General features: G+C 39.1%; 1 protein-coding gene, 2 long non-coding RNA genes and 2 pseudogenes across 3 annotated transcripts; 2 read left to right on the top strand and 3 right to left on the bottom strand.

The window, feature by feature from the left end:
* Positions 1-29,205: 29,205 nt before the first annotated feature.
* Positions 29,206-30,241, top strand: LOC148697337 (uncharacterized; annotated as a pseudogene).
* A 15,265-nt stretch (positions 30,242-45,506) lies between these two features.
* On the bottom strand, positions 45,507-46,266 carry LOC148697336 (uncharacterized). The gene is made up of 2 exons (XR_015961205.1): positions 46,030-46,266; positions 45,507-45,934 (listed from the first exon to the last, which is right to left on the bottom strand). It is a non-coding gene; the product is annotated as an uncharacterized LOC148697336 (long non-coding RNA).
* Positions 46,267-49,127: 2,861 nt separating this feature from the next.
* On the bottom strand, positions 49,128-50,396 carry LOC137723081 (ethylene-responsive transcription factor 5). Its single transcript, XM_068462235.2, has one exon. The coding sequence runs from the start codon at positions 50,305-50,307 to the stop codon at positions 49,324-49,326; it is 984 nt and encodes a 327-aa protein (XP_068318336.2). The 5' UTR covers positions 50,308-50,396; the 3' UTR covers positions 49,128-49,323.
* A 3,914-nt stretch (positions 50,397-54,310) lies between these two features.
* On the top strand, positions 54,311-54,846 carry LOC148697335 (uncharacterized). The gene is made up of 2 exons (XR_015961284.1): positions 54,311-54,527; positions 54,617-54,846. It is a non-coding gene; the product is annotated as an uncharacterized LOC148697335 (long non-coding RNA).
* Positions 54,847-66,632: 11,786 nt separating this feature from the next.
* On the bottom strand, positions 66,633-71,186 carry LOC148697334 (uncharacterized; annotated as a pseudogene).
* Between the last annotated feature and the right edge of the window lie 903 nt (positions 71,187-72,089).

The following is a 72,089-nucleotide window of genomic DNA, read 5'->3' as shown; positions in this document are numbered from 1 at the left end:
GAAGATAGAGCATTCCAGGCCTCAATACTTGGCCAAGCGCTGGATGAGCCAGGAAAAAGGTGCCTCTGGAGGAAAGACGAAAACCTTTGACGGTCACTGTGAATCCGACCTTCAGACTCTTGCAGCTCATCAAGCTTCCTCTTCATGCCCGACGAATAGTTATTTGCAAGCACATGCAAACTTCTATTCTCATACTTCAGCTGCTGGATCTCCTGCTTGAGACTTTCCACCTCTGCCATCAATGATTCCACCTGACGGGAGCGGGCAAGCAGGCGTTGGCCCATGTTGGACACAGAACTCGCACACTGAACACTAAGTGCGAGGGACTCTTGAACGGCCAACTCATCGGACCGTCCTGACAGCAACCTACTATCTTTTGGTGTGAGGAGGTTCCTAGCTACTATTGTAGCTGTTGTGGCGTCCTGCATCACAGAGTCTTCACCTGAAAGAGGACCGTTAGAAGAAAAGAAAGAAGGACGTCATACGTTACCTTGACGCGGCGCGCCCGTATCACTGCTAAGGCTCAATTCCAAGCTAAGGTTCGATGAGTTTGCCATTTTTTCAAAAGTGTTCAAAGAGAAGGGATGGAGTTAAATTTCAAAGGGCCGGAGTCGATTTTCAAGAATGGGAAATCTTCAGAGTGTGTTTGTGGCGGTGATTGATACCTCAATAAGAAGCCAAGGCGACGCGTCCACCGATTCAAAAAGCCGGAATTTCCGGCGTAATTTAGGCGACGCTTTCTCAGCTTTTCAGAAGACGTGTTCAACTTTGTCAAAAGAGTTCTTCTTTTCAGACAACACGTGGAGGCCATCATCGCAACTACACATCTTTAGCCGACAAGCGCAAAGTTCGGCGACACTTTCTCAGCTTTTCAGAAGACGCGTGCAGCTTTGTCAAAAGGAGCCGCATCTGCACTACCACGTGTCGTTCAGCAAGCGAAGGGGCGCCTGCTCAGAAATCGAAGAGGCGTGTTCAGAGATCGAAGAGGCGCCATTATTTCAAAAAGCCGGATTTGCGGGATCAAAACGTTTGTCGACAAAGGTAAAAAGTACCACCACTTGATATTATCTCTATATATGTCGACCTTCGTCTTTTATGGCAGGGTAAACCTGAAGAAAATGCCCAACTCTCTCTCACCTCTGAGGGCGCACTCCCAGCAAAGCCTTTCGAAATACTCAATTCTTTCTTCTTCCCCAAAGATGATACCAGATGCCTGGAGTACAGATGACCCAGGAGGAAGCAGCACAACAAATACATGTGCTGATTCATTCACCGCTTCTTCAAAAGCAAAGGTATCTCATATCATCAAGGTCAAAAGCAAAAGTATCTCATATCATGCTCTTTCCCTGTCTTTTTCTTTGTCCTTGTTCTTACTCGCATGGCAAAGTAAAAGAAGCGATCAGCCGGCACTTGGAGTCAGTCTTCCGATCTGGAGCCAACTGCCTGGAATCTATTCCTGATTGCTTACCTAGCGTTGCTCTCGAGTAGTCATCTTCAACGGTTGATACACTTCCGGAGAAGGGACCACTTCTGCAAAGGGGAGCGAGTAAGGCAAGTGAAAATGATACATTGAAGCATGTGGAGACAAACATAGGCTGAGTTATCCTCCAACCCTTTTCAATACGAATTGGAAAGATTGAACAAAGAAACAGACCAAAGGGGTAAGCTCAGACCTTCGGGGGAGACCAAATGAACCATCATGCTGCCCAGTTCAAGAAGTAGCACAAAGGAAAATCAACGATGGGCGGAAACCAGTTCGAGAGTAAGCCTGTGGAATCATCAAGATCAAGCCTCAATGCAATCAACAAAGAGAAGATGGAATTTACACTCTATAACCAGATTTGCGTCTCTAAACTCTTCTCTTTGTTAATTACATTATGCCATGTTTAGTATGTTTAAGTGCTTTTTGTGTATTTACTTATGCTTTGTGTGAATCTATGCTTAAAACATTGAGGACAATGTTTGATTTAAGTGTGGGGGGGGTAACTAAGTATATTTGATGCAAATTCGTTGGATTTTATCACCTATCACTTCACATGTTGTTTCTCACTGTTTTAAAACTGTTTTAGTGTGTTTTGTCTTAAAAATTCGAAAATCCCATAAAAATTTGAAAAATTGTTTTGAAAAACCCAAAAAGAGTTGTTTTAAAGTTGTTTTTGTGTGTGTGTTTGTGTCTTAGGATACCTTCCAACACAATGATAAGGATTTGGTTTGTAATTGCATGACTGTTAAAAAGAGTTATTAACATAGAGAAAAGTTTGATTTACTCTTGGTATATGCTTGGTTATGGTTATAATGTATAACTTCACATGCAATCATAAAAGAAAATTTAGTTTTTGTAACATGCCTGAAGGAAGGAACTCAAACAAATGCTACAACCCTGAGAGACTTGAGGCTATAACGTTCTTTGGAGAGTATAATCTGTGATTTCTTGTTTTCTAAAATCGTTGCATGATCTCATTATTCTTTGCTTGGTTACTACTTAGAAGGCGTTTCATCATATAGTTCCAAATGCTAGAACTCATGCCCATTTCATTCAAAGCATGTTATTGATTTGCATAACATATATCAAGATGAAGTTGTGTAGTTGCCACCATAGCCAAATAGCCTCGCTTCCCATATTTCGTATATGTTGTAAGTTTTACCCCCGTTGAGCCATGTTAACCCATGTTCTTTGTTTACCCACTTTATCTTCACCTAACCTAGAATATGACCGTCCTTACCCTTGTTCTTAAAAGATAGTGAGCATGACTTAATTGAATTCCTTTTGAGTTACATTATGAAAGAAAATAAGTGTGGGGGAGAGAATGTTTAAGTGTTTTTGTTTTGAGATTCAAAAGGAAAAAAAAAAAAAAAAAAAAAAAAAAAAAAAAAAAGAGAAAAGAATAAGTGATTGAAGAAAGGTTCCAAAACACCAATTCTGGGCGTAAATTGTCTAAATTCTCCCTTTTTGTTCAAAAGTTGAGTTTTCATTCAAAAGTGAATTCTAAGTTGATTAAAATGCTTTGCTCACTATTTCTTTAAGAACCTTTGTTTTCCATATCCCTTCTTTATCCACATACCCCAAGCCCCGTTACAACCCTTGACTTCTATCTTGAGTGTTGTGTATTTCAATTTGTGGAGTTTGAACTTGGTATGAGCTTATGGTGTCACTGGTTCTCGCGTCTAAGTAGTAGCATTCCATTCATGAGATCATATCTAAACTTGATTATTAACTCCAGAATTTGCGTTCTTTGTGATACATATATGTGAGTGTCGTTTTCATGTTTACATCAATCTTCTCACATATGACTAGATTAGGGTGTGTAGTTAGAAAATCTGAGTAAAAATTGAGTGCATATCTTGAACGGAATTGAGCAAATTCTCTAAGGCATGTTACTACATTCAAAACATGGTTTTAAATGCTTAATTGTGAACTAGTATATGGTGACTATGATTAAGAATGTACTTAAATGTGAAGATGACTAAAATCTGTGAGAATGATGATTTTTAACTTGTCATGTGCATTGGAAATCCCTAAGACGGTTGTTGGAAGGTTTAGGTTGTGTTTTACGTGTTTAGTGTCGTTTTGTTTATTTGTTTTTATTCTGTTTTGCTCGAGGACTAGCAAAAGCTAAGTGTGGGGGTATTTGATAGGAGCATATTCATGCGACTTAAATGGCTTGTTCTCGTGCATTTACGTTATGTTTCTCTCGTTATTTTAGTCCTTTATGCTTCTTTTGTGTGTTTTCAGGTTCTAAGGGCCTAGGGAGCAAGAAAGTGCATTTTGAGGCCATTTGGAGCATTTTTGGGCATGGATTGGATAGCTTATCCATGGAGCCAAGAGGATGGACGAATTTGAAGGCCTTGTATGCACTTGAAGACACAAAACAATGGCTCTAGCCCAATCAAACACATTATGCCATACAAACCAACCTATTTTAGGCCCATTCTATGTACTTAAACCCTAGCCCTTTAAACTAATTCATTGATCACTTATCAAACCATTCACTTATCACTCACCACATATCATTCACTTATCACTTAACATATCATTCATTTATTTCACTTCCATACTCCTCTTAATTCCACATGCATTCTCACACATGCACATCATTCACTCACATTTCCACCATTCATTCTTTATTCCTTTCCAAACATCTCACATGCATTTCCACCTTCCTACTTCATCATTTCACCACATTCTCCCTCTTTAACTCACATGCATTCATCATAATTCACAACACAAAACAACTTCATTGCCGTGGGTTCCCATTTCCTTTCCAAACATCTCACATGCATTTCTTCATTATTTCCTAACCCTACATGCATTATTTATTGCATCTTCACATGCATTCACACACACTTTACACATTCAAACCGTGAGCTCCCATTCCTATATGCCATTTTCATATTTCCACCCACTAACCTAGTCATCAACACATGCACTTCCACCTTTCATCCACAATGATTCATGATTCATTCACTTTGTATCCTTTAAATCACATACTTTTCCATCATTAATTAGCCACTTGCATCTTAAACAAACAACCATATGTTCCCTCCACTACTCCTATAAATACCCTTGCACCCATTCAATTCATATCTCATATTTCCATTCACAACACTTCACACAACACAAATACCATTCCATTGCCGTGAGTCCCATTTCATTTTCTGCATATTTTCTCTTCATTCTTCCATCTCCAACCACTCCCTACTCCATTCCACATACACCTAAAGCCCTTAAGCTCACCTTAGACCTTGTGCTACAACAACGAGGAAGAAAAGAGTGCTTAAACGTTCATACAATTCAAGTTTGAGTTGTTGGAATGTTTAGGTGTTTCTTTGATTTCAAAGTTTAAATTTAATTCTCTTTTTTTTGTACGTATGAGAAGGGAAGAGAAGAGTGCCTAAACGTTCATACAATTCACGTTTGAGTTGTTGGAATGTTTAAGTGTTTCTTTGATTTCAAAGTTATGAGGAACTAAACCCCCCTTTAGCTAGGGGGTGATTCGAAACTATGTTTATATTTGCATTTTGAATTGATTACGTTTGGTTGGAATTTCATAAGTTGTGGATTCAATTCGTTTAACTGTTTGATTGATAACTTATTTATGTATGTTCATTGAGATTGCAAGCTTAATTTTCATGCATAAATATGACGCTAGAATATAAGTGAATTTCACCTAATCGTTATGAACTTATATTCACAAGTAGTAGAGGTTGCTTATAAACAATCTCGTTAAACGAATTCTTGGCATAAGTTTCATGCGTATTCCATAGTAACGAATGCCTCGTCGATGTTTATGATTTCCGTTGAACTTAATGATCTTGGTTAAATGTCTCTATCATGCGTATTCCATAGTTAGGGACTTTGATTAAGAATAATTTGGTTGTAATGCGTATTCCATTCAATCCAACGAATTTAGGGAAATCTGAAAGTTAATCTAAGCGGATCTAATTAACTTGGAGCATTGAGTTTCACAACTTATCGAAAGACCAACTGAGAATCAATTTTGTTTGCAAGTGTAACATGTGTGGAGAAGAACCCCTTGGCTATTCCATCATCCATATTTTCATCACATTCATATTTACATTTTGCCTTTAATTATATTCTGTCTTTTTAATTTAATATCGTTCAAACACAATTCCCCCCCTCTATTTTGTTAAGTTTTAATCATTCGTATTTGTTTTATTTTTGTAACTTTAAGCTTTTGGAGTCATAAACATTTGCAAATTCGTCTAAATCAAGTTCTAGCTTCTATTTGAGTCAATTTGATTGTTTTAGACAATTTGAGTTTTTCAAAGCCATTCTGAGTCATAGTAGTCTTGTTAAGAGTATTTTAATTTAGTTTTTATGTTTTTAAGTCAATTTAGAAGGTTTTAGCAAGCCCTCCTAATCCCCGGTCTAGAACGATCCCTCACTTATCCATTCTACTACAATTGTCAAACGAGGGTTTAATTTGAGTGTCAAGTAAATCTCGCATCAATGCACATGTAAGTTCATGTAAGTTTATTATGTTGTTTGGAATTGTTGAATCATTATGGCATGCTTATATTCATATAGTCTACTCATCATTACTACACCCAGGTGTTAGTGCTTAGCCCAGAGCTAGGCTAGTCTTTCACGTGTTGTCCACATCAGCATCGCACGTTCACCTTGGATCTAAGTAGGTGTTAGTCTTATCGTACAGATTGCAATAGGCAATTCCGACTCGTATATGATAGTGAATAGCGCTAGTCTTCACATGATTGTAGCATTAAAGTGTATATTATTACACCTAGGTGACTCCAACTCATGTTCTAGCATAGATTGATGAGCAATAGGTGCAGTCTTATAGGTCGCATTAGGCGACTCCAACTTGCATGCTAGTATAGATTGTTGAGCACATGATTATATTTATATTGCTGTTGAGTTATTATGCTATGGCATACTTCTGGATTTACTGCTGGCATGCATTTGTTTTCGTACTTTTACGTAGTATGATTTTCCGGAAACTATACTTGTTTTACAGCGAGGGGTTAGTATGTTCAGAAAATAAATCAATTTTACAAATCTTTATTTTTGTGCCCACTCACCCTTTTATTTTTCGCCTCTCCAGCTCTTAGATAGCTGAATCACTCTATGGCGTGGGAGGATTAGCCGGCGATTTTGACATATCTCCATTTTTAACGTAGGAACTTATCCCAATTGTGTAATAAGTACTTCTCTAGTTCGACTGCTTTACCCTTATGTTATCTATGCTCTGAACATTTGTAGTTTATGGGTTCTACCCACTACTGCACACTCATTTTAGTAGTTTAATTAAGTTCTTGTTGCGGTTTTAATTTATTCACATTCTTACATCACTTACACTTTTGGTTACATCACCTTCGGGTGACGGCTAGCATACCTCGATTCTGGTCGGGGTGTGTCAAGAAATATATGCTTTTTGGTAAAAATTCCACCGAGCATTGTTTAAAGATTATTTTGTATTTCATTAATAAAAACAAACGTATATAAGATCAATGTGGTAAAGCCAATACATTCATTACAAACCTAAGATATGTGTTTGAACATATTAACACTAATCCTCAAACTTCGAAAATGCAAACTTGAATTCTTTCGAAGATGTACAGATAAAAGCATCTTCCTTTTTGTACATACAGTGTATGTAGCTCCTTCATCACTCCTTCATATAGCTTCTTCATGTATCTCACTACTTCATGCAACTCGTTACAGTTTATGTAGCTCCTTCATCACTCATTATATCTCACTACACCAAAACCACACAACCACAAATTTAATTATGATATTGTTTGGGCCGAAAATAATATTTTGGGCCGAGCTTAGGTTTGTGTTCGGTCCACTGCTCTTCCAGAAATACTATAGGCCGGCCAGGTTGTCATAAGTCGCCAATTAGGTCGGTCGAGTCATATTGCAGAAAGGAGTGATTTGGATAAATACAAAGGTTGAATCTTTATATTACCATGAGTGTTAATGATGAAGGCACTAGGAGTCAAATAATGAATCTGGTTCATTATGAAGGTGGGTTCAAAGTCCCAATTGAATTAGGACTAGCCGAGTCCTAGTTAGATCAGGATAAGGAGTTTAAGTCCGGGTGTGGTTCTAACTCGGCTAGTAGCAGGTTCACTGCTATAAATAGAAGAGGGAGCACATTATTCAAGCCCCTTCCAATTCAACACATAAACCTCCCTGCGCAAACTCTTGTTCTACGAGAAACCTCTCAACAACCTTGAGATTTTTATTTTCTTTTTCCGCCAACACATCTTCATTTTGGATAAACAGCACTGTAAAGGCAATCAGTGGCATCTTCAGTTTGGATAAACAGCACTGTTGCCGTAGAATTAGCCGACCACGGAGCACCTTCAGTTTAGATAAACAGCACTGCGTCGAGGCCTACATGTTATCTATCCAAGTCTCGGTCGACAAAGATTTTCGAGTCTTTGTTGGTAGAGGTCATCTCATTAGCCTTCTCGGCGAAGTGAGGTGTTATAAGTTACTGGGCTTGGCACATTAAATGTCAAGTTGTTTATGATTGTATATTCGCAAGTAAGTTTTAGAGTTTGGCATTCTAACAGCCGAACCAAATTTACCATCAAGACATACATATCCTTCAAGTATTTGTGTCCGTATAGTTTGGTGCCAGTTCGGCGTGCTTATACACTTACGAATATAATCACCGTGACCGAACTCAGCGCTAACAATCCGTGAACTTCGCAAGACTAGTAGCCTTGTCTTCAGGCTCTAGAACCCGAAGGTCGAGACATGAAATTCGTAAGACTAGCAGCCTTGTCTTCAAGAAGTCAGCAGCGCGCCCAACACCACATCAACATATTTTACTCTCCGGCCGAACTCAACCGACGAGTTGGCACGCCCCGCACATAACCGAATAACATAGTTAACTTATTAATTACTCCGACGCACAACTCCTGGGGGGAGCTAGGCCGAAGGATACCTATAGTATGACGATCACACCCGACCTTAGTCAATCAACAAGTTCTCCAACACGATCACGTGATCCGTACACGAGTAATGTCCTTACCTTTGTTGTTAGAACGAGGAGATCCTGTAAACGTGTGTGCTGTCGAGACATTACCAGACGATTGGAGAAGGTCAATCATACGCTATCTTGATAACCCTAATGACAAACACGACCGCAGAACAAGGGCCCATGCCTCAAATTATGTGTTGTACCAGACTGAGCTGTATTGGATGGGTGATGATGATTTATTGTTATTATGCCTTGGCCCGCAAGAGGCTACTCAAGCAATTGAAGAAATACATGAAGGAATTTACAAGGCTCATCAATCTGGGTGTAAGATGTGTTGGCTGTTTCGACGACACAATATTTCTGGCTGAGTATATTGAAGGATTGTATCAAGTACGCACAACAATGTGTATAATGTCAAATTCATGGGCCTATACAACGAGTCCCGATCGAATTACTTCAGTCGATCACTAAACCATGGTCGTTTAGAGGATGGTCAATGGACATAATCGGCAAAATTACGCCGTTTTCCAGATCAGCTAAGCATGCATGGATACTTGTTGCAACAGACTACTTCACCAAATGGGTTGAAGCAAAGACATACGTTGAGTTAACATCTAAATAGGTTTGTAATTTTGTGGAAAAAAATATTGTAACCAAATTCGGCGTACCAAAAACAATCATAATGGACAATGGTACAATCTTTACGACTGACAGGTTCAAAAAGTACACAGCAAGTTTAAAAATTCGGCTCGAACAGTCCATGTTGTATTACCCACAAGCAAATGGACAGGCGAAAGCAAGTAATAAAGTGTTGATCGGCATTCTGATAGGAGCATATTCATGCGACTTAAATGGCTTGTTCTCGTGCATTTACGTTATGTTTCTTTAGTTATTTTAGTCATTTATGCTTCTTTTGTGTGTTTTCAGGTTCTAAGGGCAAAGTATGCAAAAGGATGCCTTTTGGAGCCTTTTGGAGCAAATTAGAGATTGGAATGGATATCATATGCTTGGAGCCAAGAGGATGGACGAAATTGAAGGATTCCTAATCCATTGCAGCCACATGCACATTCAATCATTCACACCAAAACCTTGCACATGCTTTCCCATTTCATTATTCATTCACTTTGCAGCCATCATTCACTCTTTAATCCACATGCATTCATCATCATTCACCCTAGCTTTAATTCACATGCAAACACATTCATTTTCAGCACCAAACACCATCATTGACATGCACTCCCATTTTCTCCCAAAACATTGCACATGCATTCATAATCATTCACACCTTGCAGCCACTCCACATGCATTTCCAGCTTTCCACCAACCTCCTAACTGTCATATTCCCTCTTTTTCACCTATAAATAAACATCCATTGCAGCCACATGCATTCCCCCTTTAATCCACATGCTCTCCCATTTCAGATTGCATTCCCACTCACCACAAATCAGCCACATGCATTTTGCCTTTCATCATTGCATCACAAATCAGCCACATGCACTTTTCCTTTCATCATTGCACCACAAATCAGCCACATGCACATTCACCCCTTTCTCCACCTATAAATAAGCATCCATTGCAGCCACAAAACTCATTCCCATATTCAGAAATTCTCATAGACATTCTTCCATTTCAGAAATTCACCCATTCACACATCAAAACTGCCCTTTGGCCGTGAGTTCCCTATTAATCCAAACACCACCAGAAATTCAGCCATTCCACCACTCCCCAAACCATTCACACCATCAAACTATCCTTAGACCTTGTGCTACAACGAAGAGGAAGATAAGAGGGCCTAAACGTTCATACAATTCAAGTTTGAGTTGTTGGAATGTTTAGGTATTTCTTTGATTTCAATGTTTAATTTCAATACTCTTTGTTTTGTACGAATGAGGAATGGAAGAGAAGAGGGCCTAAACGTTCATACAATTCAAGTTTGAGTTGTTGGAATGTTTAGGTGTTTCTTTGATTCTCTTTGTTTTGTACGTATGAGGAACTAAACCCCCCTTGGCTAGGGGGGGATTCGAAATATATGTTTATGCTTGCATTTTGATTTGATTACTTCTAATTGCGTTTCATAAGTTGTGGATTCAATTTGTTTAACTGTTTGATTGATAACTTATTTATGTATGTTTATTGAGAGTGCACGCTTAATTTTCATGCATGAATATGACGCTAGAATATAAGTGAGTTTCACCTAATATAAGTGAATCTCATGAATGGAATGCTACTACTTAGAATGAGAACCAGTGATTCCATAAGCTCATATCAATTCCAAACTCCACATTATTGAACACATAACGATCAAGATAGAAGTCAAAGGGGTGTAACGGGGCTTGGGGTGTGTGGCTAACAAAGAAGAGATATGGAAAACAAAGGTTCTTAAAGAAATAGCGAGCAAAGCATTTGAATCATCTTAGAATTCACTTTTGAATGAAAACTCAACTTTTGAACAAAAAGGGAGAACAAGCTCTCTTTTTTTCTTTCTTTCTTTCTTTCTTTTATTTTCTGTTTTTCTTTTTCATATGTTTTTCACAATTTTTTTCTTTTCTTTTCTTTTGACTCTCAAAACATACATAAACACTTAAGAACAAAACATTCTCTCCCCCACACTCATTTTCTTTCATAATGTACTCAAAAGGAATTCATTTAAGTCATGCTCACTATCTTTTAAGAACAAGGGTGTGGACAGTCCTAAACTAGGCTAGGTTAGGATAATGTGGGTTAACAATGAATAAAGGCTAAACAAAGATCAACGGGGTTAAAACTTACAACATATACGAAATATGGGAAGTAAGGCTATTTGGCTATGGTGGCAACTACACAACTTCATCTTGATATATGTTATGCAATTCAATGTCATGCTTTGAATGAAACGGATATAAGTTCTAGCATTTAGTTCTATCATGATACAATTGCATTCTAAGTAGCAACCAAGCAAGGAATAATGAGATCATGCAACAACTTTAGAAAACAAAGAATCACAGATTATTACTCTCCAAAGATGGTAATGGCTCGAGTCTCACAGGGTTGTAGCGTTTGTTTGAGTTCCTTCCTTCAAGCATGTTACAAAAACGAAATTTTCTTTTATGATTGCATGTGAAGTCATACATTATAACCATAACCAAGCATATACCAAGAGTAAATCAAACTTTTCTCTATGTTTATAACTTTTTTTAACAGTCATGCAATTACAAACCAAATCCTTATCATTGTGTTGGAAGGTACCCTAAGACACAAACACACAAAAACGACTCAAAACACTCTTTTTAGGCTTTTCAAAACATGTTTTTCAAATTTTTATGTGATTTTCGGAGTTATAAAAACAAAACATACTAAAACACTCTAAAACAACTTAAAAACACCTTAAAACAGCAAGGAACAACATTTGAAGTTATGGGTGATAAAATCCCACGAATTTGCATCAAATATACTTATTTACCCCCCCCCCCCCACACTTAAATCAAACATTGTCCTCAATGTTTTAAGCATAGATTCACACAAAGCATAAGTAAATACACAAAAAACACTTAAACATACTAAACATGGCAGAATGTAACTAACAAAAAGAAGAGTTTAGAGACGCAAATCTGGAATTGGAGTGCTTTCTCGGTCTTCCTTTGTTGAATGCATAGGTTGATCTTGGTGATTCCACAGGCTTAATCTTGAACTGGTTTTCTCCCATCGTTGATTTTCCACAGGCTACTCTTGAACTGGGCTGGAGGATTCTTTTGGTCTCCTCCACTCGTTGATTTTCCTTTGTGCTACTCTTGAACTGGGCAGTAGGATTCTTTTGGTCTCCCCCGAAGGTCTGAGCTTCCTCCTTTTATCTATTTCTTTGTTCAATCTTTCCAATTCGTATTGAAGAGGGTTAGAGGATAGCTCAGCATATGCAGTTGTTGCTTGTCTCCACATGCTTCAATGTATCATTTTCACTTGCCTTACTTGCTCCGTTGAAGATGACTACTCGAGAGCAACGCTAGGTAAGCAACCAGGAATAGATTCCAGGCAGTTGGCTCCAGATCGAAAGACTGACTCCAAGTGCCGGCTGATTGCTTCTTTCACTTTGCCATACGAGTAAGAACAAGAACAAAGAAAAAGACAGGGAAAGAGCATGATATGAGATACTTTTGCTTTTGACCTTGATGATATGAGATACCTTTGCTTTTGAAGAAGCGGTGAATGAATCAGCACATGCTTCAATCTGCCGTTTCCTCCTGGGTCATCTGTACTCCAGGCATCTGGTATCATCTTTGGGGAAGAAGAAAAAATATGAGTAATTCGAAAGGCTTTGCTGGGAGTGCGCCCTCAGAGGTGAGGAAGAGTTGGGCAATTTCTTCAGGTCTGCCTTGCCATAAAAGATGAAGGTCGACATATATAGAAATAATAGCAAGTGGTGGTACTGTTCTTTTACCCTTGTCGACAAATGTTTTGATCCCGCAAATCCGGCTTTTTGAAATAGTGGCGCCTCTTCGATTTCTGAACGACGCCCCTTCGATTTCTGAACGATGCCCCTTCGCTTTCTGAATGACACGTAGTAGTGCGGATACGGCTCCTTTTGACAAAGCTGCACGCGTTTTCTGAAAAGCAGAGAAAGCGTCGCCGAACTTTGCGCTTGTCGGCTAAAGATGTGTAGTTGCGATGATGGCCTCCACGTGTTTTCGACTTTGTCAGATATCTTTTGACAAAGTTGAACGCGTTTTCTGAAAAGCCGAGGGAGCGTCGCCGTAATTTACGCAGGAAATTCCGTCTTTTTGAATCGGTGGTCGCGACGCCTTGGCTTTTTATAGAGGTATCGATCACCCCAACATACACACTCTGAAGATTGCCCATTCTTGAAAATCGACTCCGGACCTTTGAGAATTAACTCTATCACCCCTTCTCTTTGAACACCTTTGAAAAAATGACTAACTCATCGAACCTTTGCTTAGATTTGAGTCTCAGCAGCGATCCGGTTGCGCCCCGTCAAGGTAATGTATGGCGCCCTTCTTTTTTATCTTCTAACGGTCCTCTTACAGGTGAAGACTCCATGATGACGGATGCAACAACTGCTACGATAGTAGCTAGGAACCTCCTCACTCCTAAGGATAGTAGGCTGCTTTCAGGACGGTCCGATGAGTTGGCCGTTCAAGAGTCCCTAGCTCTCAGTGTTCAGTGTGCAGGCTCTGTGTCCAACATGGGCCAACGCCTACTTGCTCGCTCCCGTCAGGTTGAATCGTTGATGGCAGAGGTGGAAAGTCTCAAGCAAGAGATCAAACAGCTTAAGCACGAGAATAGAAGTTTGCACGTGCTTGCCAACAACTATTCGACGGGCATGAAGAGGAAGCTTGATGAGCTGCAAGAATCTGAAGGTCGGATTCAAAGTGACCGTCAAAGGTTTGCGGCTTATCTCCAAAGGCACCTCTTTCCTGGGTCATCTAGCGTTCCACCAAGCATTGTGGCCTCGAATGATCTAGCTCCGATGCCTCCCGCTTCGATGCCTCCCGCTCCGAGAGTTTTGCCAAGTAGTGGGGCTTCAAGCAAACAACCTTTGTGAAAGTTACATTCTTTTATTTTTCTTTTCTCTTTTTTTTATTTTTTTATTTTTTTATTTTTATTTTTTTTTATATCAAATCAAACGGCATGGAATTGGTCCTTGAATGGAAGGTGATACTTGAAGTGAACCGGCATTGGTTTGAATTCTAGTGTAGGTGCCTAATTCATAAAAAACAACAAGTTAGTATAAAATGTAATGGAATTTGGAAAAGATGACTTACTTGTTTTGTCCGACAAGAACTCAATGACAAACACCACTCCTTTGAAAGTTTCAGGGATATTGGACTTGGCCAGATTGCATGTGATGGTTATGACTTGTCCAATGTCATCAAATTCAACTTCTTTGGGTTTTGTGGTTTCAAGAACGTCCTCTTTGATGAATTCATGACATTCCCTACTTTTCACCTTTGGAAGGGCTTCCAAGATGTCTTTTTCACCTTCTTCTTCCTTGGAAGTCATGAATCTGCAAGGAATAGGGATACTTGTTGGAACGGGGTTAAAAATAATGAAATTTGGAACAACCATACCTGAATTAGATGGCATAGGAGCAATAGGTGCCTCCGGTAAAGGTGTTTCCACCCTTGCCGTGGGTTGGGTGTATTCCTCTTCCTTGTGATTTGATTTTGATGGTTGAGGGTCCGTTCCAACCTCCTTGTCACTTCTCAACATGATTTCCTTGGCAGTTTCAAATTCTCCCTTCGGATTTGCAATGGTTGAACTAGGGAGTTCGCCTTGGTCTCGAAATTGTCCTACAAACTCCGCGATCTGCCCAATTTGCTTTTCCAAGTGGTCCAACCTTTTGTCTTGATTTTGGCCCTCCTTGACTTGATTTTGTGAGCCCTGTACCAAACAAATTAATTCATTAAGCTTTTGATTATAATCTATTGACGAACTTGAGTTTGGTTGGGCATATTGAATATGAGGTGGCTGCCAATATCCTTCTTGTTGAACATTTTGAGGTTCCCACCGCATAGAAGTTGAATGATCACTCCAATCCGAATTGTAAGTATTGGAAAACACGTTATTCCTTGATTGAAGATCAAATGTACCAACGCTTTGCATTTGGGACCTTTCCATGAGCTGTGACAAAAGAGAAGCATTATCAAGTGCTATGTTGTGCTTCTCTAGTACTTGAAATCAACAAACAAAACAAAAATCAAAAACTAAAACTAAAATACATAACAGAAACGAACAATCCAAGAGATTTGCAAATTTGCTAATCCCCGGCAACGGCGCCACATTCTTGAAAAAACGATAAAAGAGAAGCCTGGTATATGGCATTTAAAGTTAAACGAGGTTTTATGGGCATATCGGACTTTGCTCCGGTTGGCAACAGGGACGACCTCGTGTGTGCTAACTTATAGACATGACGCGATGTTACCAGTCGAGTTAAGTATAAATTTATTGCAAGTAATTGAACAATGTAGTATGTTCAATGCCGAATACAATCAATCCATGAGACAAGAGTTAGAATTCCTGGAGGAAGCTCGGCTTGATGCTTATAATTTGTTGGTGGCACAAAAAAAGACTGCTGAGCGAGCCTATAACCAACGAGTCAGACAAAAAACGTTCGGCTAAGGAAAGTTAGTTTGGCAGACCTTGTTACTCGTAGGAATCAAAGATCCTAGATTCGGTAAATGGTCGTCGAATTGGGAATGACCGTTCATCGTCTATAAAGTTCTCAGCAAGGGGGCATACCACCTTAAAGATCAAACTAGTCTAATTCATAAACTGCCAATCAATGAGAAATTTTTAAAGAAATATTACCCAATCACTTGGGAAATGCAAGAATAAAAGTTCATTTCATTAAGTTCGCGAAAAGGGTGTACAAATAAAGCTGGCCGACCAGTTTACAATTAAACAGCTCTACGGTGATGAAGGAAAAAAGGCTTCAAGGGCAGCCTTAAACTCCAACTACCACCCTTCGCCCATTTTCAACTGCTCGATCTGCTTCACGCTAGCAGAGTATTTGGTCAAGCAAGATTTGTTTGACTCAAAATCCTTTGCAAGCTCTGAGGTAACTGCTAACCTTCGATTTTAGAGTTCGACGATTTGACGATCAAGGTCGGCCAGTTGTTCTTTCTTCACCTTTAGTACCTCAACCTTTGGATGAAGAGTTTCTTGAATGACCGTTGTAGCCTTTAAATCGTCTTCGGCCCGAAGAGCTCTCTCGAAGATACCAAAATATTCTCGGGTTCGTTCTAGGATAGAAGACACTCAGGTGACAGCTTCATTGCTCAAACAGCTATTAGCTGCTAGGTCGTTCAAACATTCTCCTACAAAATCGAGGGCTTTGTGTTCAAGGATTTGAGAGGCCGAGAAGGATAAAAGCTCTTGTAGCTTGGCAATGGCATTGATCTCGGCCGAACCTAGAGTAGCGACGGAGAGACCAGCCATCCCTGAAGAGCTGGCAAGGAGAGCATCAAGTTCAACTTCCCATAAAGGCTGCATTAAAGATATATGTATGTTTAGGAAAATCAAGTTAGAGGAATGGGAAAAAAAGGAAAGTTTACTATAAGACCTGCCGAGAGGACACTTCGGCAGTGTCTGCCAGTTCATTGCTCGAACCTAAAGAACTTACTGGCCGAGCTCAGTGTTTAAGGGAGCCTCTTAATTCACGCGGTCGATGGAGGCTATCCACATTTGATGGCGACTGAAACGGCCAAAAAATAAAGATAAAACCCTTCGGCACGTAGAATTTTTGATCAAATGAACAATCCGGCACCTGACATTTAATATTTTTCTCGGTTTAGACTTGTTATAGTAAAATTAATGAGAGAAGGTGATCAAGCCTTACAAAAGCCAAAGTAACTTCTTAAGGACAAATGTCGAGATTTTGATCCTGAGGAAGAACTGGAATCTCTGCTGCTGCTTCCGGTTTAACCAATGGTACCCCTGCAGGATCGGGACTGGCTTCGACCGAGGGAAGCTCAACTCTACTAGCTGCTTCGACCACTAGTTGGAAATTAAGAGGGGTTTTCTCGACCGACCGAGGCCTCTTCACCAGCTGGGGACTTTCACTATCATCATCTTAGATAAAAAGAAAAAAAACAAAAAGGTCAATCATTAGATAAGGAGTTTCAAATAGAAGAACATTATAAATTTTATACCTTTTTTTCGAGGATGACCGCCGTAATTTTCTTTGGATCAGGGAGGGAGTTTTTCTCAGTCGAAGGAGTCGTTTCCTCCAGGATGGCAGCCATCGGGCTGGCTTCGACGAGAGTAGCTACCGATACTGAAGTCACAAGCCGCTCGACAACTGGATTAATGGCCGACTCAATTGTTGGGTCTAACTGTATCGCGACCGAAGCCTCAACGATAAGAGGAGGGAGAGAAACGCTAAGAGCAGTTGCCCTTGTAGTTTTCCTAGAGATAACGTGAATCTCCCATTCCCCATTCTTAGTCAATTTCTTGACGCGTTTTTTGGGCCGGGAAGCGTCTCCTGCCGTTTTGGTTTCTGGGCAGAGATGTTTACTAGGCAGAGTAGGCACAACAGCTGCCACCCTTTTTGGAGAAAGGGCAAGTTTCTTCTTAGCTGCAGCCATCACCACTACCTCAGCCCCCTTAACGGTATGGCTACCTGGAAACATTAAACCCAGCTTAAGTTAAAGCTCGAAGGAAAATAAATAAACAAAGAAAGTAAAAGGTATATACCTTGGGCCGTTTCTTTGGATTTTGGAGCATGGACCTTCTTTGGGTAACCGTCAAACAGTTTTTTCAAGATCTCTTCGACCGGCGTGTGAAAGAAATCCTTGGTGTAAGCTTCCCACCACTCGGCGAAAGTGTCAGCACACCGAGATTTTAGGTTTCTTAGCCGAAGGCGGAATTTGGTATGCCGATTGGCGAACTCCTTCTTGGCTGTTTTGCATTCCTTTTCTGAAGAACCAAAAAAGTGTTCTCGGCTTAAGAGGGAGGAAGATGAAAGGAATGGGAAGGGGCACCCTTGGAGACAGCCTAGTTGGTAAGCCAAAAAATTTGGGTGGTAGACCTCTCAACTATCTTGCCAAGCTTCCCAGCCATAAGGTAGGTCGCGAGTCATGATGAATGACCCCCAGGACTCCCGAAGATCGGCATCATCGGTCGTTTCCCATGCCGACTGTGGAAGAATAATGGAAGAAGGGTTGCAACCAGAGCTGGAAGACCAAGAGTGGGCCGTTTTGATGAGGGTTGATTTTCCCTAAGGTTGCTTCAGCCAAACATCAAGTAAGGTTGGTAAGGACAGCTGGGCTGAGAGCCAAGATGTGATCGCTAGCCAGGGCATCAACAACCGATATGTTCTCGGCCAAGCAGTTATTTGACTTGGCACAAAAAAGATATTTGTTGCACCAATAGAATAAGAAAGCCTCATGTTCTCCTTTCTTGAGGTTTGCCCTTTCGAAGCCAACAAAGTGGGTGATCAAGGTGTTGTAATTGAAAAAGTTTTTGTACAATTTCTTTACTTCTTCTTTTGGCGGCCTTTGATCTCCCTTCGTCAGAACTTCGACGACGTGTTCCTCAAAGAGTGTTTTTAGGTCCGAGTCGAATTTGTACCCGGCAAGAGAAGCGTCGACCGAGAGGCCGGTTGGAGAGGTGCCAAGTATAGCAATCATGTCTAGAACCGTTGGGCCAAGGTGGCCGAGGAGGAGAACCATTGTGTTGCTGGCCGAGCACCAAAAGCTTAACGCGACCATCACAAGCTCTCAATCCAAGTTCATCTCGATGGTCGAGAGTTTGATGGCATCAAAGATGTAAAGAGCCTTCCGCTCACCACCGAAATATAGCTCCATCCGGATAACCCAAACAACCTAGGCTGTGGTGGTTAAGGGCCAAACGTTCTAGGGTCTGGCCGATTCCTATTTCGACCAGCCGTACCCTTGGAATAAGGGTTTTAGGTAGTGCTTCTTAAGCATTTCGATGATTGCTTCTGGAACATTGTCCTTGAACAATGGGCCTAGGGTCTAGTGGGAGATGTTTGGCTCATCTTCGAACCGGATGGTTTTGTTCATGTTTCGGACGATGATATTTTGACATTTGTTACACTCCTCGATCAACTTGTTGATGAAAGTATTAGCAGCCATTGGAGATGAAGGTTTTCTGGTTTTCGAGAGAAAATGGTGAAGAGATTTGAGAGAAAATGGCAAAAGGATTTAAGGGTTCTGAAAGCGTAAAAGGTTGAATGAAGAGAGGTGAGTATTTATAGGCGTTTTGGGGGAAGATCCAACGGTTTAATGTTTAAAATAAGAGATAAGATTGATCGGGGGATTAGTAATCATGATGAATATTAAAAAAAAGAATCCAGATGAAGGGACCGAGTAACTCGCAGATCGAGACTGCACAATGGCGTGTGACGGCGAGCTTAATGGTGAAAAGACGTTTGAGTGTCTACACGTCTCAAAAAGATCGAAAATTCGTGGATCAAGTTTATAATGATGGTGTGCAGTAGGGAGTTCAGTTTTGAGAAGGCGTTTCAGTGTCAAGTGAGGGCAAACATGCCAATGAGATGCCTTGTGACAAAATTAAGATCGTGCATTTGTGCTTCATAAATATGCCTAGTGGATGGGATATTCGAGACTTTTCATTATTTTGAAGTTACCTTAAGGGTTTGATTTCATTTCTTCAAGGTCAAAACTCGACTAACGAGTTCTAGGCTAAAGACCTCAGAAGTGAGGGGGTAATCTTTGGGCCCAAAATAATATTATTGGGCTGAGCTTAGGTTTGTGTTTGGTCTAATGCTCTGCCAAAAATACTATGGGCCGGCCAGAATGTCATAAGCTGCCAATCAGGTCGGCCGAGTCCTATTGCAGGAATGAGTGATTTGGATAAATACAATGGTTGAATCTGTATATTACCAGAAGTGTTAATGTTGAAGGCACTAGGAGTCAAAGAATGAATCTGGTTCATTATGAAGGTAGGTTCAAAGTCCCAATTGAATTAGGATTAGCCAAGTCCTAGTTAGATAAAGATAAGGAGTCCAAGTCTGGGGGTGGTTCTAACTCGGCCAAAAGCAAGTTCACTACTATAAATAGAAGCGGGAGCGCACCATTCAGAGCCCTCTCCAATTCAATACACAAACTGCCCTGCACAAACTCTCGCTCTACGCGAAACCTCTCAACAACCTTGAGATTTTTATTTTCTTTTTCCGCCAACACATCTTCAGTTTGGATAAACAGCACTGTGAAGGCAACCAATGACATCTTCAATTTGGATAAACAACACTGTTGTCGTATAATTAACCCACCGCGGAGCACTTTCAGTTTGGATAAACAACACTGCATCGAGGCCGACTGGTTATCTATCCAAGTCTCGGACGACAAGGATTTTCGAGTCTTTGTTGGTAGAGAGGTCATCTCATTAGCCTTTTCAGCGAAGTGAAGTGTTACAAGTTACTGGGCTCGGCACATTAAACGCTAAGTTGTTTATGATTGGATATTCGCAAGTAAGTTTTAGAGTTCGGCATTCTGATGGCGAAACCATATTTACCATCAAGATATACATCTCTTTTGAGTATTTGTGCCCGTATAGTTTGGTGCCAGTTCGGCGTGCTTATACTCTTACGAATATAATCACCGTGACCAAACCCGGTGCCAACAATTCGTGAACTTCGCAAGACTAGCAACCTTGTCTTCAGGCTCTAGAACCCGAAGACTGAGACGTGTTCCTTCCTCGGCTACAGTCGCAAGATCAAGAAGTCAGCAATGCGCCCAACGCCACATCAACATATTTTACTCCCCGGCCGAACTCGATTAACGAGTTGGCACGCCCCGCATACAAACGAATGACGTAGTTACCTTATTAATTACTCAGCTTGTGCGCCACGTAGGCTTGGTAGTTTTTAGGGTCAATAGTGACTTATACTTAGAAACTCGTGACACAATGAATGTTTTCCAATGACAATCTTTCAAGAAGGCTCAGTTGAAGATCACCGAGCCAACAATTAGTGAGTAAGACAAACAGGCCATGCTAGATTCGACCAACGGTAATACACGTATTGAATCTATACTTCCTCTCAATCAAGATGACATGACCGTTCCTATCCCTAATAAGAAGTCCAAAGACCCAAATATTAACAAGGACGTTGAATCCAGTAATGAAGAAAACTCGGCCGAGAAAGATTAAAATGGCACCATGGAGCCTTTAGTTTTGGAAATCATGGAGATTCGTATTGTACATGTTGTTTCCCTTTAGTTCCAATTGGTGGCCAATCAGCCAAATTTTTTGGATGGTGATGAAAAACATGGAACATGTGGATTTCGTTGAGATGGTTAATCGAGAAAAAAAGCTAAAAGCCGTTATGTCTGAGGCTTTTCTTCGCACTTTGGCCACATCTTCGACATTTGAAGCCTTTGTATTTGCCTACCTACATTAAAGGTTTGGGTTTTTAGTATTGCTCAACCTAACATGATGACTGACGATTTGGGTTTTGAGCAAGCCCATCAAGGCATGGTGTTTCGACGGCCGAGCTATCTAGAAGAACATGGTGTGTGGGAGAGTAAACGGTCGAATATCGGAAGCCTCCATAGGAACTCAATGTATAGTAGATTAGATGGGATTTTTTTTCAATCAAGTTAATGGCGTACAAGTATAAATCGAGGCAATAAATGCAAGTCAGTGGAGGTGGTTATAAAGCATTCGCTTATTCAACAATCTCTGGAGGAATTAGGATTGTTAAGAATCATATGGGGTTTTGATAAGATTCGAATTATTCTAAGGATCAAAATTTGTGGCAGATCAGATAAGAAATGGGTTGAACGCAAAAGGGGACTAGGTTCAAAATCCTAGTTCAAGTCAAAGAGACCGAAATTTGACAAAGATAATGTTTCCGTAGAAGTGGGGTTTGATAAGATAATATCAAGGATATCCAAGCTCATGTCGAGGGATCATAGACTTATTAGAACTTTACTTTGGCAGACTTGACCATCATGAAATTCACCTCTATAAATACAAAAGGTATCACAACGTTGAAGAGAGCTTCAACTCAGTACACAAACAAACACTCTAGGTGAAACCCTTTCACACCCTTATGGAAAACATTATTTGCTCAGCTAACCCCTTAACACGAATTAAGTTTTCTTAGACATCACTGGGTTGACAAACTGGCACGAATTTAGTTTGGCTAAACATCATTGGATTCATAGAATTAGCTCGGTGTAGGAGTTTTTTCATTTTAGTAAACAATACTTACTCCTCTTTCGACTGGTAATCCATCTCAAGTCTCAGTCGGCGAAGTGTCTTTGATTCTTTCGCTAAAAGAGGTTAACCAGCTTTCCCGACGAAGTGCAGTTTTCTATGATTGGTTACTCAAAAGTATCATTCAGGATTCGACATTTACACGGCCGAACAACTTTCACCATAAAGATGCTCATTTCCTGATACCAATCATGCAACATGCACGTGACTAGAGATTCAAATTAATCTATTCTTCTTCTTTATTTGTTGCTTTAACAAATACATCAAACTAGATATATAATTAAGATAACACGTTGTATAATATTTATTAATTGTCCACTACGTATTTACTTATTCAAATTAAATTTATCCTAGTAATATGTTTGGAAACTCTACTTCCAACTTGGTATCAAAGCAAGTTGTCCAACATGTGAAGCCCAATGACCACACACGCTCTACATCACCCAATTTGTGTTGTTCACATGTTAGACTTGAAAGTTCACCATAGTTAAAGGGGAGTGTTAGGAGTATGAATCTCACAGCAGGGAAATAAGTAACATTCCATGTCGTTATAAGTAGTTGAGTTACTCTTCATATTATCAATTGATTTTATGATTGAATATCATCTTTTTCACCTTTAAGGTACAATTTTTGTTTTAATAAAACTAGCATCTACCCACACACGTAACTACCTCAAGTTGGAGTTTTTTTTATTTTAAATGTTTTTAATTCAAAATTAGTATTTTACCATTTTTCCCTTTCTTAATGAAATTATTTTCCCCGAAACTTGTAAGTACAGAAGATCATTCTTAAAAAATCATTTAAATAAGAGACTGTATGGGCATCTAAATGTATTAAATAATTATGTTACTTGTTTATTATGAATATGTTACTTGGTGCCCACACCACCTATTTATTCAATCATTTGAAGGACTAAACAATCTCTAGTTTGAACGATCTTTTCTATAAAATATTATTCAAATACAACAACCAAGTCATATCCCACTAAGTGAGGTCGGCTGTATGAATTATACGACATCACTGCGCTTGGCTTTGTGCCAAGTACTCCATATCTTTTCTTATAGTCTCTTTCAAAGAATTCCTATGTCTTCCTTTACCCATTTTGCCTTCGGTCTTCTTCTTATAGTGACGTCTTCTAACTGGAGCATCTGTGGGTCTTTAGTTCATGTGTCCAAACCATCTTAATTGATTTTCTCTCATCTTATTTTCAATTGTGGTCACTTTTACTTTGCCTCAAATATCTACTTCTTAATTATATCATTTCTCATGTGACACAAATCTAACGAAGCATTCTCATCACCAATACTCGTGCCATAAAGCATCGCTGGCCTTATTGTTGTCCTGTAAAAATTTTCCTTAAGCTTTAATGGCATAGACGATCACACAACACACTTGATGCACGCAATGCATTCTTCCACTTCATTCATCCAACTTGTATTCTATGGTTGAGGTCTTGATCTAATTCTTCATTATTTTGCAGGATAGATCTAAGATAACAAAAGCTTTCACTTTTTGGTATTTCATGATCTCCATTCCTCACCCCTATCTCATTTGATCCTACATATGCGTCGAACTTTAACTCCATATACTCTGTCTTTGACCTACTTAGCCGAAGACCTTTAGATTTCAATAATTCTCTCCAAAGGTTAAGCTTTGCGTTTACTCTCTCATGCGTTTCTTCTATCAACATTATATCATCTGTGAAAAGCACACCAAAGGATATCATCTTGAATATGTTTTGTTAACTCGTTCATTACCAATACAAAAAGGTAAAGACCTAAAGTTGGCCTTGGTGTAAGTAACCTTATAGTTATAGGAATGCTTTCAATTTGTCATTCATGAGTTTTTACTACAATCCTTGCTCCATCATACATATCCTTTATTATTCGAATATATGCTACTCGTACTCCATTTTTCTTTACAATCCTCCAACGAATTTCTCTTGGGACCTATCATAGGCTTTTTTGAAATTTATGAAGACCATGTTCAAATCCTTTTTCATATCTCCATATCGTTCCATTGATCTTCCTAAGAGATAGATTTCTTCCATTGTCAAGCACCCTGGCATAAGCCCGAATTGATATCTTGAGACTAGTGCTCCTGTCTCAGTTTATGCTCAATTACCCTCTTCTAGAGCTTCATTGCATGCCTCATTAACTTGATACCCCTATAGTTCATGCAACTTTGTATGTCACCCTTATTCTTGTAGATAGGCACCAAAGTGCTTTCTCGCCACCCAATGGGCATCTTCTTTGTTTTCAAAATCTTATGATAAGTTTTGTGAGCCGTGTTATACCGGTCTCTCCCAAGACCTTCCACACTTCAATCGGCATATCATTGGGACCCACTGCTTTTTCGTTGTTTCATTTTTTTTTCAAAACTACAACAACTTCCTCTTTCTTGATTTGACGGTAGAACGAATAATTTCTACAATCTTCCAAGTTGGTTTAAGTCTTTTGTCCTCTTTTCCCTTGCTCTAGCCAGTTTTAGATATCCAACTCTTCTTCTTTGGTATCTAATTGCTTATATATATCGTCTAAAACCCATGGCTTTGCTTCTCTCACAGCGTTCTTTGCTTCCCTATTCTCTATCTTATACCTCACAGTTTTCATCAGTTATATCCTTCTATAAGGTTTACAACATTCCTTCTTAGCCTTAATCTTTTTTTGTACCTCCTCCTTCCACCACCAAACTTCATTTTGATGTGGAACAAAACCCTTAGACTCTCTTACTACCCTTTTTGCAACTTTTCAGATACAACTAGCCATGGAACCCAACATTTGGCTAGCGGTCCCCCTACATCCCAACTACTTTGAGCAAGTACTTTTTCTTTGAAAGTGACTTGTTTTTCTCCTTTTAGATTCCACCATCTAGTTCTTGCATACTTCAAGATCTTGTTCTTCCTTTTGTCTCTTTTGATGTGTAATCCATCACCAACAATGGATGTTAGTTAGGCAAGTTCTCCCCTGGTATAACTTTGCAATCCTTAAAATTTATACGGTCCCCTTCCTTATTAAAAAGAAATCTATTTGTGTTTTTTATGACCCACTTGTGTAAGTGATCACATGTTTTTCTCTCTTCTTAAAGAATGTATTAGCTAGGAAGATATCGTATGCCATAGCAAGGTCAAAAATGGCTTCGCCTTCCTTCTTTCTCTCCCCAAAACCATGGCCACTATGGAAAGCTCTATAGTTGCATGTCTCCTTGCCCACATGCCTATTTAAATCTCCTCATGTGAATAGCTTCTCCGTCTGAGAGATTCCTTGAACCAATTCTCCAAGAATTTCCCAAAATCTCTCATCCAGATAACTATCCAACCCTACTTGAGGTGCATACACATATTCACATTGACGAATTCTTGTCTTATCATAGTCTTGATTGTTATAGTTCTATCGCTCTTAACATCTACAACATCTTTTGCTAGAGCTTATCCACGATGATGCCAACACCGTTTCTCAATCTGTTTGCCCGAATTTCAAAGCTTAAAACCTGAGTTTTTGAGATCCTTCACCTTAAGACCAACCCACTTAGTTTCTTGGAGGCACATAATATTTATCATTCTCCTCACCATAACTTATACTACTTCCACAGATTTTCCGATTAAGGTTCCTATATTTCATCTTCCTAAATGCATTCTACTCTTTTGAACCCAACCTTCATGTCCTAACTTCTTTGACCTCATTCGTCCAGTAAGATCAAAATAATTCTTTTACGTGTCTTGGGTGAAGTTGATTTCAGCATATGCTTACAAACAGCTTTGAGTGGAGTCGTTCAAAAAGAAGTTTCTACAATCGCCTTACTCGTTTAACACTGTATCTGAGCACCGATGAAGATATAACGACCTTTACTCACTTATCATTGTGCCTGGGCCACACAGCACGCCACTTCCAAGTGACAGCCTAACTTTAGCTCAATTTCGTTTAGGATTCATATCATGGAGATTCGACGTGAAGAATAAAGTGTTGGTTGTCGATTACCTATCGCATTCCCCCTCTTCTTTTATTGGGACATGGGATCGATAGTGTGGAGCCAAAAATAATCGAAAAAAATATGGAGGCGACACGTGAATTTTTGGGTAAAAAAGATAAAATTACCCTCGAGGCACACCGGAACTCCCACACGTAAGAAGTAGACAATAACGGCTCAATCAAGGTCAAAGATGATCAAAATAGTATTTATTCAAAACATATTTCATCAATCCTCCCCACAAGGTAACCCCTATTTATTCTTTTCAAATTAGGATTAATTACCAAAATTAATTGATTAATTTTCTAATTAATTTCCTAATTGGTTGCAATATATTATTTTGACATAATATCTTGCAATTAGAGCCAAAAACCACCATAAGTGGCCGGACCCCTTTTCTCCAAATAGAGGCTGGCCACACCCCTATAAATAGCCCTCATTTTCCCCAAAAACCTAAGTCCAATTCTCTTCTAAAATTCTTCAAATTTCTCTAAACACTTTTCCCTTAAATTCTAACTTTGGCATCAGAGGTTCTTCGGCCAAAGCCCCCTATTCATCGTGGGCGCGTGAGGTTCTTGGCCTTGACTTAGGAGTTAATTGTTTTGCATGTGCATTTTAGTCCAAAAAGAAGAAGGCGAAAATTTGCATCCACATATAGCGTAAAATAAATTTACACGGACGGAGTTGAAAATATTATTGAAGTGGATATTAGTTACGTGTATTCCTAATTAATACATGAATAATAGTTGTTTCTTCCTTTCTTTCTTTGTTGTCTCTCTCCGTGAAAAGCAATATTTTCTTTTATGTATCTTCTTATTAAAGTCTTCATCTTGTATTGAGTCTATTAGAGTCTTCATCTTGTATTGAGTCTATGTACTTCACGTGGTCTTTAGACAAATTGAACTCTCAATAGTTGACAGGCAATCATTCTGAGGCTGGCCTAGTCAAATTATACAACATAATAGCCAAATATATAATATTAAAATGAACTGGTTATTTGATCATAGACAGGTTCTTAAAAGTCAAACAATTAAAACCTGGTCCAACACAACAAAATTGAAGCTCGTGTTATTTAGAAATTCAACGGTACATTTGTTAAAAGTATAAATATCATATGGGGATGAAGGGACCTTGTATGTTTTTATAACTAGCTTATTCTCCCTCTTAATAATTGGTTTTATGGTGAAAATGTTGGAGTTATGATCTAAAAGCCAATTTATGTAATATTGGATAGTATGTAATAACTTCATATTAATTCATTAATAAAAGGCAAATATTATTCATCCATTACTTTGGCTTTATGTTATGGAGATAATGTATTATGACTGAGCTCATATGACTTAAGGTATGGAAGCAATGTCTTAAATGAGTTTTCATAGTCACTTATTCTTTAAACTAAGTTCCTAGTCTTTTAGAAAGTCAACTGGCGTTGACTATCCAGAAAGACCAGTGTATATTCATTAAGGTTAGCAAGGTATTGTTGTTCGCATGTTGGACATGCGGTTGATATACATGTGCTTGTATATGTTGAACAAGTTCATTGAATGTTGACTGTCCAAGAGAAGATTAAACATATGCATGCTTACCACATGTCAAACGTTACTAAGTTTCTGGTTGTAGTATGCAAATACTTCTTAGACTTCACCCATCGTAGATATCTTGTATCTGTAGATGTGAACTTTTGATTTCACCTTAAAGCCCTCAATGCGATAGCAGGGTCGGTTAATTGATATTCGGGTTCATATGTATGAGTATGAAGATGCATAAGTGTGCAATAAGATCCATCTCGGAAATCTCTGGGCAGAGTAACCATTGATCAAGCTATGTTTGTAAGAACTGCTTCAACATGAGATACATCTTAGCAATCATAGATTGCAGCATGTGATTTGACATAAATTCATATCACATAAATCTTGATTGGATATGAATGATAGAAGGACCGAATTGCATTGTAACTACAATCAAGGTTCTAAATGGTATCATGATTAGTTCACGTATATTCTACTAATCCGGTTAGTCATGACATGTTGTAGGTGTTACTCATGATTTGTAGAATTAAATTAATTCATTAATTTAATTTCATTGCTGGCTTAGTTAGAACCTAAAATGTCACACACATATGAATATGATAAGTTCTAGTAAACTTTATATGGATTAGATAAGATATAATTAAATATTAACTATATTGGATTAATTATTTGGGCCTATTGGACATGGTTTTAATTAAATAGTCATTAATCTTTATTTAATTAAAAGAGGTCCAAGTCACATATCCGAAGTAAGGGAGTGGGCTTGGCATGTGGGATAAAACTCAAACCGCCAAACCCTAAGAGCAACTCCACCGAGACCAATAGCTCGATGCACCAGCCCATGCAGGAGTGTAGGCTGAGGGGGGGCCTGAGTGAGAGGCCCTGCTCGAATCGATGGCCTGACAGCCTGAGGCTAAATGGCGTTATAAAAAAAATTTACGTCAGGCACATTTCGCACACGTGCGGGTGAGGGCGCGTCACCGACAACTTTTTAGTCTGTAGGGCCCGTGGTGCAGACGGTTGAAATGTTACCGTTGGTGGGCCACGTGGCACGTTCTCATTCGTTGGATTTCAACGGTTACTTTTTCTAGACCATTAGATTTCCAACGATAAAAAAAATTTCAAACCTTCCGCAATATCAACCGTTGGATTTGAGATCAACGATCCACGTTATTTGCCTTTAAAAATTAAAAAAAAAAAAAAGAATTCACATTAAAAATTTTAGATATGTTACCGTTGTGCCATGTGGCACAATCTGGCGGGTTGGATTTTAATTTTTTTTTAATCCAACGGCATAAATTAATTAAGTTAATGAAAAATTAATTAAAAAATCCGAAAAAAAGTTTAAAAAATTAAAAAGAAAAATGATTTTACTTTTCTATAAATACCTTCTCATTATCTGCTACCTTACACCACAATTTCATATTTTCTTAAATACTTTCTACCACATTCCAATCTTTCTCCCAAAATTTCAATCCAATTGGTTTCCAACAAAATGACTAATGATGCAGGTACGAATTGGACGCTTATTGAAGATGTTACGTTGTGTTCTTGCTGGGTTGAAGTTAATCATGATCCGATTAGGGGTAATGAGATGCAGTTGCGAGAAATGTGGAGTCTTATTCATATCCTTTTTCTTGAGAAAATTGGTGGGAAAAGAACAAAAGAATCGATGTCCAGTCGTTGGAGAATACTCAGCCAATCGTTTAGTCTTTGGAGAGATGCCTTGGCACAAGCTAGTAGTAATCTTCAAAGTGGGGAAAATTTAGTGGATCAGGTAACAATATATTATTTATTTGTTTGTACTATACCCAAATTTACATTAGCTACTATGATTATAATTATTTCTTCTCCCGCATTGTGTAGACACTTCAAGCACTATCTTGGTATAATGCCAAAACCAAAAACAAAAACAAATTATTCACCTTGTGGGAATGTTGGAATATTGTCAAAGATTGTTCTAAATTTAGAGTTGTGCCTATCGGTCCATAAGTTGTCATGAACAGCACCCATTTACAATCTACATCCGATCATGCCTCACATGTTCATGAAACTGACGCATAAGAAGTGCCGGAAATGCCCCTTGAACAAAGGTTGGGGTCGACCCGTTATCCAATTAGGCCTCAAGGTAAGAAGGCTTCAAAGAGAAAATGGAGTGCTTCCAAGAATGATTATGCAAAATATATGGAAGAACTTGCTCGCCAAAGTGAATTGACTTTGGCGCGGGAAATGGCTAAATTTGAGGCTAATAAGGCTAGAGATAAGGCAAAAGCTGCAGTTGTTGAGAAATTATTTCAAGCTAATGAGAGTGAAAGAGAGCTACTTAGGCAAGAAAAGGAAGAGCTTAAAGAAGAAAGAAGGGCTCAACAAGATCGTGACATTATGAAGAAGCCTGTAGAGGCGATGTCTCCGAATTCTAAATATTTTTGGAATTCGGAGAAAGTGGAAGTGGTGTGAATGAGGCATGCAAGTGAAGCGAGAGCAAGAGGAGATGGTCCTAGCACCACTAGAGGAGATGATCCTAGCACCACAACTTGGTTAGGTGATGATTGTCCATTCACGAGGGACTAGGGAATTTGTTTTTAATCGGAGCCCATAATTTTCCAATCACTTTGGGTTGTAATTTCTTATTTATTGAATAGAGTACTTTATGTTGTTTCCAATTTATTGAATTTAGTACTTTATTTAAACTAAGAGTATATTTATTTAATTTGGTAATTTATTTAAACTAAGAGAATCTTTATTCAAAGGACATAAACACACCAAATAAAATTACATAAACATACCAAATAAAATTACAAACAAACACAAAAAAAAAAACCCTCACTAAATGAACTTAAAAAATACACCAAATAAAATTAAATAAACATACCAAATAAAAACAAACACTCTAAATGAACTTAAGTTTCTTGAGCTTGTTTCAATTCCCACTGGTGCCCTATCAAGTCAATTTGTCGGGCATTGTGCATATATGGGTCTTGAAGTGAAGTATATCGTTGAATGAGCCTTTCATTGTAACATCCATCCCTTCGTAATGGCTCGTGTTGAACGGGTTCTTCGGTGGCGTCATGAGTACAATATATTTATGTTCTGGAATTGTTCATCATGTATGGCTCATATTCATCAACGGCATCATAATCGTACTCATCTTCCACAATCATGTTGTGAAGAATGATGCACGTCATCATGATGGATCGAAGCAACTCTGAATCAAACGTTTTGGCAGCACGCCTGACAATCGCCTAACGAGCTTGGATAATACTAAAACAACGCTCCACATCTTTCCTACACCCCTCTTGACAGCTTGCAAAGTGTTTTTCCTTTGCACTTCACGGACGTGGCACTGTTTTGACAAAAAATGACCACCTTAAGTAAATGTCGTCTGCTAGGTAGTATGGCCTTTGGTACTTATGTCTGTTGACCTAATATGTAACTCTTGGTGCTTTTCCTTGCAAGACATCGATGAACACTGGGGATTGGGCAAGGACATTGAGGTCATTTTGAGCTCCCAAAACACTGAAAAAAGTGTGTCAAATCCATGTATCAAATGATGCCACCACTTCCAAAATGATACTTGGACAGTTTTTCTAGGTCCGATGCATACAGTCGATGCTTCCAATCATCCCATGAAAACCTCGCATCTCGCCCTTCTTCAAAAGCCTTTACAAGTCCATCTCAATAGGTCTCCGGAGGTACTATGTGGTGTAGATAGATTCGATTGCAGAGCAAAACCTCAGCAGGGACTCAAAAATGGTTGATTTCCCCATCCTCGCTATCTTATCCACTTGGTCTGCAGATGCTCCATAACCAAGCATCCGCAAGGCAGTAATAATTTTTTGCTCAAGAATGAGACCCATAACACCAAAAACATCCTTCTTTTGCACAAAGTAAGAATCATGGTTTCAAACAGTAATCATGATTTTGTTGAACAAATGTCGTTCCATTCTAAAATGACATCTAAAGTACGTATCAGGGAATGCACTGTTATGGACAAAATAATCATCCAACAAATCTGTACCTCGTCGTTGCATGCTTCTATCAATGTTTGCGAAATGACTGGGCCTGGAGATCTGAGCCACAGCTTAGATGATTCGACGGGAAGGTGAGGCTCTTTGGCTTCTTGCTTCTTCATCTCTCCTTCTACGTTCCTCATCCTCATCCTCTTCCATCTCATTTTCGCCCACCTGGAGATTGAACATTTCTTCCCTTTGCTTAAAGAATTATTTCTCCTGCTCATCGATTTCCCACAATATCCTTAAAGACAACATTGTAAGAAGGAAGCAAAAACTATGAATAATGATAGAGATTTTGAGTTTGGTGTGTGATTTCTTAGGATGGATGGTGGGTTAGAAGGAGGAAAAAGAAAGGATTAGGTTGTAGTTAATGCCACGTGGCATGCCATCATTCGTTAAAAATCTGATCGAAATCTATCCTCAAAGATTGTAAACAGATTGTGACATGTGGCGTGATAAGATTGGTTAAAAATCTTATCAGAAATATATCCTCAACGATTCTGAAAAGTAACAACACGTGGCACGACGGCATTGGATAAAAATTCTTTTCAGATAATGACACGCGAGAACAATTAAAAGTCTTATCCGAAATTACAAATAAAACTATTTTGTATTATTTTATAAAATAAAAAAATACTAATATTTTATTGCCTATTGCCATGGCTATTCAGTTTTTAGGAATGGAGATGCAAAAGGCGGTTACTGTTCATTGGAAGGGATTGAATAGGAAGTTGCCCTAGGGGGCCTTTGTCATGCTGGAGTTGCTCTAAAGAGGTGCAGCTAAGGGATGCGGCAAGGATTCTATATGTACCCCTAGTGTTTCTCTCATACCCCTAATGCAAATATCATTCAGTTTTGTTCTTCAGAGAAGAGAGGAAAAAAAAAGCCTAAGCAAAAAACGCCTTAGTTCTGCCCATTTATATTGATCAAAATGAGAAATATTGCTAGCACATTAAACCAATCACTCCATCACCCATTGATATTTATAAGTGTGGATACTCTTAGATGCTCAATACTTGGGGAGCTTTATGTGATCAATCATGAAGAGAAAGTTTGAAAGCATAGGGATGATCCAATCATGCGGCATGCATGTGGCTAGAGATTCAAGTAAGTTAATCTCTTCTACTTCTTTATTTGTTGTTTTATCAAACAACCAACTAATTGGGATAACATATTGTATGTTATTTATTAATTTTCCGATGTAAATTTTTCACACTAATATGCCCGGAAACCCAAAAGGAAACTCAACTTTCAACGTGGTGTCAGAGCAGGCTGTATGATGTGTGAAGCGCAATGGCCACACGAGCTCTATCACCCAATTTGTGTCGTTCACGTGTTCGATTTGAAAATTTGCTATAGATAAAGAAAAGTGTTGGGAGTATGAATTTGACATTGGGGAAAATAAGGAACATTGCATGTTGTTATAAGTAGTTGAGTTACTCTTCGCATTACCAATTGGTTTTATAATTGAACCTTAAATTTTTTCATCTTTAAGGTAACTTTTGTTTTAATACAACTAGCATCTTGCCACACGGGTAACTACCCCATGTAGGAATTGTTTTATTTTAAATGTTTTTAATTCAAAATTAGTATTTTACCATATTGCCCCTTTTTAATAAAATTATTTTCTCCGCTTATAAGTATGGACGATCATTCTTATAAAAATCATTTAAATGAGATACTATTTAGACATCTAAATGTATAAATAAATAAGTTATTTATTTATCATGAATATGTTATTTGGTGCCCACATAGCTGATTTATTCTATATATTAAAATGACTAAACAATCTCTAATTCGAAAGATTTTTTTATTTTATTTTATAAAATAAGTGTTATTCAAATGGGAGCTTTATATATAGAGACAAAAACTTTCACTATATTTCAAAAAACTCCCCTAGTTTTAAAACATGTCAATGAGAGATAAAAACATAAAAGCAACTAAAGCCCAACCCAAAAACATGGAAACAATGTTTAAAATACCAGCTATACCTCTAAGGCTTTAGGGTTGTCCCTCACAACTCTAACAAAATTAATACGTGTCATAAGCTCAACTCATCATCGACTATTTTTGTAGAATCACTTCAACCCTTCTTCCACCGCTTTTGCAGAATCATTTCAACTAGTCATCAATCATTTTTGCATAATCAGTTCAACCCGTTTTCGACCATTTTTGCAGAATCAGTTTAATCATTCCTTGACCATTTTTCCAGAATCAATTCAACCCGTCTTCAACCATTTTTGCAAAATCAGTTCAACCCGTCTTCAACTATTTTTGCAGAATCAGTTCAACCTGTCTTCGACTATTTTTGCAGAATCAGTTCAATCAGTCCTCAACCATTTTTGCAGAATCAGTTCAACCCATCCTCAACCATTTTTGCAAAATCAATTCAACCCGTCCTCGATCGTTTTTGCAAAATCAATTCAACCCGTCCTTGACCGTTTTTACAAAATCAATTCAATCCGTCCTCGACCATTTTTGCAGAATCAGTTCAACCCGTCATCGACCAATTTTGCCACTTCAACTATCCTCACAAACTAAGTGTGCAGTCATAGGCCGGATGATCAAAGATTGCATGATCATTCTAAGTAACTACAAGTCTACTATGCCCCAAGCATGAACCCACGATTCAAAACTAGGGTGGCTGAACTTTGAAGCCAAATTTCAATAGTAAAATTATTTTATTAAAAAAAAATCACAATTAACAACCAACAACTAACAACTTTCATAATTGCGACATGTCAATCAGCTACATGGGCCAAGAAAAGAGAAACAAGTGAGTAGAGGTAGCCACCAAGAATTGCCCAGATTGGCTCATTAAGCTATTTCACAAATTAATGATTAAACAAAATTATTCATATTATCATACCAAGAATTGTCCAGATTGGCTCATTAAGGCACAAATGATTAATGTTATATCAAGACGAAAAGCAAGAAAGACCCATAAGGAAACTGGGGATGAAGAGGGTTACAGAGGAGCTGCTGCAGCAGCAAGCCAAACAAAGGAAGGCTCAAGCATGATAGACTCATATTTATCTTCTTGTACCTTTGTATTCCGTTATTTCATCTACTTCTGATTTTGTCTGAGCATTGCTCTCTTGAATGCAATCACAATCTTGGAATAATTTAACTTGGCATTCACATAATAACTAAGTTCTGTCTTATTGATGACTTTATATAAGCTTTTGAAAATCATATGTCGTGTTTTTCAAAGAAAAAAAGAAAAGAAAAAGCAACACTTTGAAATGTTGATTACTATATGTTGAGGCACAGTCAGGAATGCATTATCTGAACATTGTTCATATAAAAAAATATAAAAAAAAATAATCAAAACGACCCTTCCTTTTCATATATCCATTATTAATATTAAAAAAAAAAAAAAATCCCCAAATCTCATTGACCCCAATCGCCTATGATGAATGTTTATGTACAGATGGAAAGGAGTATGGATGTGTGGGCATGGTGTTTGATGAATGTTTATATTATTTTGTGGGATGTTGGCTTTTGGGTTTAGGTAGAAAATGTAGGTTAGAATCTGAATGATTGTAATATTAACATCTATCTTAATAAAGGGTATTTTTGTAACTTAAAAAATAGACAATGATGTCATATTTCACATGTATTGATTTTTATCTCTCCATAAAATATTTAAAAAATATTGTCTCAATATACAATTAAGTATTAAAAGTGTAGTATCCCACATCGCCCGTGAGGGCGTGGTCTTTGGGCCTTATATATCCATGCCCAGAGCTTTAACTTCAGAGAGGCATTTTGTGGACTACGGTCCACAAGAACAAAACCGTGCGGTAGCTGGGTGGCTGCGACATAGTCCAGGCCCAGAATGCCAAAGCGGACAATATCCGAGAGGTTGGAGTCTGGGATGTGACAAAAAGTGTACTGTATGTATAATTTTTCCTATTCAAATAGATATTGATTATGTGAACTTATAATTAATACATGAATAATAGGTAGTCGTTCTCCCTGAAAAGCAGTATTTTATTATGAATTTTCTTACTAGACTCTTCTTCTTTGTATTGAGTCTATTTACTTCACGTGTTCTTTTGACAAATTGAACTCTCAATAATTGACAAGCAATCTTATCCTGTGAGGCGGGCCTAGTCAACTTACATAACATAATAGCTAAATATATAATAATATATATTCCGTATTGTTGATTCATCATTCTCTCCTATATCTATATGCACACACATTCTAGCTAATGTGAATGTGAATGTGATTGTGAATGTGAATGTGAATGTGTATTGTGTCGCTCTAACCCTAATCAGTCGGTATAAATTAGCATATATAATATACTTAAAATTCGGAAATCACACAACAAATTTAACTAAATATACAGTTGAACAGATTGTTTTTCTAAATCTTGTATTATTAATTCTATTGAATCATGTGCAAAGCAACAAACAATATATGTCATTGAGGACGAGAAACCAATATGATGCAAGGAATGCAATGAATTTGACTTGTCTGGGTTACGGAGTCTCTAACTTACTTGAACGACAATGTTCATCTTCTCTACAAACCTCGAATGGACTTAAAGTATTCGCAAAAAATCAAGCCTCGATATCTTCATATACATCATCAGTTACCGCAGAAGATGGTTCATCTACCAGTCAGCTGCTGAAAGATTGGGATCGGAAATTCAAATTTATTTATATTAAATCTCTCTGTTGATTGCTAGTGTAGCAAAACTATATTATATAAAAACCACGATCTGCCTACTTTTAATTATATAAAAACTACATTATACAAGAATTTAATTATCAGATAAATTACATTTTATCTCTTCATGTTTGTGGTCGATTTCAACATCTTTAAAACATTTTAATTTTATACATTTATTTTCATTTTATTTCAATTTCATAAATCCATTAGAAAATCTGTTCAGTAAATAGTTAAGTGATGACATGACAAATATGAGATCCACATTTATACTGATGTGACTGCTAAATTTGTGCCATGTGGCAATTGTTTTTTTTTTTTTTTATCATTTCAAATATAATAATATTTAATAACTAAAAAAAATAAAAACATTCAAACCCAGAAAACCCATCCCCCGATGGAGGAGGTCGCCGGAAATAGGTGGCTGGGGTAAGTGGTGTAGAAAAAGGTATGTAGGCTAAAAAATATATTTGTTATTGATACGTGAATGTGGAAAAATGGAAGAGAATGCAAATGGAAGAGAATGCTTATTTTTTCATTATGTTTCTCTACAAGATTACAAGGATATATATACATGATACAAATGTGTAGATAGGACAAGGTAGCCGTCCTAGTGTGTAGGTAGGACAAGGTAGGACGGCTGTAGGACGGCTTGACGGCTGTAGGACGGCTAGTGTGTAGGTAGGACAAGGTAGGACGGCTGTAGGACGGCTTGACGGCTGTAGGACGGCTTATTCTTCCAATAATAATATTATATACAATTACACAAGGACTCCAACCATATTCCTTATTTGTCTAACACTCCCCCTCAAGTTGGAGAGTGGATGTCAAGAACTCCCAACTTGCGTAACATACCCGAAAACTTTTCTTTCCCAAGAGGTTTGGTAAACAAGTCTGCCAACTGTTGTGCCGTACCCACATGCTTGGTCTCTATTGTGCCATCTACAATCTTATCTCGTATAAAGTGACAATCCATCTCAATGTGACGAGTTCGTTCATGAAAAACAGGATTGGCAGCTATATGTAACGCTGCTTGATTATCACAAAATAAAATGGAAGGACCATCCAAAGGAATGTTCAAATCCTTCAACAAAAAACGAAGCCAAACTATCTCGCAACAAGCACCTGCCATGGCCCTATATTCCGCCTCTGCTGAAGAGAGCGAAACGGTTTTCTGTCGTTTTGTCTGCCAAGAAATCAAAGAACCGTCCAAGAATACACAATACCCAGTAGTCGAACGGCGAGTGATAGGGCAACCTGCCCAATCAGAATCACAAAACGCAGTTAACTTGGTCTGGTTGTCAGAACGAAATAATAAACCTCGACCTGGAGTAGCCTTCAAATAACGAACAATACGAAGCGCAGCATCCATATGAGATATCCTTGGCTCGTGCATAAAACGGCTTAGAACATGCACAGAATAGGTGATATCCGGCCGAGTGATAGTGAGATATATTAACCGACCTACTAATCGTCGATACTTTTCAGGATCCTTGAGAAGTTCTCCTTTATCAGATAATTTTGTGTCATCCATAGGAAAAGCAATGGGTCGTGCTCCCAAAAAACCATAGTCCTTGAGAATCTCTAATGCATACTTGCGTTGAGAAATATAAATCCCTTGTTTGGAACGAGAAACCTCAATACCCAAAAAATATTTTAAATCACCAAGGTCTTTTATCCGAAAATGATCACGGAGAAAAGACTTCAAAGAATTAATGGCACTAGCATCATTGCCTGTAATCACAATATCATCCACATAAATGAGCAAAGCTGTGAAAGAAATACCAGACTTTTTAGTGAACAATGAATAGTCAGCTTTGGATTGTTGAAAACCGGCAGAAATGATGGCACTAGTGAATTTGGCAAACCATTGGCGAGAAGCCTGCTTAAGACCATAAAGTGACTTGTGAAGGCGACACACAAGATTCTCCCCCTGTCGCCGAAGACCAGGAGGAGGAGACATATAGATTTCTTCATGTAAGTCACCATGTAAGAAAGCATTATTAACATCAAGTTGATGAAGAGACCAAGACTGACTAGCAGCAAGAGCAAGAAGACAACGCACCGTAATCATCTTAGCAGTAGGAGAAAAAGTGTCATGATAATCAATACCTTCAGCCTGAGTGAAGCCTTTAGCAACCAAACGAGCTTTGTAGCGGTCAATAGAGCCATCGGAATTGTGCTTGAGTTTGTACACCCACTTACAACCAATGGGAATTTTGCCAGGGGGCAAGGAAGTTAAAGTCCAAGTATCATTAGCATGTAAAGCTTGAAGCTCCTCAGTCATAGCACGTTGCCAATTGGGGTCAGTGGCAGCCTCGACAAAGGAGGAAGGCTCCACAGTCCGACTGACAGAGTTAATGTAAGAAAAATGCCTGGGAGAGTAACGGTGATAAGAGAGAAAATTACAAAGTGGATATCGCGTACCTTGTGTAGAACCGGGTTGCGAAGTCGAAGATGGGTGGGATGGCAGAATCACCTGCGAGCAAACGTAGTCTTTTAAATAGGATGGAGGTTTATGGGCACGGGAAGAGGTGCGGGGAAGGGGAGGATTGGTAGGTAGTGGGGGGGTAGGGATGTCCGTGGGTAAAAGGGTGAAAGGTAAGGAAGTAGCGGGGGGGGGGGGGGGGGGGGAAGGAGGGGATGCCGAGAGGGCAGGGGCATGGGGAGGAACGGGTAATGGGGCAGCAAGGGAATCTGTGGGAGGCGTGGAAGGGGAGGAAGGTGGAGGAGGGTGAGGCGTCGGGGCAGGAAGGGGTGGGTTATATGTAAAGTCCAGAGGGGGTGGGATGGGTAGGGTAGGCGAAGAGGATGGGATAGGAGGGTGAGAAACGGCATAAGGGAAAGTAGTTTCGTGAAAGATGACGTCTCGACTAGTGAAAATGCGGTGATTGTCGAGATCGTAAAGGGTATAGGCCTTTTGTCCATGAGGATAACCGAGAAAAATGCAACGATGAGCCCGAGGGGAAAATTTGGTGGTGGGAGTGACAGAGGTGGCATATGCCAGACAACCAAAGACGCAGAAGTGGTCATAAGATGGGGTTTTCGAAAAGAGAACCTCAAATGGGGATTTATGATGGAGAAGACGGGTAGGGAGACGATTGATGAGATAAGTAGCGGTAAGAACACATTCCCCCCAAAACTTGATAGGAAGATGGGATTGAAAACGAATGGCGCGAGCGGTTTCAAGAAGATGACGATGTTTTCTTTCAACAATGCCATTTTGTTGGGGGGTATAAACACAAGAAGTTTGTAAAAGCACCCCATGATCAGAGAAAAAACTACGAAGAGATAAAAATTCACCACCATTGTCAGTACGAATGCATTGGATGGTAGTGCGGAATTGGGTAGTGACATAAGCAAAAAAATCCTTAATTAATTGTTGAGTGTCGGATTTATGTTTCATGAGGAAGACCCACGTAAAGCGAGAAAAATCATCCACAATGGTTAAGAAATAATGAGCACCAGAAAGAGAAGAAGATTGACGATTCGGTCCCCAAATATCACAATGAATTAAAGCAAAAGGGAAAGTGGATGAAATTGAACTCAAAAGAAAAGGTTGACGAGTTTGTTTTGCCAACAGACAAACATCACAAATATGACTAGAATCAAAAGTGCAATTAAGAGAGCTAGATGCTAAAGCTTGCAAACGAGTGGAGGAGGGGTGACCAAGACGCCTATGCCAGAGGGAGGAGGGGATGGTAATGATGTTGCAGAGAGGTTGATGGGTGGGGAGAGAAGAGGTAAGGGCCACAAGGTAATACAGATCGCCACGTCGCTTACCCACACCAATCATCGCCTTCGAAACCAAGTCCTGCAAAACACACCAAGAAGGAAAGAAGGTTATGGAACACGATAATCCATCTGTAAGTTTACCAACCGATAAAAGGTCCACTCGGAAATTAGGGACACATAAAACATCCTTCAAAGTAACTGATGAATTTAAAGGAAGAGTGCCGGTAAAAGTAATGGGAGCGGAAGCACCACTAGGCAAAGAAACAGGCGGCAAATGTGAAGGAGAGCGATTAACCAAACATGAAGCGGAAGAAGTAATATGATCCGTAGCACCACTGTCAAGAATCCATTGACCATGACGAGAGGTGACAGGTAACAAACCTTGGGCAAAATCAGTAGTGAGCACGGCATTGGCCTGAGGAGGGGTGGTGGTGTCACGTAGAGCAGCGAGAACACGGGAGTGCTGCTCGGCAGAGAGGTCAGGCATGGCAAGCTGCAAGTCATGCAAAGTGGGCTGGGCCCCGTGCACTTGGTGGGTCGCTGGAGTAGAAGAGGAGGCGGGGGCCTGGGTGCCTTGCACATGATGGGCCTGGGTGAAATTATGGGGCCGGGAAGCAGAAAACCGTGGCTGCCGGGGAGGACTGGAAGGTGCATGGCTGCGGGAAGAACTGGAAGCAGTGGCACGGCGCGGTGGTCGCCACGGTTGGCCATGGAGGGGATGGCCAACGGGATAGCCATGAAGTTTATGGCAGGTGTCTTGGGTATGATAATCAAAATTGCAGTAGGTGCAGTGGAGGGGAGGACGAGCAGAGGAGGGACGGGACGGGCCACGAACAGCCATGGGAACGGCAGAGAAAGCTGCCGAAAAAAAAATTAGGGCTAGGGTTATAAACCTGCTCTGTATACCATGTAGAAAAAGGTATGTAGGCTAAAAAATATATTTGTTATTGATACGTGAATGTGGAAAAATGGAAGAGAATGCAAATGGAAGAGAATGCTTATGGAAAAGAATGCTTATTTTTTCATTATGTTTCTCTACAAGATTACAAGGATATATATACATGATACAAATGTGTAGGTAGGACAAGGTAGCCGTCCTAGTGTGTAGGTAGGACAAGGTAGGACGGCTGTAGGACGGCTTGACGGCTGTAGGACGGCTAGTGTGTAGGTAGGACAAGGTAGGACGGCTGTAGGACGGCTTGACGGCTGTAGGACGGCTTATTCTTCCAATAATAATATTATATACAATTACACAAGGACTCCAACCATATTCCTTATTTGTCTAACAAGTGGAGATTAAATTAAAAACTGGGTGAGAGAGAGAGCTTACATTGAGGGTGCGTTGGATGAACTTCGCACGCTTCTGTAGCTTTTGAGGCAATTTCGACCCTTTAATCGCCATGAAGTCCTCCCCTTTCTCCTTATTGGTCATAGCAATCACGAACTTCGGCGGCCACACCATCGGTGACCCCGCCGCCCCTCCGCTCCCCGACGAAGACCCGCCCTTCTTGCTATCGTGCGCCGTGTCCGAAGAAGCTGCAGACTTGTTATGATGATTAATCTCATGATGGTGGTGGTGGTTTTTCTTATCGTGCGTGGAGGAGAGGGTGTGGGTCGCTGGGGGAATGGGCTTCTGGGCTTGATGTTTTTTTTTTTTTTTTTTTTATTTAGATAAATATTATTATATTTGAAATGAAAAAAAAAAATAATAATTTGCTACGTGGCACAAATTTGGCAGCCACATCAGCACAAATGTAGATCCCATATTTACCACGTCATCATCACTTAACGGTTTACTTATTTGATTTTATAACGGATGTATGAAATTGAAATAAAATGAAAGTAAATGTATGAAATTGAAATGTTTTAAAGATGTTATAAATAATTGAAATCAATTCAAATCTAAAAGAGTAAAATGTAATTTATTCCTGGATAATTCACATGAACTCAACGCCTCTACCATTTGGATGTTTTTACTTTTTCTTTTTCTTTTTTCCAGTTTAGGGTTTAGAGGTAGAGGATTACCATATTCTAACAGCTATGCACTTGTACAATTTGGTCAATACTCGGGGGCTAAGATTTACTTCTCGATTTACCCTGGATGTTATTTTCGGCTTTTTATTTTGATCTTGGGGTTGGCTGTGGTAGAGGGTTAAGTTTGTACCCACAAAAAAAAGTTGGGACAGCAAGTTAGGGTTTTAAGCACTATTGAAAACTAATTAAAGGGGATTTGTTATGAGAAAAATAACTGTTTCTTTGGCAGTTAAAAAGAAAATTTTCGGAAGTAAACTTGTTATAATGTTAACTAAATTCTTATAAGGGAGACTTTAGATGCTGTTCATATCTATCAATATTCTTTGACTGAAATCTTTTTGGTTTTCAATTTTTGATCTAAGTCGCTAAAATTAATGTGATAATTTATTTCTATTTATGTTACTATATTTTTTAAATTAAAAATTAAAATTTATAGTTGTTTATGTTAATGAGATTTTAAATCCATAATTTGTAAAAATATTAAAATATAAATTATACTTATTGTGTGTGTGTGTGTAAACATGGGTATATTCATCAAAATTAACAAAAAAATTATTGTACCAAAACATGGGTACATTCTTCAAAACCACACAAAAATAATAATAGATATTATGTTTAATAACATTACTAAATTTCTTCGATAAAACTTGATATGAATACATTCTCAAATCAAAGAAAAAGAATGTACCCATATAAGTTTAAAAATGAATTAGAAAAAAAAATTGAATAGATTTTATATATATATATATATATATATATATATATATATAAAAGGGTACATTTTACATATAACAATTTGGTATATTTAAGAATGGATACATTTTAAGATTAAAAGTTTGAAAAAATTACATGAAATGGGTAAATATAAGATTAAAAATTTGAAAACATTTTTTAAAAAGCTAATGGGTACAAACTTATTCTAAATTTTTATTTATTTTGGAAATGTTTTGGATTAAAATCCTAAATCAATTATTAATTTTTATTTTTAAAAATTATGTAACTAAATTCATTATTACATTAATGCTCGGGATTTGGATCAAAATCTGAAAACTAATATTTCAGTCAATGAACTTTAGTAACTAGGGACCGTATACTAATTTTTCCTTCTTATAAGCTCTTGCAATCTTTGTTCATTTTCTAGCGTGTAATTTGCACTCTCAACAAAAATATCAACGAATATCTGATAATGACATCGATATACATAATTTGTAAATGAAACGGGGTCAGCAAGTTTGAATTGGTGCAAGTGGTGCTGCCAATAAGAGTACTTACTACCGCTTATTATTCAACACGACCAGTCCATCTTCATCTCCACGCCCTCCTGCTCTGGTTGAAAAGTTGCAGTCCAAATATAGTAAGATTGGAGTTAGCAAATAAAAATGCTACGTGATCACCATCGCTGTCTTGTTACCGTATGCGGCTCTGTATAATTCGATATCATAAGCTTTGAGCTTCTGTTCTGCAGTCAAAGTCCAGCATACGGCGAATAGTAGTGTCAGCGTGACACCGCCAACATTCAACCCTGTTTGTTTGAAGTCTATCTTAATACCCACGAGCTTAATTGTTTGAAGTTTTGAATGGTCAGAATATTATCTTAAATAAAAGTAAACGTCCCAGTTGTTGGATGGTTTGCACGACATCGTGACAAAGATAGTAGACCAAGAACATGCATTAATTGTAGGCGTACAACTCGCCCTACTAGGTCAAACGTCAAGCGAAAATTAATTGTAGTCATATAACTATAAAATTTTTTTTTTTTCAACAAACTAGATTAGTATTGGAGCATTTTAAGACGTGGATATTGAAAAAAAATAGCTAATGCATGTATGTATGTAGTACCCTCTTTAATGTTAAAAAATTTATGCTAAGAAGCTGCAACCATACATCCTTTAAGCTAGAAATATTGACTTCAACAAGAAGGTCCCTAGGTTTGATTGTAAGTCCTTTAAGCTAGAAATATTGACTTCAACAATAAGGTCTCTAGGTTTGATTGTAAGTGAGAGATCTTACGTTCAATATCCGTCAAATGAGAATTTGAATAACATCATTATTAGCCTAGTGTGAGGCTAAGCCTAGCCCTCGCCTTTAGTGTAGATGATAAGATCTCTATGTTGAGTAAACTCAAAAATGTGGCATCAACTCTCAAGAATGAATCATTATCCCAAACAACTTTAGAGAATTGTTTTATTAATCTTAAATTTTACAGTCACATTGCATATATTTTTGGACTTATTGAAAATTATTACTATGTGGAGTTTTTTTAAAGCTTCACTGTATAGGGGTTTTAGTGTACAACATATACTACTGACTACAGTCTTGGCAACATAATCGGCAAAACGTTTTATAATATACCTATAGCCGGTCACAAAAAAAAGTAATTATCAGCTATTGATTGAGATTATCGAGTATTGTATATATGGTTGCTGTAATGATGTATTTATTTAGGTCATTCGTTGAGAAATGCTAGTCAATTAAGGTCTCGCACACCAAGATAATTATGAATAGTTTGAATTGTAACTAGCTATTAGCCTAATGTTATTTTGCGCCATTAGTTATTCAAACTAATTCATTTAGTCAACATTAATTCCAAAACAAAAAACAGAGAGACAATTTCTAAGTCAATTGAGTAGCGGTCTGTATAGATTGATGTGTTTAGCACTCTAATTATAGGCTTGGTCAATACATTGAATTGGGAGTGCAATATGATGATATATGATGAGATTTATTGACTTGTATTGACATGCCACATGAGCTCTTAATTTTTATCGTTGAAGCATCACATCGAAATCGTTAGTATATAGTAAACTGACGGCTAAACGCACCTTCTTCTCATTAGGATGTGAGTTACATTACATTATGAAGACAATTATTGGGATAAATTTTGGAGAATCTGCATAATGACCAACAATTACAGTGGAAGGACTTAAAACATCAAGAATTTTACAAGTCATGATTAGAGAGAGTGGCTTCTCGTTGGATCGAGAGTGGTATGCTTTAAAGAATCTTCTAATTTGGATCAAGAGACTGGTTTGACGATTTCTTTTAAAAGATACTATCTAAAAGAATATGAGGAGTAACTCAACTTACTTATAAAAACTTGCAAGGTTCATTGTGCCATAAATGTAACTCATCCTCAACACACCATCTCATGTGTGATGAATTTTCAAGCCTAATGCGTGAACAACACAAACGAAGTGATGTGAAGCACGTGTAGCAGTGAGACTTTATACATGAGATACCTGCTCTTATACTGTAGTTAATATCTATTGGTGCGGTGTTACTCTTTTTCTTTCAGCAATGAGGTCACACTAATATACTCTATATATCCTCTTTGTAAGAATCTTGTCGTATACATTATCAATGAATATTCTACATTTCAAAACAAGAAAAGATCAAATTAATTCATATCGTTGTCAACTTATGCGTTATGTTACACCCATTGTTCTAAAAATCTCCACCTAACATCCGATTAATGTCTAGGCATCTGAAAATTAAAAAATGGCGTCTAAACCTGCAGAGGCACCCGCCTAGACTGCCTAGGCACTCGCCCAGACCCACCTAGATTACCACTCACATAGATAGAAAATAGATAAATTTCATTTTGCATATTATTTTTCCTCAAAGTACCAAACCAAGATTTTGAAATCCACCTCCAATTCCACCAAGAACGTTGAGTTGAAGAAGCTCAATCCCACATCAAAACCCTTAAATTCCACCAAACCCACATCAAATTCCAAATCCGCCAGCCTATCTCATCCAACCTTGTGTTCCTTTCCTTCGGACTCCTCACTGTTGTCGCCACCTAAATCAAAACCACCGAGTTAGCAAAAATAATCAATGAAATTACAAAAAATCAAGAACTCCTAATCGAAATGGCATTGAGAATAGAAATCGTACCCGAACCCAGGAGCAGTGGAGATCGGTCTCATTGTAGCAAGTGATAACCTCTTCGACGAAGTAACAAATCAAACTAAAACTGCTGCTTTCACAGAGGATAAGCGACGGTTTGGCGTCGTCAAGGCTCGGATGCAGATGGGTGGGTGCAGAGGAAAGAAGGGAGGGAGCGGATGGGTGGATACAGAGGAGATAAAAGGAGGGAGAAATGAGGCAGGGGGTGGTTGGGTCATGTGAGTAGGAGGCGGATTGGGTTAGCAGAGAAAAAGATTTTTTTTTTCTTAATACTTTTTACTTTTTAATATCCATGTGGGCCCATATTGACACGTATCGCCCATTCATTGTCCACGTGGGCGCCATGTTATCAATTAACGGAGGTTCTAACATAAAACTTAACAGATGGATGAAAGTGTCCCAGAATTATGACATTAGGTACTAGACTGGGACGAAAAAAACTTCATTTACCAAATGTTGAAAACCAAAAAACTTTAGAATAGTAAACTGATATTAACCCTTATTAATTTTGCTTTATACTGCGTGGCAAACAAGTCCTTATTTACTAATCTCAGATGAAAGAAAGAGAGAGAAAAGGTGGCTATAGAAATTGTTCGTGGGTTAGGAATTTTTCGGCAAATGCTTAATTAATAAAATATTAAAGCTTAAGTTGATAAATAATAAAATTCTATAGTTTTTGTTAAAATAACTAGTAGTGTTGGAAATGCTCATACTAGCGATGATAGCTTTTGGACATTTGGAATTGTTGGAGATGCTTTGGAAAGCGAAAACCTTATATCCAAGATGCATGAAAATATGTTTGTGTGTAGTTTATACTACCAAAGGTAGAGTATCAACATAAAGAAAATATTAGGTACCTCAAAAACAGAGTCGGCGCTGAGTGGGTGTAAGTTGTGCCATCGTATAGGGCCCCCAAATCGGAAGGGCCCTTGATTTTTCAATTTTGCATGCATATACGTATATATTGTAGTATGTGTAGAATATTGCAAACTTGAGCCTTAGCACAAGTGGTATTATTGCTTCTTTATATTGGCCTAGGGGATGGGTTTGAACCTCGTCTTCATCATTTTTTAAGTTTATTTTTATTAAATGCATAAGCTTCCACACAATAACGTGAAAATTCGAATGCTAACCCTCTAAATAGTTAAGGTAAAACAGTACGCTACCTTTTCACTTGTTGATTTGTTAAATTTGTTTGTGTTATTAGAATTTATAGAAGCTTATAAATTTAATTCTTAACACTTCTTAGGACCTCCAATTCACTTTTGCACAGAGCCCCTGAAATCTCAGGGCCGGCCCTACTCAAAAATACAAATATATTGAAGAAAAAGTTGTTGCACTTTCTTCCAGCTATACCATACTAAATGTAAGTTCCACAATTGAATAAAACTAATATACGTCTAACTTGTTAGACTTTTGAAGTTTTTTTTACCTAGAATATCGCCATATTGGTTATATTTGCACTCAAATTATATCAACCTACATATTTTTATTAATATATTTTTTAAGTGTGGCATATAACATGTCGCTTAGGTACCCATATTATAATACGTTAAAAAATGATGATTGTAATTATGTTAAGAATTCTGACATTAATTATGTATTTAAAGAGATTGTTTTTTTTTCCTAAACAAATGATATTATTTATACTAATGGAGAGGGAGATGAGCTTAGCCTCATAATGGGCTAACAATAATTTGGTTCAAATTCATCTTTGACGATAATCGAACTTAAGACATCTCACTTACAAGTAAAGAAGAATATCACTAGACCGTAGTACTAAAATAAAAGTATTGGAGAGAGCGGATTTGGATTTAGGGTTTAGGGTTTGTGTTGAAAGAGATAAAAACGTTGGTGGCAAGAGAAAGTTTTTCTTAGAAATAGGACGTTTGTGTTGAATAGATAAAAAAAAAGGGGCTCTTAGATCCAGGTCCAAAAACATAGATGATTTTTAGGAGTGAGCCTAGTTATCAAATTACATATTTTTATTTCTTTTATACTCATTTTATATTTTCTTAAAATATTAAAAATCAATTAAAATCTTCTACTATTATGCATTTTCCAAGTCCAAAAAATCTAATTAATTTGTTATAACAAAAAAAAAAACTAATATACTAACATAAATCTAACTGCAAAACATTCTACCCTAACTCAAGTAACAAATATATGAATGTATATTATACCTATAAGCGAGATATGAAACCTAACTAAAAGATAGAAAAAAACATAATATACCTACAAGCAAGACATTAATAAAACATAATCTGTCATATAAGTTGATAATTATAATTAACCTGTGATATAGGTTGATTATAAAAATTATAAATAAAATCTGTAAATGGGTTTAAAGCTGGGGGAAGAACAAGAAATAACAAAAATAAAAAATAAAAAGAAATAATCAAAGAGATAATTAAGGAGAAATTTTATTTTTATAATAAATCTTATCAAGATAATTATTGATAATTAAATAATTAATTTAGAAATTAAACTTATTTTAATAAACTGAACTATTCATTCTATTAGCTAAAATTATTGAACTTATATCAAGTTTCTTCATAAAAAAAAGAAGTTTGTGTGGAGAAGAAAGCGTTGGCGACAGTGTTTTTCCGTACACTTCCTAATGATTTACTAAAGAAAACGTTTTATAAAATCAAACACAACATACAAGTATTATACACATACGTAACTATTATATACTTTTGACTTTAGTACATGTATTTTACTTTTACATATTTTTAATAAGACATAAACTTCATAAGTTACACACACGTTATTGAAAACATAAAATAAAATCAAGTATTTGAATAAATAAATATTAAATTTTGAAATGATTGGTAAACTTATTGTCGTGTTTTTACAATAAAGTAGTCAAATAATACACATACGTAAATTTAGTGTATTGTACGTACACTTCTCATATTCGGTAGCTATGTTTGATATTGCTTCAATGAAAACCTAACAGAAACACTACTCGTTTATTTACGAAAAATCTTTTCAATTCACATGTTTCATAGTATGAGATTCGAAGAGGATCTCAATCCTTCAATAAAATCAAGTACCCAAAAGTAACAAATCCAGATCAAGAGTTAATCAACCAAATGCTCTCTCAATTGTCGGAAAATCAATCTTACGTACATATGTACATATGAATCACATCCATTAATTTGTACGGTACCATTTCTATGTATATATGTTTCTTTTTCTTAATAATTCAAAAGCAATAAAGAACCACAGCTTCAGCTTCTTCTAATCTATAAATTTCATATACGACGTTAAATTTCCTTATACGACCATTACTTGTGGATAACCCATCGCTGGGTGAGGAGATAACGGTGACAACGGAGGTATGCTAAATACCCCCTTCACATCCTCCTTCTCTGACTCCCAAAACGACATCCAACTTGACGGCGTCAACGGTGTTTCCGTCAGCTTCTCCTTCTTTACAACCACCACCTCCTTCGCCTCTTCTCTCTGTTCCTCACGACGTCGTTTTCTCTCCACGGACACGACCGGCTCGGCTTTCCCGGCTTCGAGCGGGAAGTTGAGGATCGCTTTGGCGCCGCGGAGCTTGAACGCTGCTCGATCGTAAGCCTTGGCTGCTTCAATCGCCGTTTCGAAGGTCCCCAGCCAGACCCGGGAGCCTCTGCGGTTCGGATCCCGGATCTCCGCCGCGTACTTGCCCCACGGTCTTTGTCGGACCCCTCGGTAGTGCTTCTTCTTCTCTTCGTTCGATCTCACTTTCTGAACCGCCGCCGGCTTCGCGGCGGCCTGGTCCGAGCTTGCAAACTGGATCCACTCGGTTTTGTTAGGAAGCGAGATTGTGAGTGCGGGCTTTCGGGTCGGGTTGGCAGGTTTAAGAGCCGTTTGGTTCGGAATTTGAGGCTTTTGTTCGAATTCAAAGAAATCGTCGCTAACTTGAGGCTTCGAATCGAACTCGAACGAACTTTGAGAGCTCAAACTTGTGGATTTTGGAGTTGTGAGGTCGATTACTTGGGGTTTGGGTTCGAAGTCGAAGAAATCGGCGGAGTTAAAGTCGAAGATGTCAGTTGAATCCAAGTAATCGGATATTTCAATGGAGGATTCAAAAGTGGAAGAGGATTTGGAGCAAAACGAATCCGATTGGGATCTGGAGAGGTCGGAATTGATCTCGGGACTCCATTGGTTTTGGGGGAAGCTGGAAGCGAAGTCGCTGAGCTCGGTGGCGAAGCTCTCGCCGAGAAGATGGTGCTTGATGAGCTCGAGCGCCGAGACTTGATCTAAAGCCATCGATAACAATTTTTTGGTACACAATCTCTGAGAAATTTTAGAGAGAGATAGAGAGGGTTTGAAAATTTTGTAGAGAGTGGAAATTTGGGAGTGAAATGGAAGAGGGGAGGGGGAGGGGATATATATACAAGGGAGGACGAAGGGGAAGACTTTGTGGCTGAGGTTCGACGAAGCATCCTTTGAGTTTTCTTCTGTGGGGCCCATGTAGTCCCATCCATAGAGCTTCTACGTGATGTTACGTAATAGTTTTCCTTCCAATCTCCACCGTTGAGTGCTTGATGTCACCTTCATTCTTTCATTTCAAGTAATTGATGCGTATGGACCACCGCTAGGGTTTGTCCGCGCTCCAAGGCTGATCCGATTGTCGTTCACATGTGCGTTTTACAAGCATGGATAATTTTCGTTAATTGCTGCATGTCGATGTGTTTAATGTTTGAAATGTTATTCTTTTATATTTCAATCATCGCAATGCTGAATGCTCTCATGTGATAGGAACAATTTATCACATACTACGTACGTAGTAAGAAGAAACCCACACCAGTTCTCCTGTATATTGCTGTATCTTTTGATCTTTTTGTCGTCTTATGCCCAATAGGAGCTAATTTTAAGGATTTGATTGGGTTAAGTAGTACTTAATTTCGTGGATGCTTCCAAAAGGTGCATCTTTTGAGTAAAATATAATCATTATCATTAGTTTAATCGCTTAGTGGAATAATTAGGTCATGCAGGTTAGCGGCAAAAGTTAATCAACATTAGATTTGGTCAACTCAGGCTTAATCTTGCAGTAATTTAGCTTTGAATTTTAATTGGAGGCCTTTAAAATTGGTTTTAGATTTAGAGAGAAAACTTTGACATTAACGCAACCCGAAGGAATTGCTTTCTCTTGTTGAATTTTTTTATTTTTTATTTTGTTTCAGAAACAATTTGTTTCAGATTTTCAACTCTATTTTCTTATTTTATTCATGGCTTGAATTATAATTCGTCGGCTTTTGTAAAGTTACCGACTTTGTTTACCGAGTTAATTATTTATGCCGACGGATGTGCAAACTAAATGACATTTCTCATTACACTCTTTGATTTTTTGCAATGTTTGGTCTGAGGAATCAAATTTCATTGTTCATGTAACCAATTCTCTACGTTCTTTGAAAAATACAAATTAAAAGCATGTATTATTGACCAAAAATAATAATAATATACAAATTATATCATATCATAAACATATATTGGTGAGGTCAAAATTAATATACAACGACCCTCAGTTGTTTTTTTTTTTTTTTTCTCTTTTCAGATAAAGAAAACCACGGAATAACTACAATGAAGAATTGTTTGAAATTGTTTTTAGATTTTATTTCATATGGCGCCTTTGTATGGTATATATTGTTGTGCCATGAGCTTTGTAATTGTCCACCGCTAAGTTTAATTATAGACTAATATCATTTCCAACTTAATTAACGCTCTAAACTCAATATCATGGTTGGTATCAAATTCGGTTAATGAACTTCAACGTATGATTTTATCACAAAAAGTCTCGTTACAATTAGAACGTAACCTTCTATATTTGAACCTCAGATTGTTGTTATACTTTTTCAATGTGGAATTTTCTGCATGTAGCTTCTTGACTTGTATAGAGCCAACTTACCAACATGTATAATCTTTAATGGTAAAACTGCAAAATACAAGATAAATATTATCAACTATTTCTTCCTGTAGTGATGTATCAAACATTCTTTCTGTCTTTCTTTCATACTTTTAACTAAAAAGAAATATTTGAATATCCAAATAGACCTAATGCTATTGGTAACAATCAAACTCCCATTTCCGTTGAGTTGGGTTAATTTTTAAGGGTCCCGAGTCTCCTCGACGAGTCTAATCGATAAAGTCTAATAGGGATAGGATGGTGCCCTTTAATATATTTCTTTGTCTGAATTAATGGATAATTGAAAAAAAAGAAAAAAAAATTGATAAGAAAAGTTCTGAAATTTAGTGTTTAGATCTACATTTTCAATGTCTTGTGGGGACGTCAGTTTGCTCGACCCAAATATTTTTATTTATTTATTTTTGCTATTTTTCCCAACCGATAGAGCTTTTGGTTAGGTCTTATAAAATGTTTACATCTTTCGCAAGAAGTCAATGCATGCACCGCTTCATTACAACACCGAGGAGCATACAAAACACAACTGATTGTAAAGGTAATTGCAAAATATCAAAAATGATACTCTCAAAGACCACATCATTCTTTCTCCTACCCCCGCAACATACAAATCAACGTTGATGAGTCAGACTCCATGATTAGCTTCTTGAATCCCAAAGAATTAACATGTTTATAAAAAAATATAAAACAAATCGTCAACTGTAATTTATCTGTAGAAAGAAATATCTTTACCTATCGAAATATCCTTTACTTGCAAGAAATCAAATATTATCCACAACATTGTAAGGTGAATAGTGTCTTCAGGTAGAAATAAAGACCAAACATAAATTAATATTGGTTTGACCCAACCCAATCTAACTTAACCCCTAATAAAGTTTGCCTTAATTAAATAATGAGGTATAGGGTCATTTGGTTCAATGGATGGAGCTGAAAGAAAAATAGGAAGGAGTCAAGCATTGCAGTTTGAGCTAATTAATAATCCAATTCCAGGTCCTTAAAGACCGCAATCAGCTCAACAACTCTTATTATTTCATATTTTAAGAGTATATTTAGAGACAAATTAAGCACTTAGCAACTGAAGTGGGAGCTCTTACTAAGTCCATGAATTTACCAAGTCTCATTCTCCTTTTAAACAAAAGGATAGGTGAATCAAACAAGAAGAACATAATTCATAAAGAAGTTAATTTGCTAAACATATATGTGTGTGTGTGTGTGAAACATATCTAACAAAATAGGAATTCCGTTTAGATGATTAAGAATTCATGACTACGTATTTTGAATTTGATATGAAAAGTTGAGATTAAAATGTTAAAAATACTTTCACTTTATTTTTCACTTGTAATACCAAATTCAAACGTGAGTATGATTCTTAGTGACCTTGTGGCCAGAAGAATATTTTTGATCTAATACATATTAACAAAGCCAAGTCATAATGGGGGCCACCAAACATATCTAATAGGTTAAAGATTGCTAGTGTTTTTGTATGTTTGCTAAATTCATATTGTTCCTGTTGTTGATTTGTCCGTGTTAACCACCCTGACCTTCTCTGCATGAAATCATGATGCCTTTTGCCAGATACAGTTAACTTATAGAACCAACAGATCCTCTATGGTCCATGGACCAAGTTTTAAGGGCGCGTTTTGGAATTAAATAAAAACAGTTAAACAAGTTTTGAATGCTTCATCAATTGAAAGAGTCGTCGCAGTATGTTGTATATTTTGTATCTGCAGGCGCAGTAATTAAGACGATAATTAGTCTTAGCGGGAGAAACTAATTGCTTATTAACTTGCCTTTGTGCAGTTGTGCTTAAATGAAACTAGGAAGAGGTCATTAGTGATATTTCACTGTCTCTTTTATCGCAGCGAAAGAATTCAGATCTTTCTATAGCAGCAGTTGATATTAGAACACAGATGATATCATTTCACTTCGTCAAATGAGTTGTTTTAACACTAGTAGAAAAAATAGCTTGCGTGACAAAACATTTGTCGCATAAGAAGCACTTGCGCGACGAACAAACATATTTGTCACTCAAAATGGCAGGAAAGGGAAAAATATATATATTTTATGTGACGAAAGTATTCGTTGTGCGACAAATAGTTATTGTTGTCATGCAAGAAAACACGGGAAAAAAAAATTTCCGACCAAGTGTTTTCGCAACAAAAATTTCCACATATTCGTCATGCAAAGTTTCATTGAAATGGTCAGATGCATTCAACTGCTCCCATTTAGTGCGCATTTGTGATGCGTTTTGTGCGACAAAGTGGTTCATCACGCAAAGTGTTCCGAGTGCTTATATAAACACAATTTCAGAACCCTAATTTTCAAAGTTTTTGTTTCAAAGGTAATGGCCGATTCAAAAGAAGGCTCTTGCGAAAGGAAAGTTGTATTGCGAGTAGAGAGGTACCGACGTAAGCAAGTGCCCCACTTTGAAGACAAAAGTAGGGCTGATGCGTACGCTGAACTTAGGTTTGATGTTGGGGCTTCGATGCGAAGGGAATGTTCTACTGAGTTTGAGTCTCAGAAAAAGGTGCCTAAAGAGTTGAAGAAGTCCATGCTGGGGGAGTTATCGGTAAGTTTGTATTAAATAATGTATAATTGTTGTTGTTAAAAAGTAGTATTTTTTAAATTGCTAATTTATTGTTATTCGCATTAATGTAGGTTCATTGGGATGTTGATGAAACCGATGAGAAGTAGTGGAAGTATCTGGATGACCTTTTTAAGAAGCATTTCTGGCAGTGGAAGTTTGATGTGTTGCGGGATGCGAAGCAAGGTGCTGCTGCCCCAGAGGAAGAGGATTGAAGTTGAATTGTATTTTTTTTTTTTTATGAAATAAGATTTTTAGGACTTTGGATTTGATTTTAATTAATAAATTTATGTTATATGGATGACTATTAATATTTATATTAATTATAATATGTATTTGGGATAATAAATTAGTTTTGTTAATTAATTTGGTAATGTACATTAGATAAAAGGAAAATGGAAAAAAATGAAAAAATATGCATTTTGTGCGACCAAAATAGTATTCGTCACCCAACTTGTTTACACTAATAAAATATAAAGTAAATGAAAAAATAAGGTAGACTTGCGCGACCAATTACATATTAGTTGCGCAAAGTGTATTTGCACGACAAACACAGTATTCGTTGTGCAAAATCAATCATGCAAAAGTTAACTTTATAATCTAGATTCAGCTATAGAGGCAGAACTGTAGTAAAACTGTAGATTCAGCTTCTGCACTTCTCCCCTTCGTTTTTCTTCAATCCAGCATCCGTTACTTCCATTTTCTCTCAATTTCATCATCTAATACTCGCTCCATCTTCTTCTCTAGGTTGATCGAACTATCTCGGTTTGTCTGGTAAGCCTTTTTTTTTTTTTTTTGTTAGGTTAAAAGTATTAATGTAAATTCATACTAACGTCATGAAATTCGTTGTCTATAGGGATATTGTAACATCCCACATCGCCCAGGGGAGTGGATCCTATACGCCTTATATGTATGTTCCCATCTCTACCTAGCACGAGGCCCTTTGGGAGCTCACTGGCTTTGGGTTATGTAGGAACTCTGAAGTTAAGCGAGTTCATGTGAGAGCAATCCCAAGATAGGTGACCCACTGGAAAGTTCTCGTGTGAGTTCCCAAAAACAAAACCGTGAAGGCGTGGTTGGGGCCCAAAGCGAACAATATCTTGCTACGGTGGAGTCGAGCTCGGGATGTGGTAGGGGCCTGGGTCGGGATGTGTCAATTTGGTATTAGAGCCAATCCCTGTCCGGATGTGTGCCAACGAGGACGTCGGGCCCCTAAGGGGGATGAATTGTAACATCCCACATCGCCTAAGGGAGTGGATCCTATAAGCCTTATATGTATGTTCCCATCTCTACCTAGCACGAGGCCTTTTGGGAGTTCACTAACTTCGGGTTTCATGGGAACTCCGAAGTTAAGCAAGTTTGTACGAGAGCAATCCCAGGATGGGAGACCCAGTGGGAAGTTCTTGTGTGAGTTCCCAGAAACAAAACCATGAGGGTGTGGTTGGGGCCCAAAATGGACAATATCGTGCTACGGTAGAGTCGAGCCCGGGTTGTGGTGAGGGCCCTATAAACACGAATTTTCCTGAAACAAGAATACGTGTACAAAAATAATATTTTATATTAATGATTTTGGGGTTACAATCTCTTTGTAATTTGGTCATCTGATTCTATCTTCGTAAGGTGTGGGTTTGTGGATAAGCTGTTGATCTAAAGGGTCGTCGGGGCTTGATTTGGGGATGTACAGTTGATGAATAGATCTTCAAGGGCCGTTGGGGCTTAATCTTGAAGAACAGTTGTTTGTTGATCCAAGGGCCGTCGAGGCTTGATCTTAGGATGAACAGGTGATGAACGATGAACACTTTCTTCAAGGGCCGTCAGGGCTTGATCTCGAAGGTTGAACGAAGTTTCTTCAAGGGCCGTCGGGGCTTAATCTTGAAGGAGGATTTTGACAAAGAACGAAGAGGGTTTTTACTGATCCTTCGGAATTTGCTTGAGAGCTTTAGAGTTTCAAAGCTTCAAGGTTTTGGTGTGATGTAAATTCCTCATTTTTTCCCTTGATGAAGAAGGCTATTTATAGGCCAAGAAAATGAATCACCACCACACATTTTTTTTTGGTGAAGTGAGTGGATATTGTAGGTGAAATGAGTGTGTGATGTAGGTGAAACAAATAAAGGCTATAATTTTAATACATTGGTCAACATTTATTTCACTGAAATTTCAATGTCTACAAATGCTCCCACTTCAAGGCACGTCGTATACATGTGCTTGTCACGTGTAGAAGATGCGCTTTGAAGTCCCTTAATGTAGATGTCGATCTAAGGGTCGTCGAGGCTTGATCTTGAATTTGGCTGGAGATTTCTTCAAGGGCCATTGGGGCTTGATCTTGAATTTGACTGGAAGATTTTCTGGTCCTCCAATCGTTGATTTTCCACAGGCTTAATCTTGAACTGGGCTGGAGGGTTTTCTGGTCTCCTCCAAAGGTTTGAACTTACTCATTTTATCAGGAGCTGAATTTGATTTAAGGGTGGTGAACACTTGATTTTGAATCGGACTTGTGATTTCTTCAAGGGCGATCGAGGCTTGATCTTGAATGAAAATAGGACCACTAGTGGTTTCAGGATTCGGACACATGGCAGGTAAGCACGAGGTGGAGGTGATGGCCTGTTTCTTTGTTCAATTTTTCCAATTCATATTGAAGAGGGTTAGGGGATGAAGCAGCACGTGCAGTTGTTGCGTTTGCTGACGATCCACAAGATTGATGATTCATTGTCACTCGTCCATGCCTGGCAGCTTCAGTGTAAAGAGCCAACATCGTATTATCGTATCAACTGTCCTGGAATATTTGTTGAGGAAATTCGAGACCCACCAATAGTTGAAGACGAGCACTCGAGAGCGGCGCTAGGTAAGCTACCAGGCAAATCTTCCGGGCAATCAGTTCCAGATCGGACGTTTGATTTTAGGTTCCGACTGATTGCTTTCTTTCTCCTTGTCCTAAAAGCAAGAGCAAGGGCAAAGGGAAAGACAGGGGAAAAACATGATATGAGATACCTTTGCTTTTGATCCCAATGATATGAGATACGTTTGCTTTTGAAAAAGTAGCGGATGGATCAGCACATGTATTTGTTGCGCTTGTCTTCACATGCTTCGATGTGTCATCTTCACTTGCCTCATCTGTTTTCCAGGTAGATGTGGTGTCTTCTTTGGAAGTACATCAATGGTTGAAGATGAGTACTCGAGAGCAATGCTAGGTAAGTAATCAAGGAAGGGGTTTCCAGGCAGTCGATTCCAAGTCAGAAGGTTGATTCTAAGTGCCGGCTGATTACTCTCTTTTTCTTTGACCTGCAGGGAAAAACAAGAATAAAGAAAAGGACCGGGAGAAGACATGCTATGAGATACTCTTGCTTTCGACCCTGATGATATGAGATACGTTTGCTTTTGAAGTCTCGGTTGAATTTTCAGGGAAGAAGAAAATTGAGTATATTGAGAGGTTTGCCTGCAGCTACATTCTTGGAAAAGAAGAAGAGTCATGCGTTTTGGATGTTTGCCTTGCCATGAAGGATGAATCTTGACATATATAGGGATTTTAATAATAGGTAGTGGTGCAGGTGCGGCTTTGTCACCATCGCTTGTCAGTAAAGGTGTGGTAGTTGGGATAGTGAACTCCACGTGTTTTCAACTTTGTCAGATATCTTTGACAAAGTTGCACACGTTATCTGAAAAGCTGAGATTGCGTCTGAAAAGTGTTGACGAACTTTACGTAGGAAAATCCGGCTTTTAAAATTCGAAGAATGGTGTCTCTTCGATTTTTTTTTTAATTGGTGGCTGTGTTGCCTCTCCTTTTATAGAGGTATCGATCACATCCAACACGCATACTTTGAAGATTGCCCGTTCGTGAAAATCGTCCCCAATGATTTTTTTATTTTATTTTTATTTTTTTTGAGATTTTACTTCATCCAACCCTTTTCTTTTAACATCTTTGAGAATGTCTAACCCATCTAATATTTGCTTAGATTTGAGTCTCAGCGGTGATATAGGTGCGTTGCGTCAGGATAATATATGGTGCCCGTCTTTCTTATCTTCTAATGGCCCTCTTACAGGTGAAGACTTCGTGATGAGGGATGCAACAACGGCTACGGTAGTAGCTAGGAACCTCCTCACCCTTAGAGATAATAGGCTGCTTTCAAGACGGTCTGATGAGTTAGCCGTTCAAGAGTTTCTAGCTCTCAGCATTCAGTGTGCGGGCTCTGTGTCCAACATAGGCCAACGTCTACTTGCTCGAACCCGTCAAATTGAATCATTGACGGCTGAGGTGGAAAATCTTAGACAAGAGATCATACAACTTAAGCGCAAAAATAGAGATTTGCACATGCTTGCAAATAATTATTCGATGAGCATGAAGAAGAAGCTTAATTAGCTGCAAGAATCTAAAGGTCGAATTCAAGGTGACCATCAGAGGTTTGTGGCTTTCTTCCAGAGGCACCTTTTGCCTTTGTCATCTAGCATTCAACCAAGTATTGAGGCCTCGAATAATCTATCTTCAATGCCTCCCGCTCCTGGGGTTTCGCCAAGTAGTGAGGCTTCGCGTGAGCAACCTTTGTGAAGGCTCCCTCTTTTTTTTCTTTCTTTCTTTTTTTTTTTTTTTTTTTTTTTTTTTTTACACATTTGTAATTTCTCGGAGATATTAATAGACATGCTTTATTTCATTCAGCGTATTGTGTTAAGTACAAACAAAACATATTAAGATGTGTTACTTCTTTTTTTGTTTTTTTGTTTTTTTTGTTAAATGATGCTTTTGCAAGGTGGTGCCGACCATCCTTCCCCTATTTTCTTCTTTTCAATAATTCTGTCGCCACCATCTTTTTTCCTTTTTCTTTTTGACTTGCTAACAGTAGCTTGCACCTTCTTTTTGTGTGCGTCTACTTTGTTCTGATGACGAGTATGGTAGATTGGCACTGCTGGGTTCCTTGCTGCACCGCATGCAGACCATTTTTTATTTTTTTATTTACACAGATATCTTATTACATTCTTCACTGCATGCGGATTGCTGTTTGCATAGTCACCACACCATTATTTGCACAGTCACTGCATTTCATTCACTTTTCTAGGTTCCTCAATGGGATTCCTCACCTGCATCATTTTCTGCATGCGGACTCGCACAGTCACCGCATCATTACCCGCACAGTCGCCGTACTTCATCTGCTTCTCTGGGTTCCTACACATATATATGTATATATATATATGTGTGTGTATATATATATATATATATATATATATATATATATATGGGATCGCACCATCATTGCGCAACCATTGCACAACCGCTGCAATATTTGCTGTCTTATGGTGGAGGAAGGAGAGAAGGCATCACTTGAATCAGGTAGCCCTTTATTGAAGTCAAAGCAACCCAGCAACTATTGTCTTTTTAATGCTATTTTCTGATTGTGCCGTCTTCGTCAAGGAAGAGGGAAACTCGGCCTTCTGTGGTTCTGCTTCAGTCTCTGCCTGTAGAAGCTTTCACATATTTGGAACCATATATAGATAATATATATATGTGGCAGGTGTTTGTTCCACCACTCTGCATGCATATATATGGCAGGTAATTGTCATGGCTTGTCCCGTCACTCCACACACATATATATATATATATATATATATATATGTTGAATGTGTCGTAGCTTGTGTTTGTTCCATCACTCTGCATGCATATGTATATGGCGGATAGCTGTCATGGTTTGTAATGTCACTTCATGTATATATACATATATATATATATATATGTATATAATGTCACTTCATATATATATATATGTGTGTGTGTGTGTGTGTGTGTGTGTGTATTGATTTTCTCTTCATCGTGCGTATACATACATAAAATATGTAATGTGTGTATCCCACTGATGGATTTCTTTGTTGTGATGCTAGGAATTTTTTTTAAAAATTTTATTTTGAGAAGGCAGAGCATGATGCTGGGAACCTCATGAAGCTTCCAGAGGTGTGGTAGCTGGTGGCGGAGTGGGCAGGATTGCGGGTGTACCTGTGCTTTTTGCTGCCTAGTGTTTGTGTAAGAGACTGCAACAGGGTTCTGCCGTGTAGTGCCTTTTGATCACAGTTTTCCTTCTGTAGTGCACTGTCGTGTGGTGCTGTGCAAGAGACTGCAGCGGGGCTTCGCTGTGTAATGCCTTTTGGTGATAGTTTTCCTTTGGTGGTGACGTCGCCATGCGGTGCAAGAAACTGCTTGGGTAATCGCTGCGAGGTTACGTAGTGCGATTGCGTGGCATTTTGGTTTTCTTTGCCATTGTAGTGTGTCTTGAAGGACCATTCTATGGCTACCCTCTTTACCGTGCTGCTCAAGTTTTGTGGCTGATTTTGCTTTGTTGCGGTCATGGTATTTTTCAAGTGTTTTAAGAGCAACACCATCACCATTCTTGCGAAGGAAAGTGATTCGCAAGATAGGGGAACAACGTTGAAGCTTTATGCACCACTGACTGGTCCTAAGGCACTTGCTTTTCCTACAAAAGACAACTCCATGCATATTAAGTCGTGGTCTTCTGAAGTATCTTGGGAGTTGGTAGACTTTGTTCGACCAAATACAGAGAAGAAGGAGTGCACATTGATGATTCTTATCTTGAACCCTTCGCACCATGTTCGTGACAATCATCCGGTTTCGTTTAAGATTCTTGGTGATCACATCCGCAGCAGAGCTATGGCTTGGAATGATACTTTGTCGACTATTGGAGAAGCTATTTTTGCTGAGTCTTATTAGGAGTGGCTTGAAGATGTCTTGGGCCCATCTAAACATGTGCTTACTAGCGTGGGCCTTTACCACACCATGTACACATCTTTGTTCAGTTATGATCACCATCATTCCGTCCTTCATGCGTTCTTCAAGCATTGGTGTTCAGCGACTAACACGCTTCATACGGCTCAAGGAGAGATGTTAATTTCACTTTGGGATCTCCACAGGATAGAGGGCTTGACAATCCAAGGTAAGTTTTATGACGAGGTCGTTCCTAGTGCGGAAGAACTTTCTCTCTGCAATAGCCAAGGATTGTCTGCGAGTTGTCGCTGTTTGTTTTGGACGTATCACAAGCTTTCCCAGGATGCTCGAGGTAAATAAGGCGTGAAGATTTCTTCATGGATCCGATTTTGGTATTGGGAGGACATAAGGTACAAGAAGTCCTTAAAGAAAAGAGATTGCAAGAAGACCACTAACCCAAAGGGAGACCCATATTCATCTGGTGTTATTGGTTCAGCTAAGCGCCGTTCCCCTGCCGAGTTAAAAGCGTTTGAGGACCTTGGCATAGCATCAGAGCATGTGGAAGAATCTTACCTAGCTGTTTTCTTAGCTTGTTGGCTTTGTAAGTTTGTTTTTCCAACAGGTGACGTCAACTTTGTTTGTCCTGGAGTTTTCAAAGTTGCTAGCAAGATGGCTGCAGTTGAATATTTTAGTCTTGCTATCCCGGTCTTAGCCAACATTTATAACGGCTTGAGTGTTGTTTCGAACTCGGCAAGCACTGAAGATCGTGCTGCGGTTCTTCCCTACCACTATATGTGTGGTTGGTTGGGTGAGTACTTCGGCACTCATTTTTCTTCTTCAACTTTAGACAAGTTGGGGCCTTTGATGATGAAGTATTCTGGCGTGCTTTCTTCAAAGAGCCTCGATGATTCCCAGGCGCAAGCACTGTTTAGAAGTTATGAAGGCTTGAGGATCAACCATCTGGCGAGAGTTGGCTCGGTGCTACAAGGCATCATAGATGATTCACATCTTCGCTTCTCGGACTTGTCTTACCTTATAAGTCTTCGCTCGGGGTATGTTTCTTTGCGGCAAAAAGACCGATGCATCGTTCAGCTATATAGTCCCCACCATTTCAGCAGACAATTTGGTTTTGTCCAAAATGTGCTAGGCAAGCTGAAGGAAAAAAACCAATTAGAATCCTTACAAGCCGTGTATATGCGTTGGGAGTCTTGTACCCGTGCATGTACAAATGCTTCTATCACCCTGCCGGCCAAAGACGAGTTTAAGAGTAATCCAGTAACATGTAAGTTAGTGGTCAAAGGTATGGTCTGAGAACTTGGGGATGGCAAGTGGTACCAATTCTTCTCATTCACACCTTGATGTATCGAATGGGGGTTGTTTTGTGGTTCCTACGAAACAGATACCTTTTGATTGCGCGAGTGCTGCTACTTTGCAAGATAGACCAGCGGTTTTAGTCCCTCAATGCCCACGCTTGTCTTCTTTACATCTGGATGTATCCGAAGAGGCCGGTGATGAAGTTGATTCGCATGAATATGGACTTCTTTCGTGGCAGCGTCAACAAGTTTTAAACAAGCGATGACTTGAAGGCGCTCAGGTCGACAGCGATGTCAATTTTCGTCATAGGAAGAAATAAGTGTTTAGGCTTCCTCAACTTGATGGCAGTGTGTCATTTGAGAAAGATGTATGCATTTTCTTCTCTTTTGTGACTTCTTCTTCTTTCATTGTTTTAGCTTTTGTTTCTAACAGCTTTCTTGGTTTTCTTTAGGTTGGGCCTTCTTGTTCTTTTGACTTGGCGACCACAGGCATTTATTCCTGTATGGAGATGCTATTTGGAGGCGACCTACCTACAGGCGAGGAGACCAGGGATCCACCTGGTGCAGAGCTTGTTCCAAATCCGCCAAGTTTCCCAAGTTTGCCGTGTGTAAGTGGAGGTATGCAAGAGCTTGTCATGTGTTCAATACCTTTGCCAGCTAGCTCTGAGATCTCTCTAAGAGGGCCAAAACTTAGTGGTACTGAGCAGCTTATTCATCACATAAATCTTCGTGCAGCAATGGATATCAAGAGCCATATTGAGGGGAGGATTTCAAAACGCCCGTTGGAGGACCTTATGTTGCTCAAGGAGGATTTGTTGAAGCTTGTTTCTGCGATTGACAATCTTAACATTGATTCTTCATCCTTGAAGATCAAGATTGCTGAACTTATGGCCGCCTCAACTGAGTATTCTTCCTTGCGTGCTATTTCCTCGAAGAAGTTGAGTCCAGATGTTAGAGCTCACCAGCTTACAGCAACAGACTTGTCACTAACCCAAGTCTGGTCTTCTCAGCAAGCTGCTTCGGGAAATTATCAAGCCACAGAGACTTCTTTAGCTTCCGTCCAGGTGCATCTAAATATGTTGATACGAGAGCAAGAACAGCTGGGCATCGAAGCATCACGACTTGAAAGTGTTCTCAGGGAGCAGGGAGCTACACTTTCTCAATGCCAATAGGAGATTTCACGCCTAGAACAAGAGAAAGGCATGGCTATGGAATTGCCCATCTTGTCTCCCACCAAGGTAGAGACTTTGAAGACTTTGGAAGGCTTGCTTGAAGATCACCTCCGTAGTTTTAGGGACATAGTTTTCAAGTAGTGTCTTTTGTTTTTTTTTGTAATCAGGCTTTGGGGCCGACTTTTTCCTTTAAAGAAATAAAGTGTTTGTATTCTTGAATTTGCTCTTTATTCTTCAAAGTGGTTGTGTTTTTGTTGATGATGTGACTATACTTGAAGTTTTGAAGTTTCAAGTTGCCTACGTACCCTTGGTTAAGGAAGGATCAAGTCATGACGTAGTTCAAATGAGTGATGGTTTTTATTTTTTTATTTTTTTTATTTTTTTTGATGATTTTAATGGTGATTTTGATGATGATTTTTCCATACACAGTTTATGCTCTTGCGGGCCAGGAGCATGGTGCGTTTGTTTTAGGGGTAGTAGTGCTTCAAAAATCTGCCATTGATGGGGGCTGATCTTCAAGCCGTCTTCTACCATGATTAAGTAGGCGCCGTTGGTGTAGACCTCTTGTATTACGTATGGTCTATCCCACATTAATGTGAACTTGCTTTTTGTCTTGTGAGTTGTGATGATAGGCCTACGCAATGCCACTACGAGATGTCCGGCTTAGAAAGACCTTGGGCGGACATTCTTGTTAAATGCCTTGGATAGCCGTGCTTAGTAGCATTCCAAGTGTTGTTGAGCTTCGAGCCTTCTTTCATCCAGTGCTTCTAACTTTTGAAATCGCAACATTGCATTTTCTTCATCAGTCAAGCCTTCTTGTATAGCCATCCTTAGTGAGGGGATTTGACTTTCTAAAGGTAGAACAGCTTCCACGCCATACACGAGAGAATAAGGCGTAGCTTGGGTGGGAGTCCTATGTGTAGTTCTATATGCCCAAAGTGCTTCACTTATTATTTCATGCCAGTCTCTCTTTGTTCGGCCGACTACCTTTTTCAAGAGGTTACACAGCGTCTTGTTGAATGCTTCCACGAGGCCATTGGCTGAAGTATAATTCATGGAAGACTTGTGCTGCATGAACTTGTATTTGTCGCAGAGCTTGTCGACGAGTCAGTTAGAGAACTGTTTTCCGTTGTCAGTGATAATCTAGCGAGGCACACCATATCGGTGGATGATATGTTCCTTGATGAAACGAATGAGAATTTCCTTTTTGACTTCCCTTAAGGGTATGGCTTCAGCCCACTTAGAGAAGTAATCTGTTGCAGCTAGGATGTAAGCTTCTCCTGCAGATGACTATGGCATAATTGGTCCTATAACATCCAATCCCCATATGTCGAATGGCCATGAAGCAACTGTAGGGTGTAATGGTTCAGGCGGTTGATGTATGAAGTTGGCATGGAATTGGCAGGCTTGGCACATTTCGGTGTGTTCTAGGCAGTCCTTTACCATACTCGACCAATAGTAACCCATTCTTTTGAGTTGGAAATGTAGCTTTGGTCTAGACTGATGTGCCCCACACAAACCTAAATGTGCTTATTTTATGGCTTAATTAGCTTCTTCATCACTTAGGCATCTCAGGAGCACTCCTTCAAAAGAGTGTCGGTAAAGTGTTCCTTTGTAGTAAAGGAAGTAGGGTGCTCGTCGACATATTTCAGAACGATGTCTAAGATCATCTGGAAGCTTTCCATGCTCTAAATAGCCGATCAGCGGCTGTCTCCACTCTTCAGCGTCGATTGGAAGTACTGAGATGACATTTATATCATCCAGTAACTTTTCAGTAACGAGCGGGATCACCCATCTTTGGCAAACTGGCACGTCTACAGCTTCATCTTTTCCTAGTATCATACTCGAGGCTAGATTGGCGAGAACGTCTGCCATTTGATTTTTCTTTCTTGGCACATGTTCTAGTGTCACGGCCTCGAACTTTTGTAGCAGTTAAGTTGCTAGCCAGAAGTATGGGACAAGATCATCTTTCCTCACCTTATATTCAGTTAAGAGTTAATTGATTATGAGCTTGGAGTCTCCATATACCTCAAGGGCTGTGATTTCCATGTTGATCGCATTTGGAGCCCGATGATTAACGCTTGGTACTCAGCAACATTGTTGGAGCATAGCTCACTCAGTTGGAATAAGTAAGGTAGTATTTGCCTTTGTGGCGACATGAATACTACTTTTGCCCCCGTTCCGTCTGCTCGTGCGGATCCGTCGAAGAACATCGTCCATGTTGGGAAGATGTTGATGTAGAACACCTTCTCGTCAGGCAAGTCGTCTTAGATTTTCCAATTAGCCTGGATTGGGTGATCGGCAAGGAAGTCTGCTAGCACTTGTCCCTTGACGGCTTTAGCTGGGACGTAGATGATCTCATATTGATTAAGAAGCAAAGCCCATTTAGCGAGTCGCCTTGTCAAGACTGGCTTGGACATGAAGTATTTGACAGGATCACCTTTAGCAACCAGGTGGATGGTGTAAGTATGCATGTAATGTCTGAGCTTCTGAATGGCAAACACCAAAGCGAGACACATCTTTTCTATTGGGAATAGTTTAACTCAGCGCCGGTGAGAGTTCGACTGAGGTAGTAAAGTGCTCATTCTTTCTGGGATTCATTCTCTTGTGCCAAGAGTGCTCCGATTGAACTTTCCTAAGTAGTAATTTACAATATGAGCGGTTTCCCAGGCACAGCTACCCCCAGGACAGGTGGACTTGACAAATATTTCTTTATGCTTTTAAAAGCATTATGGCACGCTTCATCCCATACAAATGAATCATCTTTCTTCATGAGGCGACTAAACGGTTGACAACGCCCTGCAAGGTTGGAGATGAAGCATCTGATGAAGGCTAGCTGTCCTTGTAGACTTTTCAGCTTGTGCAGGTTTCTTGGCTCGGGTATTCTTTGAATGGCCTTGATCTTTGATTAGTCCACTTCGATACCACGGTGCTTGACGATGAAGCCGAGGAATTTTCCAGAGGTGACGCCAAATGCACACTTTAACGGGTTCATCTTGAGGTTGTATTTTCGCATCCTTGCGAACAATATTCGCAAATCCTTCAAGTGGTCTGATATTTTCTTTGTCTTGACCATCACATCATTTACGTAACATTCTACGTTTTTGTGTAGCATGTCATTGAAGATTTTCTGCATTACGTGTTGATACGTAGCTCCAACGTTCTTTAGACCAAAGGGCATCACCTTGTAGCAGTAGATACCTTTTGGAGTGCGAAAGGTTGTTAGTTCCTCATCTTCGAGGGCTATGCGAATTTGATTGTACCCAGAAGAGCCATCCATGAATGACAATGCCTCATGGCAAGTGGTTGCGTCCACCATGATTTCAATGATTGGCAAGGGGAAGTCGTCCTTTGGGCAATCATCGTTGAGGTTCCGGAAGTCTACACAAACACGTATTTTTCTTGATTTCTTAAGGACAATGACGATGCTGGAGATCCACTTGGGGTATTGCACTTCTCGAATAAAGCCTGCTTCGATTAGCTTGTCAATCTCGACCTCGATTTGTGGGATGAGCTCGGATCGATAGCGTCTTTGAGTTCGCTTTATCGGTCGAGTTCCAGGCTTGACCGCAAGATGATGAACAGCAACGATAGTGTCCAGGCCGGGCATTTCTTTGTAGGTCCAAGCAAAGACGTCTTTGTACTCTAATAGCAGCTGTTAATACTCCTATATCTCATCCGTACTTAATAATGCACATACGAAGATAGGCTTTGGATCCTCGTTTGTGACTAAGTTGAGTTCCTTGAGATCATCAACCGTGGCTTGCCCCACATCTTCGAGCTATGGTGGTGCAGTAGTGACATCTTCCTCGGGGATTTCGTCTTCTTTGCCTTCTTGAATCGTGATGTGGAAGACATCTTAGACCTCTTCTTCAGTGCTGTCTTCTCGAGCTTGTTGGCATGAGGATTGTCCAGTGTGGATGATAGTCTTACTTTTAATGGTCCATTTGTGTCAACCTCTAAGATTGCTTGGCGTTTCATCCTTGAAGGAATCAAGCTTCGAACGTCGCCTTTTTCTGCTAACTCGTCGAGCTTTTCTTCCTTTGGTGTTGTCTTCCTCTTTCTAGAAGGTTTCTCATTATCTTCAAATCTTTTCGAAGCTGACCGTCGCGGAGGAGAGCTAGTTGTGTTGCTTTGTTTCTTAGGTTTTGACAACATTTCGAAAACAGAGCTTTGGGATGTTGACACGTTAAGCCTCTTGAAGACAGAGGTTCGGCCTTGACTGCCAATGCGATTAAGCACTGAAATTCTGGGTCTTGAACGGCTCATCCTATCAAAGACTGACGTTCGAGGGGTGGGTTTGGGCTCTTCTTGGTCTTGTTCAATGCTTACACTGACGTATTCAGAGCTAGTGTTTTTCATTTTGTTTGAAATCATCATAGGTGCATTTGGTGTAAAGCCAAGCCTTGCTTTGTTGTTGTCAACCCCGTAACCCTACTCCTTCAACTTTTTTTAAGTCTTGGTGGGGTTACGTTCTTTGTCACTAACGGTGTTTGAAACCTTCTTTCCGAGATTAGAAGAGGAAGTGAAGTCATACCCAGCCTTCGACATGAGTTTGTAGGCGTTTGGATCAAAACCTTCCTCGGTTTTCTTGGTTAGAAGAAAGCTTGATTCCACTCCTTTTGGTAGAGCTTTTATAAAGCGTTGTGGTAGTCTTGTAACCTTAGCACCGATTAGCTGTGTCAGAGGCAAAATTACATTCGTTTTGAGCAACTTCACATTATCCTTATGCCATTGTGTATCGGTTTTTCTTACTCCAATTTCGAATGGAGATTGACCATTCTTTCTTCTTGACATCGGGATGTATCGGAATATGGGTATGTTCAGTCCTTTTGAAGGCGTCCTACTCCCTTTGGTTGTTGTAGGTTTAGCAGGCTCATCATCGTCTTTGCTTGAAGATGGCACGACTTGCCTTTTTTGCGTTTTAAGCATGGTTTGCCACACCTGCTTTTTAGGTGCTGCTTTGCCTGTGGATCTGATCTATTCTGGAAGAGTTTCGGGCACCATATCTTCCTCCATGTAGAACTTGGCGTCTGCAAAGTGTGATTTGGCTTCGGTGAATGGCTTGGTATCGCCTTGGATCACCTTCACTCCTTCTCGGTAAAATTTTAAACATTGGTGAAGGGTGGACAGTATTACCCCATTTGCGTGGATCCAAGGTCTTCCTAAGAGCAAGCTGTAGGAAGTTCTTGCATCAATCATGTGGAATATCGTGTTTGATTTAAGCTCACCAATGGTCATCTCTACTCGGATCATGCCTATCGCCCTTTGTCCTCCCTAGTTAAAACCCTGGATCAGCAGATGACTTAGGGATAATTCATCTACCTTGATACTAATTGTGGTCATTGTTGATTTTGGCATGATGTTTATGGCTGACCCACTATCTACAAGCATGCGGTTGACTTTGTGTTCCCTTACGTACCCAGAGAGGAAGAGAGAACGGTTGTGAGGTTTTGATCCCAGCAGTAAGTCTTCGTCAGTGAAGTTAATTGCGTCATGGGCAGCACAACATGTGGCACATTCACGTGGCTGAAGCTTCAAGTCTTCGTCGTTGCCTTCTTGCACTTTAGGGTCGCTGGGACTTGCCAAGACTGCTGCTAGTGCTCTTCGCTTATTTTTTGGCAATTGTAGCGCTTCCTCGATGCTAACGTGTGTTGGTAGACCTTCTTCGGGTGTGAGGGTCTTTTCTACCTCAGTGGCGATAACTTTGCCTTTTGAGGGCTCTTCTATTTCTACTTCAACCATGTGACAGGTGACGGTAGTGCACTGTTGGAAAAAGTCATTCGAGAAATGCTCGTGCAAGGAAACGGGAATGCATGGCTCCTGCTCCATAAGTTCCGCAACATATGTTGTCTTATCAACTTTTATGTTTCTTTTAGGCTTCCCATTATTACAACGATGGTGATTTCCTGTTTGTTCCACCTTTGGCTGTATGACTCGTGGTTTTGGCTTCCTTGTCTTTTTGTAGGTTACCAACGTCCATCCTTCTTCATCATTGATATGTGCATCTTGGTCACTTCCCCCTGGTGATGGTTATGCAGGAGATGTCGTGCAACTTGAGCATTCACGAGAATGGTCAGGTGTCGCTTGGAAAGGCATGGGATCGAACGATCTAAACGTAATTGTAGTGGTATGCGTTGCGATCGTGTCTTCAAGGTCGAGCTCAATTTGCCCTTGTTGTGCTAGCTTCATGATGAGTTCTTTAAGAACGAAGCACTTGCCAACATGATGGTTGACAATACGATGGTACTTGCAGTACCTAGGATCGTTTATGCGATTCATCTTTTCAAGACGCTTGCATACGGGTAGCTCGATCACCTTTTTTTTCTAACAAGTCGTCTAACATTGCAGCTATGTCAGAGTCAGGAAAAGGGTACGTTTTCTGTTCCAGCTCTCTCAAGGTGCTCTTGTATCTGTCTTGGGTACGAGAAGGCTCACCTTTCTTTATCTCCTTCGCTTCCTTCTTGGAGGAGATCTTGATGGGCACTGAGAAGGTCTTGATGGGGGTAGTGTTGACGGTGAAAGCTTCCTTAGTGAGCTTCTTCCCAGTCTTGTCTACATTTGGAGCGAATACTTTATCCTTTTTGAAGTTAGTAATCGGCTCCTTCTTTCTGTGATTAGCGATACTCAGCTCCATGTCGTGGGAATGAGTTGCCAACTCCTCAAATGTTCTTGGTTTTATGCCTTGGAGGATGTAATGTAACCCCCAGTGCATGCCTTGAACGCACATCTCAATGAAGGAGGTTTCAGAAAGCCGATCTTTGCAATTCAGACTTAAGGAACGCCATTTATTGATGTAGTCGACGACATGTTCATCCTTCCACTGTTTCGTACTGGTCAACTCTAGCATGCTTATAGTGCGGCGAGTCTTGTAGAAGCAGTTGAGGAATTCCCTTTCTAGATGATCCCAACTGTTGATAGACTCAGGTTCGAGGTCTGTGTACCAGTCAAAAGTGTTACTTTTCAGCGAACGCACGAACTGTTTGACGAGGTAGTCTCCCTCTGTCCCAGCATTGTGGCAAGTTTCAATGAAATGGGCGACATGTTGCTTTGGGTTGCCTTTTCCATCGAACTGCATAAATTTTGGAGGCTGATAACCCATTGGCATCTTCAAAGCATCAATTTTCTTGGAGTAAGGCTTTGAGTACAGTACGGATTCATGTGAGCTTCCTTCGTATTGTGTCTTGATGGTGTTTGCGATCATCTCCTGAAGCTGCTGGATAGAGAGAGATCCCATGAACGCCGTTGCTTTCTCTAGCTTTAGATTCTCTTCGACTTTCTCCGCTGGAGGCTCCTTTTCTTCGTCGACTTCTTTCTTTAATAGACCAACATTTGGGTTGACTTTCACGTCAAGCCGCGCATCTAGTTGGTTGACGAGTATGACGATCTGCAAGTCATTTTCTTCCACAGTTCGTGTAAGCTTTGTGATTGCTTCGTTCATCTGGGCTAGATGCTCCTTGATTGAAGTTGCTCCCAGTGGTCATGACTTGCATGGGTGTACTGCCGCTTGAGTCAACATTGGAGAGTAGGGACTATGAGTATTTCCTCGGGCTCTCCCCTCTTGGCACCCTTAGTGAGGCTAGGGTGATAACAGGCTCGTGCCTCAGGTGCTCTTATTCCTTTGACAGAGTTAATGTAGAGGCGGAAGCCGCGGCAAAAAGAGCTTTTGCCTTGCTTCGGGTTGTGATGCCCAAAATATCACCACTTGCGGCAATGATGTTCTTGTTCTTCGCTTTGATTGCGGGAACATCTTAATCCTTTCTTAATGCCATTTACGCTTTTCGATGATTTGAGGATAGAGATAAGCGGTAGAGATGTCCCACCGGGCGTGCCAAAGTTGTAAACACGAATTTTCCTGAAACAAGAATACGTGTACAAAAATAATATTTTATATTAATGATTTTGGGGTTACAATCTCTTTGTAATTTGGTCCTCTGATTTTATCTTCGTAAGGTATGGGTTTGTGGATGAGCTGTTGATCCAAAGGGCCGTTAGGGTTTGATATGAGGATGAACAATTAATGAATGGATCTTCAAAGGCCGTTGGGGCTTAATCTTAAAGAACAATTATTTGTTGATCCAAGGGCCGTCGATGCTTGATTTTAGGATGAACAGGTGATGAACGATGAACACTTTCTTTAAGGGCCGTCAAGGCTTGATCTCGAAGGTTGAGGGAAGTTTCTTCACGGGCCATCGGGGCTTGATCTTGAAGGAGGATTTTGACGAAGAACGAAGAGGGTTTTTACTAATCCTTCGGGATTTGCTTGAGAGCTTTAGAGTTTCAAAGCTTCAAGGTTTTGGTGTGATGTAAATTCCTCCTTTTTTCCCTTGTTGGAGAAGGATATTTATAGGTCAAGAGAATGAAA

The sequence above is a fragment of the Pyrus communis genome, chromosome 4 (assembly GCF_041283825.1).
Source record: "Pyrus communis isolate YQ-2024b chromosome 4, ASM4128382v1, whole genome shotgun sequence".
NCBI lineage: Eukaryota > Viridiplantae > Streptophyta > Magnoliopsida > Rosales > Rosaceae > Pyrus > Pyrus communis.
The sequence above is the reverse complement of the archived record's forward strand: the minus strand, read 5'-3'. Positions and strand labels throughout refer to the sequence as shown.

Coding starts and splice junctions, on each gene's coding strand:
- LOC137723081 (XM_068462235.2), bottom strand. CDS start 50,307: ATGGCTTTAGATCAAGTCTCGGCGCTCGAGCTCATCAAGCACCATCTT.